This window comes from Aquila chrysaetos, chromosome 4, assembly GCF_900496995.4.
Source record: "Aquila chrysaetos chrysaetos chromosome 4, bAquChr1.4, whole genome shotgun sequence".
NCBI classification, from domain to species: Eukaryota; Metazoa; Chordata; class Aves; order Accipitriformes; family Accipitridae; genus Aquila; species Aquila chrysaetos.
Window position 1 is genome coordinate 26,034,467 of NC_044007.1, and position 62,268 is coordinate 26,096,734.

General features: G+C 43.6%; 1 protein-coding gene across 2 annotated transcripts; it reads right to left on the bottom strand.

The window, feature by feature from the left end:
- Positions 1 to 2,461: 2,461 nt before the first annotated feature.
- Positions 2,462 to 59,435, bottom strand: LOC115340515 (neural-cadherin-like). Of its 2 annotated transcripts, none has more exons than XM_030012195.1 (33): positions 58,328 to 59,435; positions 45,845 to 46,039; positions 45,156 to 45,381; positions 43,629 to 43,833; positions 43,112 to 43,223; positions 39,149 to 39,398; positions 38,083 to 38,225; positions 37,562 to 37,734; positions 37,045 to 37,213; positions 35,629 to 35,799; positions 32,135 to 32,307; positions 31,840 to 32,007; positions 30,648 to 30,897; positions 27,843 to 27,970; positions 26,475 to 26,661; positions 26,175 to 26,318; positions 24,177 to 24,460; positions 21,568 to 23,185; positions 18,357 to 18,450; positions 17,388 to 17,572; positions 16,548 to 16,780; positions 15,262 to 15,539; positions 13,484 to 13,698; positions 13,070 to 13,197; positions 12,110 to 12,237; positions 11,849 to 11,981; positions 11,586 to 11,766; positions 8,585 to 8,751; positions 7,649 to 7,913; positions 6,675 to 6,855; positions 5,063 to 5,316; positions 3,987 to 4,141; positions 2,462 to 3,542 (listed from the first exon to the last, which is right to left on the bottom strand). In XM_030012195.1, the coding sequence occupies exons 1-33, from the start codon at positions 59,418 to 59,420 to the stop codon at positions 3,141 to 3,143; spliced, it is 8,688 nt and encodes a 2,895-aa protein (XP_029868055.1). In that variant the 5' UTR covers positions 59,421 to 59,435; the 3' UTR covers positions 2,462 to 3,140. The 2 variants fall into 2 exon arrangements, with proteins under 2 accessions (XP_029868055.1, XP_029868056.1); XM_030012196.1 differs by lacking the exon at positions 2,462 to 3,542 and adding an exon at positions 4,373 to 4,430 and having other exon boundaries at positions 4,027 to 4,141; positions 45,845 to 46,041; positions 58,327 to 59,435.
- Between the last annotated feature and the right edge of the window lie 2,833 nt (positions 59,436 to 62,268).

The following is a 62,268-nucleotide window of genomic DNA, read 5'->3' on the forward strand; positions in this document are numbered from 1 at the left end:
GTCACCTCCACGGTGGCGCTGCCGCCCCTCGTCGCCCCCAGCACCATCGCAGCTCTCCCTCCCTCTGCGTGTCCACCGTGGCCGTGTCCCCATAGCGGCATCCCCCGTGAGGCCTGAGGCCCAGCCCCACCTGAAGAGATGGCTCTTGCGACCCACCCTCACAGCGACAGGCTCCTAAATCCTCCCTTGCCTTACCGCTCCCTCCTTCCCTTCCCCTGCTGCTGCTTAATTAAGTAACGGTAAATACATTTTTTGATGTGCGGTGACTAGCAGTTACCTAAAGAAGATGGCAAGAAGGGAGTGCTCAGAGCTGGGCCCTTCCAGTGGTCAGAGCAGGCTCCCGCAGCTCAGTCTGGGGTAAAACGGCTAATCCTGCATCCTCCTCCTGCCCATGCACACCTTAATGCCTTGGGAAAAGAAAAAGAAATTAAGGCCTCGATCCGTGAAGAAGGGCAGATTCAAATCAAGTGGCAGAAGCAGTTACTTCCTTTCAAGCAGTAACTTCCAGGGTTACTCAGATGTCCACATTTACATAGTCCGTGTCTCACTGTGCCACGCTCTGAGCTGCAACTAGCCAGGAGCTGGTTCTCGAGCTTTTCAGATATCCCTGCTCCTGGGATGTCAACGTCTGGGGGAGAGGCAGGATGACTAGCAGAAGCTTTTAACTATTTCAGTCATTTGGCTGAACTTCTCAAATATTTTACCAAGAAAAGAGCTCACAAAGGCTGCAGAGCAAGTTTTCAATGTAGATACACAATGCAAATCTCTTTTGCCCCAGTCACTGCTGTAAGCGACTAGGTTGTTCTTCCTTCCCTACAGGACTGTGACTCATCTACTCAACAGCCACGACTGGGGATACTGCATCAAACTAGTGCCTGGTGTGGCCCTTTCTTAGTCTCAGACCATCTAACTATGTAGCTAGACAGTGACCTGCCAGCCATAAACATTCTGCATTTTGCTACAAGTGACCCAAGGAGACAGAAGAACTTTCCTCTTTCTCATCTTCCATGAAGACAGAAGTCCATTACACGTCCTGACTACAATGCAATTTGTTATCTTCTGTCGTGCTTGTTACTTTGTGTCTTCAGTTATTTGAGGAAAAAAAAATTATCTACTGCTTCAGACTTCCTGAGTTACTGTTTAATGCATCCATATGTAAAATGGATGCAATTCAGAATATGAATTACAAAATAATCCTCCGGGAGATCATAGTTAGTCTGTTAGCATTATTTGTAGCACATTGTTCAAATTACTCTCTTTTGGAAGAGACATTTTATCAATAATTATGCCAAGCTTTACTTGATACCAAGTTCAGAAAAGGCAACTTAATAAAGAGCAATAAAAATGTATATGCACTTCATGAAAATGTTCTAAGAGTTCAAAACTTTGAACAGTCGCCTTACTGGAGTTCTGGGGCTCAGCAGTTTTCATTTGCAGCAACAATATATGTAATATCCCCAGATGTAAGAGATTTTGTAGTTTCTTACCACACCATACGTCTTTAGAAAGGAGGAAAAATTTACATTAAGCAAGATGTGGCTATATGTTAATATAGCTACAATATTGATTTTTTATGACTTTGTAAGAACAACCAATGCCCAGCTGTGCAAGACTTCGGCATGAAGGAGTGGCTCATACTGACTCTTTGCTCCACATCTCTCTAATAAATATCACTATTTTAGTACCATTGATATAAATAATTTTACAAAATTAATACAGATTGTTTTATACAGTTCACATGGTGGTTTTGTTCAATCAATTTTCAGTTTAAATTACACTTGTTCTAATAGTATCGAAATCTTCCTTCTTGGTACAAAACTAATTTACATTTGCATTTTTTATGGCAAGTAAAATGATGAATACTGATGATACTATTTTAAAAACAGTATTTATAAATCAAAGGAAGCGTCAAGACTTCAATAAAAAACAAACATTGAGTATCATGTTGTACTGGTAATTAAAAAAACACTGAGTAGAAAACAAAAAAACCTTTAGCACTTCAGAGCTTTCAAGCACTCTGTAAGCACCTATTAACCTTCACAGATCACCCCATGCATTGGGAGCTGCCCCTGTTTCAGAGAGGTAAGAGAGAAAGAACAAGGTGATATACCCATGGTCACAGAGGTGAGTGTTCAAGTCAGTGTTAGATTTCAGAAGCTCCTGACTCCCTTTTCATGCTCAAACCACAGTCCTTTTGGGGGGAGTGGGAGGAGGCAAAGGGGAACAGGGTAGGTTTCCCATGATTTCTGTTTTGAGGATCCCAATTTTTACAATGACTGTCCTGATTGAAAGAGTTCAGTTCCAACTTTTGCCTGGATGGCCTTTTAGCTTCTCTTCATACCTGCTAACAGCTCTTCTGTTTTCCCGCTGCAGACTTTGAAGAAGGGTTCCACATGAAAAGCAAAGTTGGAAGTAAAAGCTTACTGAATAGAAACTTTGCCCAGGTCTTACAACCGCTTTCAAGAGTGTAAAATTGTCACACCAGCAAAGTGCTATTCACAGCTAGGATCTTTCCACTCTTTTCCCCTCTTTACAGGTTATTAGAAAAATGGTCAGGCAGAAAAAGTCTCCCACAGTTGGGCAGCCTGTAACAGTGAGTGAGGTGGTGTGTGTGATGTCAGGGGAGATTACGGTTTAGGAGGGTAAGACAAAAGCTGACAAGAAACCCAGAAATTTTAAATGTTTTATATTTAACATTTTAAATAATTATTTCACAGTCTAAAATGAATGCAATTTAAAAAAAAATGCCGTACCCATTGTTACCCACCTGATAGGATTCATATTAATACTAGGGAGAAAATAATTCAAGTTCTCGCATCCAGGATAATTCCAGTAAGTCACTGTGGTCTACACAAATAAAAAGGGATATTATAATGCTATTCTATACAAATCCTACATTCCAAAGTTTTCAAGAAAATTCATGCTTTAAAAGTCTTTGCACTTCTACCATTAAATAACTGCACAGTGCATATAAAAAGACCATTCAGATTATCACTCCTGGGAAAACTGAGTATATCATACTACTGTAACTAAAAACTTGCATCAAGTAAGTTATTTGATGTCTCTTACATATAAAAAAGGGCATTTTTAAAAGTAGTGTCCATATGTCATGGCAATGTGTCAAGTTCCTTTAACTCTCGTTATAAATGTTCATTTGAGACCTTATAGAGTTCTTTAAGCTTGTCGAACTTTGACCCCCATTCTTGGAGGCAATCATAATTTAGATCTTCATCACCACTAGTGGAGTCTAAGGAACTAAGGCTCCCTGCTAGAGAGCATTGCCCTTCTAAGCAGTAAAAATGAATAGTGTCAGCTGGAAGACTCTGTAGATCATTGTCTGCATCCCAGATGATTTGAGAAACATATTCCTTGAAGTCTGGGATGCTGGTAACAGCTGATGTTGATTGGTTTTGATGTGCATGTGTTGGGAGTGAGTCTCTTTTTTGGCCAGTGGGTGTCCTGGAGTGTGGAGCAGCTGCCCTCAAGGAGAAGTAGGGAATGGTATGGAGAGGTTTCTTCAGTTCATCTATATCATAAGCATTCTGGAAAAAAAAGAATGCAAATATCAGAGGGAAACAACAAAAAAGGAAACAGGTTCCAAAAAATGTTTTAAAATTCAATGCAACACAAACTGGTTTCTGTGAGTTTTCTACAAACTGAAGAAAAGAGAGGACCTAGTTCAGATCATACCAAATCCCCTTGTGTAATGATAGTGTTCAGCTAAAGCAAGAATGCCGTATCCAGAGCAGCCCTCTCAGAGGTGGCCACAGATGACCAGCATCGCGAAAGGTACAGATTGGGTTGAAATAGAAGCCTCCTACTCAAGAGTACTTCAGTTTTTTGGTTTTTTGGGGGTTTTTTTTGTTTTGTTTTGTTTTTTAAAAAAAAAGCCAGTTGGATAAGGACAGTAAGTTAAATAAAAGGTCTGGGAAAGGAAGGTGAGGAGAGGTTAGATTTGCAAAGACTGGATTGAAGTTGCATCATACCTGGTCACGTTCTCCACCTCCTTCTTCATTGTAATTGAAGACATTTTCTCTAACATCCTCCCAACTTTCACGCTCTTCAGGAATGTGGTAAATTCCTCCTTTCCGAAACCCTGAACTTCCCCACTGACTCCACACCGTGTAGGAGACCAAGAGTGCTGGAAAAAATAAAGACACATATTTGTTATGTGACTTATGACAAAGTATGATGCATGATAAACAAGTAGATATATGACTCCTGAGACATTAAATCAACTCTTAATTTGACAATCAAATTCCCAGGTAAGAAATGCGTAATTGTTAATATATAAACAACTTATATTCAGGAATGTAAAGAATCATCTATGTATATTACATCATAGACTTCATTAAAAGGGTATTTTACTTACCTAAAGGAATCCATTTAAATAGAAGGCATTTTGGCCAATCTCTGGCCTTTCACCAATCCTGAGTAAATAAGATACCCAAAGTAAGTAAAACACTGTTTTAATGAAGGTTACAAGTGTAATATAATCATGGAGCCTTTACTATTCTGAGACGTGTATGCAATTTATCAATAGGAAAACAGTTTTATGGTGTTATTAACTTTTCAGCCAAAGTGCGCCTGAAACTGGACACACTGCGAACATCTCTTTTTGCCCCACACTCTTAAGGAGGCTTGCCTGTCAAGGTCATAAACTTTCTAGAGAAAGATCTCTTCCTTCCTAATACATGAACAGCAGGTACTAGCTGTAGGTCCTACCTATTACAAATGTAAGGGCTCAGGGCAGATGAGAGTTTTAGATGGTTGTGGCTGCACACAGATTTGCATGCACCGATGGAAAGCTCTTACTTAAGAAGGACTGAAAATAAGTGATTCTGAAAGAGAGAAGTCCTAAATTTGCTTGAACTGGCTTCAAAGCAACTAAACTGTAACAATGTGCTGATGCCTGTCTCTTAGCATCCTCAAATGAACTCCCAACTGGTGATCTCCAGAAAAAGTGAAACACTGATCACAACATCCAAGGGTAAAGCAGACTTGATTCAATGGAGCAAGGTACAAGATTAAAAAGAAGGAAAAAAGGGACTTGCGTTCCTACCTAGGAAGACAAGGAGGCACATGCTGATTGCCAGAATAGAGCCAGAGCTGAGTCCAACAGGTCTTCCAGCCTTCACCTGGCTGATTTCACACCATCTTCCCTTGTAACCTTCGGGGCACTGGCAGACAGTCTTGTCTTGGGATTGAGCCACACAGGTACCCCCATTCCTACAGGTCCAGTGTCCACAAGGTGATGAGGTACAGTGTCTGAGCCCTGTAAGGTTGTCAGTCACTTCTACTTTCCCAGCTGGACACCTGAACAACAAAAGCAGAAGGTATCTTTTAGGCAAGCAAACCACCTGGTGGTGTTGTCTTGTGCAAAGTTTGTTACTATTTCTTTAAAGCTGATAACTAAAGTCTTTTCAAGCAGACCACAAATCCACACTGAGAGTATGAAATACATGTAAAGTCTAACATAGTGAGCTAGTAGGCTTATGAAAACATGAACATATGTTCTGCTTTCCCTATCCAGAATATATGCAGAAGAGCTTCATTCCTTCCTTAAAAAAGGGATCCATCAGCTTCTGAACAAACTAACCCTTTTTCTACAGATGTGTTCAAAACCCCTAGAAAAAAATGGAATGGGAAAAGGGCTAGCAAGCACTTAGTATAAGCTTTGTAATGTTCACTTGGACCTTCGGGAGAGATGTCATTGACCTCCTCAAAATGACCCATCTTGTCTTTTAGGACTGCAGAGAAAGCAATTTCTTCTGATACGTAATTGGAGAGGCCATGGAGGAATACTGTGAGGGCACAGACCTGCTTTCTGCAGTCCAAAGAAGAAATACTAGTGAATAAATGGAAGAGCCTTCATATTGTTCTTTCACAAGTAGACCAAAGAAAAGAGTGTCCCAAGGCACACTTAAGACCATCTCATAGCCTCTTTCAGCAATGAATCACCAGGCCTCAGAAGTGCCAAATTTTGGCTGAATTGAAAGAATTCCAGTGGCTCCTTCTCCAGTCCTGCACATATGTATGTTTGGTTTTTTTAACAGAAATGCCTATATTTTGATTTGCATATTTTAATACAAATTTTGAAAATTTTCTTTAAAGGGTGGATCTTCTCCAAGGAACTAACTGTGTAGGACACCAGCTGGTAGACTTTGGTTCTGACCCTGGGCAGCCAATTTTAGAATCCAGTTTTGTGACAGTCTAATTTTGAAAGTCTCATTGTTTCATAGAAAGTATGATTAATTTCAACTTCTTTACAGAAAATATAAGTAAATATATATTGTATATGCAATATTTATTTATACATGTATATATACATGCACTATATATGCTATATAAGAATATATATATTTTCACACAGAGGAGAGAGCAAAGCTTTTGCAATCCACCTTTTATCAAAAGGCGTTTCACTTCCTCACTGGCCTGTGATCTTCTCACCATGGAAAAAATGGCGGAGTAAATAGGTTCTATATCAGACTTGCAGGAAAAGGCAAGTGTGGTCCATGATGGGAGATGGGATTGAGAGAAGGAGTTGTCCTTGGGATGCCCCTCTCTGGCCAGCAGCAGCAGGGATTTTCACTGTTAGAAGCAAATTGCCTGAACTAAGGTGGAAAGAAAGAGCTTCCCAACCACCCCTGTATGAAAACAAAAGCTTAATATACCGGCACTCATATTTTCTCCACAGGTCTACACAAAGGAAAGGGCTGTAACAGGGCTGGCTGCTGCAGGCACTGGAATGGCATCCCATCGTGACACCTTGCCGCCTCAGAATTAAGCCAAACTCTGTGCTTTTGCCTTCCACGAGAAGCAGCTGACCATTCAGCTGGACATCACGCATACAACCTGTATCAAAGCAGGGGAGTATACAGAGAAATACACTGAGTTAGCAACTTCCCCACCTCAAGTCTTGCCCCCAACACATATGCAGGAGACCTTACAGCATTGTAGAAAACTTAAAACATTTTCAAAAAAGATCATTATACTGCTTATCAGTTTTATTTTAGAAGAGCTACAGGACATGTGCCTACGTGCTCTGGCCCATCTACAGATCAACAATGCTTTGCCAGGACAGCTTGGCTGTACCAATGCAACAGTTTAGCAGAACTGTGCTATGAACCAGAACAGCTCCACTAAATTAATCTAGATTTAAAATATAATCTTATAAGTGGGGCTGAATGAGAAACAACAGAATGGAAAAAGCTGTCTTCTTGTTCAGCCACAATCTCAAAGTCCCAGCACCCCACCCCAGGAAATGGAGACAGCACTATGAACTGCCTTGCAAATCCTTCTCCTCCTACCAGGAGGTGTTGTGTCTGCTCCTTAAACCCTTCCAAGGCAAAAGGGGAGTGAAGATTGCAGCATGAGTTCTCTGCTCGGGGCCTTTGGCAAGGGAAGTAAAAATCTGAAGTGCTATTTTTTCATATCTACAGGAAATCTCACATCTTCACTAGGATACAATGGCAAATAGAGAGCTGAACATTGGCTCTGAATTCCCTAGAAGAGGAGGTGGTATTATTTCATGGGCATAGTAGTCTCCATGGGAATTCTTACCTGGGTTTTAGACTCTCCAATACACTCAAAGATGCCACTTTTAGACTTTAATTCCCTCCTTTTAGGAACCCGTCATATCACTTACCTTGGAAATCACTCTCTGAATGATTGGGAAGGTGGTTTCCTAGCACAATGCTTGCCCAATCCATTTCAAACCATCTATTCGTACCCAAGACAGAGGTCACTTCTTGATCACCTCCACCACTGTTAACGCGCAGGGTAAACTCATTGTTGTAGCGCTCCATGGTCAGAAGAACCCACTGGCCATTGTTTATACGTAATGTCCTCATTCTCAGAGAATGATTTTTGTCCCCCAAGCTGAAGTTAACGCTAAAGAAACCCTCAACCACCTAGAGGAAGATGATGAATATCTTTAATAACAGAAATGCACTTCTAAATGTTATTACACAGTCATGCCTCAGGAAATGGACCCCAGTTTTCAAAATGAAAATGGCACTCTTGCTTTTAAGTGCTTTATTTCCGGATAAAAATTACCACAAGAAAACTGCAGTTCCAGGAATTATCAACTCTTTCCTTTACAGGCCACTCTTCTAACTCACATGAACCTTTTTATCAGTCTTCTTCCTACTGATGTCTACCTCTAAGTCTTCCCAGCTGACCCTCCTGTTACAACTGGAATAATTAGCCTCTGTGTAGCTAATATAATCCAGACAGGTTTTTGCAGCAGCAACAAAAATGTAGAGACAAGTTTTATAGCCAGAGACAGATAGAAGCAAAGGGAAAAGGCAAACAGGACAAAACAATCTTCCCCATTCATGTGTATCACATGCACTCACCTGTACATTTTGCTGGCAGTGAAACAACTAGAATCTATGCTATGAAAGGGTAATACTGAGAAGGACAACACAAATGAGAGTAGTTACCCTCATGTGGAGAATTCTTGCTCTTTATTACATTTCAGAATAGGTGTCCTTAATCGGAAACTGCATCTTTTTCTCTTACTAGGGTACTCCATGACAAATTAAGAGCACTGAAGCAGAATGGCTTTTGGACTGCTCACCTCCAGTTGGATGTATCCATTCCCATCTGCAGAGGACAAGCTGAGAAGGGTGCTGTGGGAGATACGGGTGCGCACCATCAGCTGAATCTGAGTGCTGTGAGTGCTGAGGATGCTTCTCAGCTCATAATGGATCCAACTGTCCCTTCCAAAAGCCCATTCTGGAAGAACTAAGCACAACATACACAAAACCAAAGCGAAAATCTGAGAAATTACTGCTCCCTCAGATCTCTGCTGCTCAAGAATTAACCAGTTCTGAATGTCAGAGTTTGAATTCTTAAGAAACTTTGGCAACATAATGAAGCATCATGGAAAGCATCCCCTCACTGCCAAGGGAATTAAGGGAAAAAGAACAAATCAAGGATATAGAATTTAGGCAGAAAAGGGTCAATTAGATACTGTCTCTAACATTCTGCCTGTCACAAGCAACATGTTCTACCCAATCACGCCTACACTGAGCCCAATAAGTTTTTTTTTAAGATCTGAAACATATCGTCCAGTAAAATAGTTGTTATTGATCTGAAGACAAAAAAAAAAAAGATAATCTAATGTTTCTTTCAGTAGCTTAGTCCTGTGGTTAGTAACCTCGCTGTTAGAAAATATGGACTTTACTTCCCATTTCAGTTGGCACAAGAGAAAACCTCAGAGCAGTCAAAGTCATGTGGGGTTTTTTTTAATTGCAAAGAGAGATTAAGCCAGTGTTTATTATTTTAACTAGGGAAAATGCACTGAAGTTAATTCTTTCCCTATCATCCTGGGGAATCTATCTGAGAATTGTCCAGCAGAGAGTTGGATGAAGTTGCACTGCACGCTTCCGTGGAAATCAAAAACCACTAAAACACTCAGACCCTGGTGCTCTTAGGCAGCAGGTACCCATTCTAGTCTCACTACCTGACAGCAATCCTAGATTTCCTTGTTCTGGGCACAGCTTAGTTGAAAAAAGAAGTTTCTTCTTACCAAATAAAGACATAGTCCAAGTTAGTTACTAGACAGGAAGAATGCTGGGTCACCAATGGCTAATCTGAGGTCAGTGTCACACAAGTAGAAATCCAAAGAGTACCCAGCTCATCCTGGGGCATTTAGTCTGGTTCCCAGGACATGAAATATCAAATGATCAAGAGACTTAATTTCTGCACTCTTGTTTCCTCTCACTGTTTCTCCTCTTTCTTGAAGCATGTTTTCTTTTCTCCTCTAGCTTATTCCCCTCATATTATTCTTCGTAACCCACTGTTCTCTCTTGTTCACCATCTCTGCAGCTACAGGCTCTAACTGATGAGCAGGGATGGCTTTTCTTGGGACACTGCAGTGACTCCTGTCCCCAGCTGTCTGCTCCTTGCTGCGAGCACGGCTCAGCCGTTCATAAAGCACCAGCTGAACACCAGCATTTTGCAGCCCAATATATTAGAAGAAGCTGGAACCAATCAAAGTTTTCCTATTACATCCGGATATGACTTACGGATTTCGAGTAATTACTTTCTGAGCATTTGGTTTGTCCCACAGTGGTGAAGGGTAGGAGCCAATACAGCAGTTGGGCTTGTGAACCAGCATCCCAAGATGATGCAAAACAGAATAAGATATAAAGCTAGGCAGATGTTTATAAACCAGTATCATCTGTCTGCAAAACATTAATACAAATAACTGAACTATATTAACCATTTCTGTGGTCATTATAAACACGTTAAACAGTGAAGGCTTCAGGCCTAGAGCGTGCCAATTATGATTCCAGTCCTCACCCCACTGGACAGACAGAGCTTCTGCTGAGTAATTTACTGTCACATCTTTTAAGTCTTGTGTGGCAGATGAAGAAAGGAAGAGAGGGTCTGGCTTTATTATTGTTCTGTATACAAGAAAGAAAAGTAAGCACACGGAGCTGAAAGGATGTGTGTAATACATCACCAGTCCTGTCTATTAATCACAGCACATTGACTCAACACTACCTCGCCTGTGCTCCTTCCCAACTGCTCACTGCTGCTTATCCTCACCTGTAGCTCCTTCAAACTACAGGACTGAGCGGGCTAAGTCTCTTCCAACACTACACAAAGCCCCCAAAGTTATGGGACACTGGTGCTCATTATAGACTGTTATGATCAATCCCATCATTTGTACCTTGTGCGTAGAGGGAGAAGGCAGACACAGGGCAGGAAAAGTCCCAATAAACACCTGTAACTCACTTCTGATTTCTGCTTCAGCGAAATGGCTGCTGAAGGTATTAAGATAGGGAGGACAGAGCCAAGTTCAAGTGTGTGTCCCCTGTACCCTTAACATGACTGTGGGCTACTGGAAGTTAAATAATTTATTTCCTAAATTTTTAAATTGTGTTAAGATTTTGCACTTTCTTACTATGTCTCTGAGGTTATCATTATCTACCCTTGCATGCTTTTGTTCTCTGATACATGTTTCATGCTGATTTTGTACAGGATAACAGATTTGCTGGAGCCAGCCTGATATTATGTCCCCACATGCACCCACTGCTGTGGTCTAGGGGCATTGCACAATCTTCAATTCATTCCAGTGACAGAGGCAAATGGAATTATCCACATTTTACAGATGGAAAATTGGGCCTGAGGACTTGAGGGTTGTCCCCCAGGTTTTGCAGAGAGAACCTCATCACTCTTATAACTGCTGCAAGATGACAAATAGTACCATGTTCATTAAACTACATTTTGTGATCAGTATGATCAGAGGAAGAAGGCACAATGCAGAATGTTTCATCTTTCACCACTGAGAAATAAGATGCTGTGATGAAAAGGACAAAACAAACCATCTGACCACTTGCCTCCCCCACAAAGTAAAGCAGGTCTCAACAAGACCCTCATCTGTGACATTATCTTTATTCAACAAGAGTTAGAAGGATGTTTACATTGCTGCAGATCTAAATCACTCCCAGCGTACAGCATGGTCTTATTAGGCTACTCAGTTCAAAGTCGTGGCAAATTCAGAGCATTATGTTTGATGCTGCTCCCACAGATCCTCACCATGAATTTCTCCCTAGAACTTGCAGTACCTTTTTCACACACTGGTCCAGCATATCCTGGTGAACAGTCACAGCGAAAGAAATCCCAGCCACCAACACACTTGCCATGGGCACCACAGGAGGCCATCCCACCACTCTGACACATTTCATCCGTAGGGACACAGCCGGGAGCGCTGTTCAAGGACTCTGCAGGGTGCTCTAAATCGTAGACCTGGAAAAGGACAAAGAGAAGCATCACATCAGGTGTCTACAGTTAACAGCAGCAAACCCAAGACTGGTCTTAGTAGCCATACCTTACTATCAACAACGACATTGCGTATGCAGCCAACAAACCCTCTGAAGTGCCTTTGTGAATCGTAGTAAGGCACAGTCTTCTTAACTCCACCCAGCTGCAGGGGCTGATGGCCACTGAAGAGCCTACCCATGCTGAAGGGAAGGAAGGGAAAGAAAGAATTAGTGGCATGCAAAATACGGCAACTTGGCTGATACTTTTCCCCCTCTTTTTCCTTAGCTCTTTTGAGTAATTATATTTCCAGTTCTTGGGGTTTTTTTACCTTTGAGATCCCACAGTCTCTCCGGAGGCTTCACAGGCAGACAGATCCACTTGGGAGATCTTCTTAATGACACTGTCATTGTCTTCAACTGAGACATTCACGCAGTGGTCAAGAATCAGCTTCACTTTCTAGAGAAAGGCATTATTTAAAAAAATTGCATCAAGAGACGTGCATATATTTTAATTACACATTTTCTTTCACTTAGCAGAAGGGGGAAGTAACTAGCAATTACAGTGCAGGAAAATTCATTAAAATAATAAAACACTTCCTCATACTAAATCTGGAAGGTTATTGCACATGGCGTATAACTAAGGAGCTACACAAAAGAAAGATCTGACTCTACCATGACCATGCCAAGTCACTGACATGACAGAGGGAAGATGGGATTTTCTTGGAGTTTTCTGCCAAATCAGAACCCAGAGAGAAAATCTAGCAGAGTAGACAGTCTGCCAGGCTCCCCATCCCAGATCCTGACATGCCCCCCAGCTTGTCTTATGCGGGAGAGGAAAGGGGAGCCTAGCAGATGCATTCACCAGTGTTACACCAGCAAGATGTTCCCGTTACACAAATGCATATCTACGTCCTTTGTGCTGCGTTTCTAAAGTCACTTGGTGGGGCTGGGTTTCCTGCTGAGAGAAATTAAGAATATTTTACTCCATCAGTCCAGGAAGCATTTAGCCTCTGGATTATCACAGCTCTGTAGTCTAAGTGATAGATAGGATCATTAAACAAAGAAAATAGCAGGGCCAGTTTCAAAATTGGATTGGGCTTCTCCAGGCCTTGTTCTGGTTTACTGCTTCAAGACTAAGGGGACGTCTGAGCTGACAAACTTCAATCCCTGCTGTTGCAGAGATGACAAAAGACTGATTGATAGAAGAGCTCTACAGAAGGAAGAATTTGGAAGGAATAACTAAGTACATGAATTAACACTTCCACAGGATTGTCCATATTTACACTTGCCTTTCCATCATTTATAATTTTAATATTGTGCCAGCGGCGATCTGCAACATTAACTTTTCGTGAGAGCTGCAGGAAAAGCTCACCAGAGCTGTGGCTCACAGTCAGCGACGGGACACCACCAGAGAGCTCTGCAAAGGAGAGACTCTTATTGGATATGCATTAACCATGTTCGCACTCAAACTCAGTTGAAACGACTGCTGCAGTTAGATTTTAGTTGGAGGAGTTCTTTAGACAGCTTAAAATAATCCAGCTTCTAACACAGTGACACAAGATACAAACTGGGCACACAGCCAAATTGTTCAGCATTCTCCAAAAGTAACTTTCTCAACATTTTTTTTCAAAAACCCTATCAACTGTAAGTAGAATCTCACCTTCACACAAACACAAAGAATGAATACTCTTTAAGGTGCTAACCTAAAGCCAGGAAATCTTCCCGTTCTCCAGGCTGCCCTCGTGCCACTGGTCCATGGTACAGCAGAAGGCCATCGGCGACTTCAGTGATAAACTCTAAGGAGATGCGGCTCTCAAAGCAAGGCTTAAGAGGAGGGAACCAGGCATAACCGTGGCCTCTGAAGCTGTGTTTTGTCTGCTGGCAGTCTGGTCCATGGAAATTTGCAGAACATTTGCATCTATTAAAAAAATAAATAAAAGCAAAAATCCACCATCCAAGTAGAAGTCGCGAAGGGCTCTTACCACAGCAGGATTCCCCACTTTAAACACAGGAGCCCATGTTGCCTAGGCCATAGCGCAAGTTAAGCACTAGCAATGCTCATGTCAAAAAATGTTCCCTATTGACTGGTTTGTACAAACACAATTTAGCTTTAGTTCTGAATGAAAATATGTCTATGCAAGAATATTCTGTGAATAAATGATGGAGCCGTTGTAATATACAAAGCACATGAAAACCTCTAATCTCTTCAGCAAAAAAAAGAAACCCGCTTTTCACTAGGCTTAGTTATCAGCTTGTTTAAAGACTTTATAATGTTGACAGGGAAAGCAAAGGAATCATAGAATCATAGAATACCAGGCTGGAAGGACCTCAAGGATCATCTGGTCCAAACTTTCTTGGCAAAAGCACGGTCTAGACAAGATGGCTCAGCACTCTGTCCAGCTGAATCTTAAAAGTGTCCAATGTTGGGGAATCCACCACTTCCCTGGGGAGATTATTCTAACAGCTGATTGTTCTCATTGTGAAAAATTTTCCTCGTGTCCAATTGGAATCTCCCCAGAAGGGTTTGGGAAGGTAATATCACCCAGAAAAAGTGAGAAGAGGTGCGACAGTCATAGAACTTAACATCTTCACTCTTATTGCAAGCTACTTGCTGGTTTATTTCCTTTGCACTACCAAAAATAGATGCTTGGGGTTTTTTCCTTAATACTCTGGGGATTCTGTAGAAAAGAGTAATCACAGCGTGACAATAACAAAACCTGTAAGGGGGAAACCAAAGGAGCAACAGAAATGGGCAGGAGGACAGGAAGGGAGACCAGCTGGGCCCCTCTTTCTTAGTTTCTGCTTCCCATAGATTGCTAATACCTACAGAGAGCAGAATGGCAGGGGTAGGATGCAGAAAAAAATCACTCACAAAACTACTGAAAATGGAGCAGAAGCAAAGAAACCTCAGACTTGAGCAAATGATATGTGGCAGAGCCTACCAAGGGTTTCTGGGCAGCAAAATTTTCCTGGTTGATTACATCTGAGCAGCAATGTCAGACTCGGATCTTTACCATGACCAGGGTTTCTGCAGCTTCAGTCTGAGTCTTGTCACCCCTATCAAGGGTGCTCAGAAGAGGCTGGCCAGTTGTTTCTGCTTTCCAATGCTGGGATGACCATTTTTAAGCAAACACACCTAAGGCTTGCCTTCTGGAAGGGGACCAGGCTCATTCTGAGCCCGTGATTAAAACGTTTAACAGCATTAAGGTAGGCTGCACAAAATAAGAGCATTTTGCAGGGTGGCATTCATGGAACCGGTGCAGCCTGCAAACTTCCCAAGGTTTTCCTGGAGACTATGACAAACCTAAGTACTTACCTGAAAACAGAGGTTTGTTTGCAAGACCTGTCCATGAAGTATAACAAAACTCAGATCTGCCACAGTGAGAAGACATGCAATGATGCCTCCTCAAGCTTCCAGTCGTCCTTCCTACAGACTGAACTAGAAGCATTTTGTTTGGACAGCAGACAAAGCTTTACCAACCTGTAGCCCAAGTCAGTATCCACGCATGTGCCACCATTGAGACAAGGGTTTGTCTGGTATGAGGAACAGGAGAGATGAGGACTCTCCCGAGCTGCACAGCCACACAGGGCATGATTCAGGACCGTCACAGACACCAGCGAAATGCTTCCAGCTGTGGTTATTGTTGGCACACGACTCTGTTCATGCTTGCTGATGCATCCGCTGCTATGAGTGCAGTTTGCAGTCACGCATTCATCAATGCCGATCTGGGTGATATTTATATCCAATATGTTTTCCAGCTGTGGAGAACAATTAGTTGCGTTCATCTGACTTTTCCACAGAAAGGAAACTCACAAATGAGAGCAATGAAAAGCCCAAGTCTTATTTATTTTCAAAACTGGTTGCTGTACCACTTCCTTCCAACATCTACCTCACCCTAACCAGCCAAAGGCAGTTCAGCCTGGCATCTGTTAAGGCCAAAGCTTTGGTATAAATCAATTATAGCATGAGTAAGCACTTAGAGGACAAAATTATTGCCATATTCATCATAAGCTGAGTGGACAAATTTTAATCACTGATGGTTCTGATGGATTATTTACATAGCATCTGAGCTGTATTTTTAATTTGGACTTCTATCTTAAAAATACTGGGAAGGGTGGACAGGCATTGGGCAATGAAAAAATAACTTTTCTGGCAAGAGTGAGTTGGTACTGCAGCACTGATTCTAAACATAACTCTATCAACAGACACATTTCCAACAGAGCAAGTCATTTAACTCTTATCGATACTTTTTTTGCAAGAGGGGCAGCAACTTTACTAAATTGTCAATGCACATTTCCAACCTGGTTTTCCACTGGAGAGTGGTTATTTTACTGCTTTGTCCTCTTAACTCAGAAAGTTGGAACTTTTGACTGGTTTGTGAGTTTCAGCTACAGAACATTTCTCTGTAGAGGACTAAAAATTAAAACATTAAGACATGATGTAGAAAGGCAACAGCCAAACACAGTCTTTACACAGAGTTTTACAGTCTTTTCAATAGGAAAAACATGTTCACGTTCCTAAAAGCTCATTGTGTTTTGGTGACTTAATATGTATTTATAGGCTGGCTTTCAAAACATTGGTATTTGAAACTTTTAGTACAAGTGCTAAAGGACTGTTTGACTTTACTGATTAAAACTATCCATTTTTCTCACACATTACTCCCTCAGTCATTCTAAGTATGCGCATTCACTAGGCAATGGATATTATCTGAATAGACACAAAGAGAAGATGCTGTGGTTTCTTCCATATGTAGTATGGGTACTTACCCACGCTCTGGAGGCTGCTACATTGCCATTAAGTTTTTCTGCTTTATAATAAGGTGGACCATAAACTGCAAACCAAACATCAACCCCTCGGGTTTGACTTGGGCTTTTTAATACACTGAAAATGTGAACATTTTCCAGTTGGACTGATATAATTTCTGAAAGCAGCTTCTTCATCTGGTAGTATTTACTCTGTTTTTCAGGGGATTGGGATATGAACTCCTCTGGAGTGATATCTGTAATAGAAGTTAAAAACCTGACAAACACATATCTTGCAACTGTTGTAGCAATAAAAGAGAGGAGCACCACAGAATAAATATTAAGGTTGCAGAAAATGGACTGAACTGCAAATTCAGGAGTATTTTCATTTTTAGGTTCTGAAATTTTCCATGCTGGCTTCTGCTCAGGGTTTGTGTTCTGAAGCTTTTTGACTCTTAATAATTTCTTGGTTTTGTTCTTTTAAATCAGAAACATGTTTAAGAAGATTTTACTTTTCCACAAATATTGAAACAATTTGGTGAATTTCAAGCAGACACATGTTCAAATAAAGTTTTTTTCTGAAATATAAATTGCTGTTTTGTTAAAAAGTTGGTGTAGAAATCTTTCATCTCTGTATTCTGCATCAGACAAGCATTTCTTGCTGTCTTTTTGCTCCATAGATGCTCCTTCACATGCAGTGTCAGAGGACCATGCAAACAAAGATGCATTCTCAAACCCTTACCTAGAAAACTATTAACTCCCATACCATGTCTAAGAGCATTAGAATTCTAAGTAACACAGCAGTAACATTAAACAGGTGGATTTCAGTATTATGATCCTAACATACCTCATCACATTGCTTACCTTTTATTCGTATAGAACCAGCATTATGGAGGGCATCATCTTTGATTTCCTTCACTATAACCTTTACGGTTGAGACAACATCTGGCCAGACTCCGTCAATGACTCGAACTCTTATGTTGTATGTTCCTGGTGGGGTTCCTTCTTTAATAGTCAGCAAACCTGAGTTATCATTAAGGATAAAGTACCTGTAATAAGAGTTAAGCCAAGGAACAAGCTATGAGAAGTTCAAAAGCTAAGTAGTAATTATCACGTCTGATGGTTTTTCTGATCCACTTTATTTTGGGAAAGCTATCAAAGAAAGCAGATGTGCTCCCTCATGAAGGGACAGAGCAGAACAGAACTTTTTTGCATTGCCTTCTGTTGGGTCCTAATGACTCTTCACCAGTACATCAAGAAGGTTTCTTCCTGCTTCTATGCCATATTAACTGAGTGGGAAGACTCAGGCTACTGTAGTCATAACTTTGGAAACAGTGCAAACTCCTAGTTTAGATACATTCATTGAGAGTGACACCTCTATCAAAACCTCCAAATGGCACATGTACATCTCAACCCTGGTCACAACCCAGACACCTTGGTGTGAATACATGCAATACAAATAAGGTCTTAAAATCAGTGGTGACATGGAAACACCAGCTCTCCAGGAGCCTGGCTGAAAGAGGATGGAAGTTAGTGGGTATTTTTCCTGTAGTGGCTCACTGATACTGATTATGGATATGACTGTGAACAGGAATTCAGAATGGTGTTCTAGCCCATGAGGCAATGGGAAGCAGACCGGCTTGGCATGCAGCATTATTTACTGCAGCCTGCCACTCAGAAGGGCTTTTGGAGAGCTACACGCAAGCATCTAACCAACAAAATGCTTTTGCACACTTGTTTTCAAAAAAAGGCAGTTTAAATACTTTTTATGGTTTTGTCTGTGGACAAGTTTTCCATACATTTCACCCAACTCCCATTTTTCTCTCCAAATACCTTGATGTTTTCCCTTCAAATTGGTAGATTTTGCGATCCCAATCGTCATCATCAGGGGCATGGACCTGGCCCAGTACAGTTGTGGGGAGGATACCTAAAACAATGTAGCATATAAGTGGTACAGTCGGACCTCTCACACATACACAAACAGGTTGGCCATTCAAGTTTTACTAGTTTGTCTTAAGTCTAAAACCTCTACAAAAATAGTTGTGATAGTTCTTGAGAGAAGATGTGCACCAGTTTGCAAATACCACATGTTGTCCTGCTTATCAGGTGTTTGCTGTATGGCTACATAGATTTAATTCAACAGGTGGCTGCAATGAAAAGCAATGGGAAGGAAAAAAGAAAAGCCACCTCTGAGGAAAGATGTAAGAGATAGTCAGAATTACTCATTTTCGCTATTTTGGCTGCAGTATCCAACCAACTTACAGAGCGCTTTAGACAGGGATTGTGGCTTGGCAGGATAAACAACCAAAATGCTGACAGGGTTATAAAGGGCAAAAAACAATAGCAATTTGGAGGAAATTACAGCAAGATAGAGAGGCTGTCCAAAATACAGTAACCAGGCTTATTTTGAATAGATGGTGAGACTTTGGGGTGAGATGGAAAGCAGCATGTATTCTGCTGGTTTTGCATCCTGTCAGCAAGGCTCACAAATTAGTATTTTTTTTGTTTTACAAAAGCTATTTCTAAAGGAAAGGTCCACAGGTATCTGAATTCATAGATCTACTGAGTAAAGAATCAAGGATCACAAAGAAGAGGAAAAAATGTGGGACTTCACCTTTGTCGTGGTTTAAGCCCAGCTAGCAACTAGGCACCACGCAGCCGCTCACTACTCCCCTCCCACCCAGTGGGGTGGGGAGGAGAATAAAAAAAAAAAAGGTAAAACATGTGGGTTCAGATAAGAACGGTTTAATAACTGAAGTAAAATAAAATGTAATACTACTACTAATAATAATAATTATGATGATGAAAAGGAATATAATAAAATAAAATAGAAAATAAAACCCAAGAAAAGACAAGTGATGCACAATGCAGTTGCTCACCACCCGCTGACCGATGCCCGAGCAGCAATCTGCTCCTCCTGGCCAACTCCCCCCATTTTATATACTGATCGTGACGTTCTATGGTATGGAACATCCCTTTGGCTAGTTTGGGTTAGCTGTCCTGGCTATGCTCCCTCCCAGCTTCTTGTACACCTACTTGCTGGCAGAGCATGGGAAACTAAAAAATCCTTAACTTAGGATAAGCACTACTTAGCAGCCACTAAAACTTCAGTGTGTTATCAACATTATTCTCACACTAAATCCAAAACACACTGTACCAGCTACTAAGAAGAAAATTAACTCTATCCCAACCGAAACCAGGACAACCTTGTGAAAGGGAACAGCACAAACCCTGACAACTGAGGGACTGCATGCAAAAAGGAGAGAAAACTGTACCTCTCCTGCAACTATGGCAACATTCATTGGATATTTTGCAGGAGACAGTATACAGGATGCCCTAGTATTTGACTCCCACATCATATGAATGTAACATACAACATGATAGTAGCCTTCTGATTCTGCGTCTCCTTAATATTTTAAACAACTAAAGATCTGAAGACTTGAATAGTCCCTCCCAGAAATTAACAGTACAGATGAGTTTAATCTTTAAAGAAGCAACTAAAAGGGAATTCAGGCTTAATGAAAAGATCTGGTACTTAGGCTACAAGCAGAGCTTCTGAGCAAATAGCAACCAGACTTGGTTTCAACTTTACAATAAGCTGAACACAAGCTGCTGTTGTGAGCACACAACAGGCAGAACAACATTTCAGTACAAATAAATGTCAACAGCATCTACATAGTAGTTTCCAGTGTGCCCAGAATAGACAATCTATTTAACGTGCTATTGACCCACAGGATACACAGCAGAGTAGGAGAGGAAGGAATGACCTGAGCCTACATGGTTGCAAGCGTCCCAAAGTGTTTTTACCTGTGTGGTTTATTTTGCTGTTGGGCTTATTATGTGGGGACACCGGATCACAAGAGAACTGCTAGCTAATTGCCAAAGCAAGAAGGGAAAGGTGGCTTCTCTTGCGCTGCCTGCAGCCAACATTCACAGAAAATTCCCCCATAACAGCATTTGTCAGCTGAAGGCTTGTATGGATGTCTCAGGCAGTTTACACATGAGTTCAGGTGAAGTGTATTCACTAAAACTGAACTCAGTCTGGAGGAGGAAAAAAAGGTTTAAAGTGGAGGAAGAAGGTTGTATTGGGTCTGGCTGAGATGGAGTTAATAGTCCCCATAGCAGCCCTCATAGAACTGTGCTCTGCATTAGTAGCTAGAGAGGTGTTGATAACACACCAGTGTTTTGGCTACTGCTGAGCAGCACTGGCACAGCATCAAGGCTGTCTCCCCAACATTTTTGCCCCCTCCCTCAATGGCAGGCTGGGGCAGGGCAAGATCTTGGGAGGGGACATAACCAGGACAGCTGACCTAAACTAACCAAACAGATATTCCATACCATATGATGTCAGCCCAGATATAAAAGCTAAGTAAAGGGAGGCGGAAGGGCAGGCATTTTTTGTCTTCCGGAGCAACCACCACGCGTACTGAAGCCCTGCTTCCCAGGAAGTGGCCAGACATCGCCTGCTGATGGGAAGTAGAGAATAATATCATTTGTTTTTCTTTGCTTTCGCGCGCGACCTTTGCTTTCATTTTATTAAACTGTCCTTATCTTGACCCACGAGCCTTTTGTTATATTTTCTCCCCCCTGTCCAGCTGAGGAGGGGGAGTGATAGAGCGGCTTTGGTGGGCACCTGGCACCCAGCCAGGGTCAACCCACCACAAAGGTTCTCAGCATTCAGACTCATCGCTTCTCAGCAACATTATGAATTTTGTTAATTTTTTTCCCCCTGAAATGTTAATGCTGCTGGAAAACTGCATCTGAAAACAAGAGACCATTACTCAAGTTTGATAGAAACAATGCATATTAGCAGCCAGCTATGGTCTTCCTTCAAGGCTGGCTCAGCTTCTTCCACAAACCAAGTGGCCCAGAGTCCTGCACCCCACACACCTACTGCTTTCTGATGGGGCTTAAGCAAACTTCAGTAGCACCTCTGCTAAGATCTTAGCTTATGTGCAACAGGATGGAGTCCTCCTGTGAATCTCACAGCTACTCCTTTCACCCTACTGTCACACTTGGAAGCAAGCATCAAGGAGTGATTTACCATCATAGCTGTAAATGAGACATTCCATGTAGCCAGCAGAATGCGGGTGGTCATTTTGGTCCCCGATATTCACGGTCAGTGTGTTGGTGGAGCTCATTGGCGGGATCCCGCTGTCTGTGATCAGGACAGGCAGGTAGAACACTTTGTGCACTTCCCTGTCAAAGGTACGCAGCGCAGTGAGCAAGGCACTTCCATTGTGTAAGTCCTGCAAATTGAAGTTAGTCAGACTATCGAAATCACTGAGAAGGTGAAAGGAGAAAGGTGCTCCGTTAGCAGCAGTGTCTCGGTCCTTAGCGTACAGCAATGTAGAGGTCTCATTCATTTGGACGACCTGTGGAGAAGCTGTGTTTTCCCAGACCACTGGGTTATAATGAGCCTCAAACTCTGGCCCATTGTCATTTACATCCTGCAGAGTCACTAAAACAGTGGCACTGCCAGTCAGAGGGGGCTGCCCCATATCAGTGGCAATGACAATGAGTTGGTACTGTGTCACTGTCTCATGATCCAGCAGTCCTGCAACCATCACCCACCCATCACTAGCCACAGAGAACTGGCCACCTGGGTCAGACTTGTTTAGCAGGCGGAAAGAAAACCTTCCGTTCAGGCCAGAATCCAAGTCAACAGCAGAAACCTGAACAACTTTGGTGCCAACTGGTGCGTCTTCCCCCAGCGCAGCCACTTCATAGAACTGGGGATAGAAGACAGGAGCGTGGTCATTGGAGTCCTCCACATAGATCACACAGTGAGCGATGCTGAAGAAATCCATGTCCTCTGCTTTCACAGTCAGATTGAACACTCTCTCATGAGGCTTCTCAAAGTCAATCCGCTTTCGTAGCCGGATAAACCCACAGTTGTTGACTTCATCTGTCTCTATGGAGAACTTGCGGTCGTTGTCCCCATCAAGGATGCTGAACGTCACCATGGCATTTTCTCCCTCATCTCTGTCCACAGCAGACACCACTGCCACCTCAGTGTTAATACTCGCATTCTCAGAGACAAATGCCGTGTAGATCCTTTGCAGGAAGACTGGAGCATGATCGTTTACATCGGTCACCACAATAGTGGCAGTGCCTGTCCCAGTGAGCCCTCCTCCATCTCTGGCCTCAACCACTACTAGGTACTTGTCTTCCTTCTCCCGATCCAGGGACCCAAGCACTGTATAGATGGTGCCACTAACTGAGTCAATTGAGAACAAGTTCAGATTAATTTCATTTTGGACGTTCTGAATGATGCTGTATGTTAGCACAGCATTCATACCAGCCTTTGGGTCATCGAGGTCCACGGCTGTCATTTCCATGACAGGAGTGTCTGCCGGAGAATCCTCAGGGATGTGCCCCATGAAACAGCCATCCAACACACAGAGGAAAAGGGGTGCATTGTCATTCACATCCCTCACGTCTATGATCACATCTGCAAAGCCAGTCAGTCCCTCTCCACTCTCATCTGTTGCAAGAACAAGAAAGCGCCATGTTGATCGCTTCTCACGGTCTAACCTTTTATTTGCGCTGATCTCGCCTGTGTTCTCATCAATGCTGAATTCGCTACTGGCCCCCTGTCCATGCAGGGAATAGTTAATGGCGTTTTGATCAGCTGCTTGGTCGGGGTCTGTTGCAGAAACCTGGAACAAACCACAGCAGGTAAGTGTTTATGTAAAAGAAAAGGGGAAATCACTGCTCCTTTTACTGATGGCAGTTGGTATGGTGCAGGCTAAATAAATAGCATGCATTTTAACAGCAAACGTCTATTGGTTTGAGTCATTCAGGTCAAGTACTCTTTCAATAAACATCATGCGTGGCCTAGAGAAACAAAAAGATCACGTTTAGACAGACCAATATATTCTACTTCCAAGTATATTTTGGAAAGAGGAAATAACTGCAGGAAGAACCAAGTGGAAGTAGTAACAGATGTGCTGAGCAAATGTTTCTTGTGAAACTCTTTGGAGCTGGAATACAACAGCAAACAGGGACTGTTTCTCTCCGAGTGAATAGAAGGCTGCAAAAACAGGGTGGCCATACATCCAAACTGATTATCAGCACAGGCCAGAGAGAACTCCCAGCTCCTGACTTGCATCCAGGCACTGTTTGGGAGACAGCCAGCTGGGCCAACCAAGCAATCCTCATGCCAGGGACTGTTCTAACAACAAAACAATGAAGATGATCGAGTTCCAGAGTCAAAGAACAATCCCTGGTAAAGTTTATTTGGTAGTATAAATATAGCCAAAGAGTCTGTGACTGAAATGCATGAGGTGCATGCATGAGCCAACCACACTATGCTTATACAGTTACTCAAAATACACTAACTCTGCTTTGTAAAGGAAAGCCACCACATTTTTCGACATATAGAATCATAGAATCATTTAGGTTGGAAAAGACCCTTAAGACCATCGAGTCCAACCATTATTATGCTGGTGAAGGGAGCAAGTCCACCACGCAAATTCAACCAGGCTTTCTTTATTCTCTTCTTTACAGAAAGTTGCTAGGTAAATCCTAATACCAGGGCTCACCCGCCCTAAAGAAACTATCTTTTCGGATTTGTGTGAATCTGTGAATGGATGGGATTGAGCTGAACAAAAAGTCGGGTTTTGCCCTGCTTTGTGCAAACTGCTTTACCTTTAGGACAAGTACAGGCAGATCTGTGAGCTCCTCGAAGACGCTACCCTGGTATTCGTTCTGAGTGAAGACTGGTGCTTCGTCATTCTTATTGACAACATTGATGATGATAAGAGTGTGGTTTTCCCATTTTCCATCAGATGCTACAAGACGGAGCTCATAACGTTGTTCTTGTTCATAATCCAGAGGCTGAGCAATGAAGACAGTTCCAACCTCAGGGTCCACATCAAAAACCCCTTTCACATTTCCTGATGTGATCTGATACCTTAGTTTGGCATTTGCACCTACAAGAAAAAGTAAACGACCACTGCCTGTCCACTCTCTGAGCTCTGAATGCTCAATCCAGCTATAAATGGTGGACATGTATCCAAGACAAACCATATTTGCCCAGACTGTTACAGTGTGTGGGGGAGATAAAACATAGATCCATGCATGTAATTGGAAGGGTATGTGTATGGTAGATTGTGAGTTAGGTCTCCATTTATATTTACAAATATAATTTGCAGTCACAGACAAGCACTTGTTTATTGATAATAAAGGAATTGTGTGCCTTTAATTTATTGGCATTCATTTGCCAATAATAAAAAAGTAACATACTATTAAAATACTAGAAGCTATTTTTGCTCAATGTTTCCTAAGTCTCCCACTTCAAATGCCAATATTGCTTAAATATTTTTTTAACCACTGGATGGTGCTAAAATATAACAGAAGTCCTCTATTTTGAGCAAGAATTCATCTCAGAAGAATATACCACCTGTACAACAGCAGTTGTTTGATTGCTGCAAAACGCTTAGCAACAACAACAACAACAAAATTGTTTGGTGCTTCATGTCTACTTTTTTGAAAATGAAAAAAAATACATGACATTGCACTCCGGGATAGAAAGTCATTTCCCAAATTAAATAGGTGAACTGCTAGGAGTAGAAAGAACATTCAGCATTTTAAATTGTGAGTCAGCTGTGGATGAGAAGACTAGAGCAACATGGATGGCAAGAAAGTGAAAAGGCTGTGCTTGACATTAGTGCTTGGAAGAGCTTGGCTGCCTTTGCAGCATGAGTTTGAGCATCACTTGCTAGTCACTTTTGCCAAATTCTCTCAAGTGCAGCAGCTGGTTTTAAACAGCCTCTTTACTTCTTCATCGTGGGCACTAAGAGGCACAGGCATTACAGCCCTGCCACCGCAAGGAATGGTCAGCTCCCACCTGCTCCCAGCAACATGTTCCTCTGGTGCTCATTTGGGCTATGTCACCAATGCACCAGCTTGCCTTCTTTCTTTCAGTGGGTTTGTTTTTCTCCAGCAAGTTGAGCTGGACCAACTCATAAAAGGAGCAAAAAAGCCACAGCAGAAGCAACGATGGGAACTGACTGGTGGTGCATGCTGTTGGACTGGCTCAGCCCATCTGGTCTCGCCACACTGTAGGGGCAGTTTCACACCATCAGAGCTGATGTAAGTGTGAGCCCAAAAAGAAGGTCTGGCTTTCCCTTTTTTTCCTGCTTTATTCCTGCCTTCTCCCTGCCTTCATTTCTGGCCATGTCATCTCACATTATCCACTGTTTGTCAGATTCTTCCACAAGCACATTCAACCCACTAACTCACCAAAAAGCACACAGGTTTGGTTTTCTTGCAATAGTAATAAGTAAAACTGACTCCCAGGGAGATCTGGAAAGCACCAGAGTCAGTGCAAAGCAAGAACATGCTCAGGAGTGGGTGAGTTTTTGTGTTACCTCTTGTGAACTTACAGCAGGGTTGTGACTCCAGGTGATTTCATTCTGCCCCAAAGAGATTGCCAGCTAGCTTAACCTTTGCCTTGTGAACCTGAGCACCTAATAAAAGAAAATGCTCCCATCTGCCCAAAACTTCTCTCCTCACTTTTACAAATGCTTGAAATGCTTAATCATCTCCTGAATGCAGAGATTTGTTTGCCCATGAGGAAGCAGCCCTACACACAACACCCAGTCATACTAAGAGGACTTAGAAAGACATGCAGGGTCCACTCACCCTCATCTTCATCATCTGCTGTTGCTGTCACAACAGGACTTCCAACATCACTGTCCTCATCTATGCTGACCTCATACACTGACCGAGGAAATGCTGGAGCGTTGTCATTCACATCACTGACAAAAATCCTTACGTAGGCTGTGTCTAAGGAGACGCAAGAGGAACATGCAGACTAGAAATGGCAGAGGTGGAATACCTTGTCATATTCCAGACAGCTCGCATACACCCCAAGTCTAGAAAACTTAAGGAACCCAGTCTCTGATATCTTTTAACCAACATATTATTCCTTACTGGTTTTACCTGTGTTGGGCTGCCCATGAACACCAGGTCTAGCAGATTCTGAAGAGTCCTGAGACTGAACTTCAATCAAATAAGAGGCTCTTTTCTCTCTGTCAAAAGATGCATGGGTGGAAATAATTCCTGTCTCGGGCTCAATGGTGAAGAATTGGTAATCCTCACTAGCATCTTTCAATATTAAGTAGTGAACCTAAAAAGGAAATAGTTAAAAGAGGTTGCATTTTCCACTTCTATTTGTATGTCCAAGTGCTGTGACCTCCCCCTTCCCCAGCAGCCTCCTGGATCTGTCTGCAAAACAGCAACACTCTGAGAAAAGACAGTTCATCTGGACAGAATTTTTCTACATCTTTTGCCCATTTTGATATAATAAACCAGAATTCTCAAACAGAAGAACATCTGTACCAGTGATATCAAGGCCCATCAAGCCCAGTATCTAATGTCCAACAGTGGCCAGCAGGAGCAGTTAAAAAAGATCATGAATAACAGAAGGACAGGGAATGTATGGAATGACATCTTCCCTGGTGCCTCCCCAGCTTCTAGCACCCCACTGTGCTTCTGCTCTCAAAAAAAATGGGGCTGAGAGTTTGGGTCACATTCAGCAGGACTGAACAAACGAAAACCTCCACTGATGAAAGCTATCCACATTTTTCCCTTTAACAAAGGTTTGGCTTCCTCCTCTGAAAAAAACATTTCCACCCCCAAGTCATGCCCAGAGCACTGCCAGACAGTTCTACCACACAGGTCGCTCTTCAGAAGTTGCAAAATGACAGTTATGGAACAGTAGATCTCTGCTAGCTAGAGTTCCCTCCCAGAAGAGCTAGTAGGATTTTTGGAAAAGGCTCAGGAAAATGCACAGAAAATGAGCAGTTTCCTTCATAACACTACTTTTTCCTAGGGTTGGGTCATTATGACAATGATGGTCAAATGTTGGTTTGACCAACCATTTGACCAATGGTGGTGAAATGAAATGTTATTTAATTGATCATATTTAAACAGCCATGTTTAACTGACCGTAATCACTGATGGTCAATTAAATAATGAGCTGAAGAGACAAGAGTTTGGAAACAAGTTCTGCAGCTACCTCCACTTGTCTTGTCACGGGGCAACCCTGAGAATCACGCCGCAGTGCTCTGTCACAGTTGCTGGATCAGGATGAGCTGCTATGATGCAGGATCTCAAGATCGTGAACAGCATCTTCTCTGCCTGCATCCCATATTATGCACATCAGGCATATGCTAGACAAATGCTTGACAAGTGCTGTATGAAGTGTTTGTGGCTCATTACCCTGTCATCTGCTGTCTGCGCACTCTCACTAATTACAACACTAAAACTTGCCTATTGGGAGGAAAAGAATTGGATGTAAAGTCAAACCTCTCCATGTAGGCCAGAATCCAAGTCCGTAGCTAACACCTGAACCACAGATGTGCCAACATCAGCTCCTTCTGGCACAGACACCTCGTAGTTAGAAGACACGAAGAATGGAACATTATCATTGACATCTGCAAAAGGAGTTGATGGGGACCACGGTAAGAAAGTGTTTGAAGACTTTTTTTTACTGTATTTTTTTCCACAGTTGTAATTTTGCTTGGAGAAAGAACTCACATTGTTCACAGTAAGAAGCAATCCTGCTTTGGGTCTTCCCATTTTCATGGCAGCTGTCAGGCATTTTATAGACATTGAGCAGTTTCTGGGAGACAGTGGCCTAATTTCAGCTAAGATACCAGCTAATGATTTGACCAACAATTTTACTTAAAGGAAGTCCATGAATGTCAGGACCAGGAGGCCTGTCATCCACAGTCTGTAAAGAGCTGGTTATCTACAGCAGCAGTTAATTTCAGCATTTTATTAAGGGCTGATTAACATATGGTGGAATTAAACTTGCAGAGTCTATAGAGTTGACAAAGAGCACATGTAAAACAGTCTTTCCTGGCCTTTGCAGGGCAGTATAGCAAGAGTCATGTTAGGCTGTAGGACCTAATGATTATTTAGGATGCACTTGCACATTAGCCTCCCTCATCTAACTACTGGCCAACGTCCAAAGGAAGCATGATCTTCCCACTCTTGTCATCCTGCTCTAAGCCATGGGATCCCCCTTCCCATGAGCTGGATCACGTGGCCCCGTGTTGACAGCGCTCGTTTTGTTGCTCTGAGAGAGACTGCCTTTCCGGAGAGAAAAGGGCTCGCTGTGATCCGAAACGCTCTGCACCTGTGTAATCGCCAGAACCAACGCAAGGGACGTGGTGAGATCGTGCAGGTGAAGGAAAGGAAGGGCTGCCCCAGGGGCAGCCGTCTGCAGTCAGGTCAGGTTAGGCACAAGGCAAAGCCACGTTAAGCTTACACCTGTGCTGGTCTTGCTTGTCTTCCTTGCCCGACCCTTGTAGAGACCTAAACTGGAAAAGGTATGTCCAGTGTTTTGAAGGGCCAGTTTCTGATACACAGCAGTTTTAGAGAGAAAATGTAAGACCAGATGAGCACAAGGGACAAGCAACAGAACTATGGCAGCACTGACTCCAATCCGTTTAAACTGCTCTAGAATCACGTCCTCCTGCTCAGCCTGTGACAAATCAGTCTGGTGTTCCTCCTTGTCTGCAAGATGGCTAAACTCAGAAATGCTGCATAGTCCCCTACATCTTTTTGCACTTTTCACAGTTTAACAGCCACGTATTAAGAAAGTCATTTTCCTGTGTCGTGGCACAGTGCCAAAACAGCTGAGCTGTAATGAAAGTTCCTTGGATCCATCTGTCTTTATGAAGAGCAGACAAAATTCTTAGTATCTCATTCTGCAAACCCTTAAGCACACATTTAGTTTTACTACTGCCACATGACTCCATTGATTCTGACACAACTATTTGCAGGACCAATGTCTTAAACTACTTTTTATTTTTTAAAGTTGTCAGTGTGGGGTCCCATAAATCCCAATTTTCTTTCTCTCTTATATGCATAATCATCTGTGAAAACTTCTTTTCTAACAGGTTTGGGGTTTTTTTGGTATTTTATAGAAGAGAATATGTCTTGTTAGAGATAAGTTTCAGTAAATTCACTGAGCAAGGTAAGGAAAATAAGATGCTATAAAAGACTTCCTTTCCTGTGTGCTTGTGCATAAATAAAGGACAATTCTGCATATGAAACTTTCTAGTGGTTATTTCTCTTAAAGGTGTTTAAAGACATACATGTGTGTGTAAACCTTTTTTTGTATAAAATACTAAGTTATTGAAAAAGGATTTTTGCTTGTGAGCAAAATGAAGTTTCTGCCAAATTCTGATACCAATAACTGCACTATAGGAAAAATCTTTGGGGTCATGGTCCATAATCTACAATGAGGCTCAGACCTTGACTTGAAGCACTCTGGCTCTACAAACCTGAAGGGGTTTTGCATTGGTGGGTTGTGGAAGACAGAACAATGCTGTGATAAAGTGAAGCAGGGAAGATGGATTCCCATTCAAATTACCACTTAGGTCTCTCATGTCCATGGTGGTGAGGAAGACAAATGTTTTTGCTGGAGACTTCACTTATTCATGTTTTCATCTAAATGTCTACATATCAAAAGTAACTCCACTGGTGCTTCAAAAAGCAGGAATTAAAATCAGACTTATAGTTTTACGTGGATCTACAGGAGTAGAGCCTTACAAAAAGATTATACTATAAGGAGGGTTGGATCAAATTTTTGAAAATTGCGTCTATTGTAAGAACTGTTGCATTTTCATTTCTGGAGTTTTAATCTCAGTGTTCAATAGAAAATTCTGAATATAACAAAAACCCCTAAACAGATATCAAACACAAACCCAACCTATCTGGGCTGTTTCTCTTTCTATAGCACAGAATATTTCCAGTAATGCTCATCTCCTTTCAATAGCTTGGGGACATTTACTAGATTTCTCCTTCTATCAAAAGAAAATCTTTCCAATTACATTTATAAAAGCAGGCAACTAGTGTTGCGTAAACATTCAGACAGCCCATTTTTGCACTATCACATTTCTACATTTGATAGTTGTACTTAGAAATTGTCTCAAATAGACCTTTTCAATGACTGCATGACTTCCTTTTACAGTATAGAAACATACAAAGCATTCTTAGGTGATTTGTAATTTCATGGATGTTACCTGAATTCGTGGTGTTATACTAAAAATAACAAGAATATTGTTCTGAATGAGCTGTTCTAACAGCAGCAAAGCTTACCTGTTACGTTCACACAAACAGTAGTAAAGGAAACTAAAGGAGTCATTGCTACGTTTTGTGCCTGGACTGTCAGGGTGAAAAACTTAGTTGTCTCAAAGTCAAGTGGTTCAGCGACTAGAAGAGAAGCAGATCCATCAGCTCTATTTGGCTTCAGATAGAAACGAACTGGCATGTTAGTCTCTGGAACTTGACCCTCCTCCAGATTATACGTAACCCTGGGATCACCAAGAGGGGATGTGGCTTTGATGGTCTGAAGAAGAAAAGAGCCACCACATATGTTCATGAAGCATGAGGTTGCAAGTGTTAAATATTCAGTTTGATGGCAAGAACATACATGCATGTATGTTCTCCAACATACATGCCTGTATGACTTGGATAACAGACAAAAGAGAAATAGTTTACAGACCTGAGTTTCATTTTACAATATTTAGTTTTGATGCAGGTCTTTAATCAACAGTAAATTTACCTCCTGTAAATGTGCCAAGCAAGAACTGCATCACCGGCTAAAGGAAATCTCTCCTTTCTCCTCCTTCCAAAACAAAAGCAATTCAAAAGGAGATGATTTCTCCACTGAGTTGTACATTTTACCAGGTGAGATACAGACAAAACCTAAATTGGTTGCAAGTACTTGGATATTACATGCAGGAGGAGGAAAGCAGGGATCATCTGGCAATTTAGAGAAGAGACTATCCTTAAAGAATAAGTCTGCACGGGTTAAAAAGGAATTGGTTTGGGTTAGAAGAGTCCAAAGCAAACTACAGCCGTTTCATGCTGTAGTGCTAAACTGAGAAAAAGCTGTAGGAAAGATGGAGGCAGGCAGCATGGTCCACTGAGGATGGAGGAGTGAGGAGCTGGCCCTTGGTGGGAACACTCAAGGACTTCCCACACAGGCAGGGCACGGGTCTTGCTTCTCATTCACAGTCGCTGCCTGCGGGAGCACACCCCAAGGGCTGTCGGTTTAAGAAGTCACTGGGAAAACTCCTGCCAGCTGAAACACTGGCCTATTCTGCAACAGGTACTCCTGACAAACACTGATGGGGTACACAGCTGTGAAGGCTGATAAGGAAACAGCATGACGCAGTAAGGTTGCGGAGCAGGCATCCATGCACTCTGAACATGGAGACAGAGCACAACAGAGGAAGAAGTTGAAATGAGAAGGAGAGGGAGGGAAGTAACAGCACTTTCAACATACCACTATCTTGGTGTCACGAATGGTGTTTTCAGGGATGGTTACCCAGTATCTGCTCCGCTCCCACTGGGGCGGCTGGCTGAGTGCATTAGTGACAGTTACCGTCAGCTCCACGGTGCTGCTTCTGTTCCCTCCGTCTGTCGCTACAATATAGCGACTAATGCGCGTTGTCTATGAAACGAAGAAGACCGAGGATATTTGCAAACCATTTTGTACAAATCAAGAGACTGCAATTAACCCTCCGCAATGGATTTGAGGGGTTGGAGGTTGCTCAGTTCCAAGCAGAGAGTCGCATTACCTGGGGTAGCAGACGGTTAACGTATACCCAGCCCGTGCTGGGGTTGATCTGGAAGTATTCCAGCTGGTGCTCTAACATCGAGTATGTGACAGCAGCATTCACACCTTGGTCACTGTCATGAGCTGCAACACGGAGGAAACTCATCCCCATCGGAGTGTCTTCGCTGAGGAAGTCTTTGAAAAGACAAAGGCATTGTCAGCAGGTCTTGCTCTGATTTACGAGGCTGTGTATAACAGAAACACTCCTGTAAGAAAAAAAATCTCTTCGTGTGAGATTGAATGTTTCTGTAATGAGGCAGGTTATAAAGTATCACCACTAACAGAGTGTCTGCATGTCTGCAGTCCTCTTTTAGCTTCCCCTTCCCCTTCCCCTGACACGCTGGGCTGTCAAGCCGACTGCTGGTGAAGCAGGTTTGCCGACTACGCCGCTGCCAGCACCAGTGCCTCTCCATGGTGGTGGTGCTGGCAAAGCCGGCAGCCACCCGCCCGCCCACCGCTTCAGATCACAGCCCAGGCTGCTGGGCTCAGCTGCTGATAAAAGCAGGTTGGCATCAAAAGGTGTTCTGTGTGAATTGAATTAATCCCGAACATGAGTGGCAGCAGCACCATTGCCAGCAGGAGGCAGTAGGGAATCACAAAGCATGAAGACTCAGGTTGTAGTGAAGATGCCCCCATCACCCCAGTGTTTTGGAGAAGCTGCCCAGGGCAAGGGCAATGAGCATTTATACACGGCCCTTTCCTTAGGTCTCAATCCCTGCTCCCAGCAATCCACCTGAGATAGAGGCTGTGCCTTTGTGTCCGTAGCCTTAGACAGACCAGTCCTTCTTTGAACCTGCTTTTATAAACATCATCTAAAAAATCTGGAGGCAAAGAGTCGCACAGCCGAAGTACCCATTGCACAGAAAAGTAATTCATTTTGTCTTCCTAATGCCTGATTCCTGGCAAGGACACCAACAAAATGATGGGAAATTGTGAGCAGTCATTTCCTACTCCCCTCCTCTCTGCGAGGCATAATTTTATATAAAGCTATTGCATCCCTGCCGGCTGCCTCTTTTCCACACCCCAGTCTTTAGACTGCTCTGATCTCACTTTGGTCCTGCTCTTCCCTCCATCCTCAGCCATCCAGCCCCAATTCCTCCTCCAAGTAGCTATGGGTGCTTGCCTGATCAGGTTTTTGAGCCATTTCCATGCACTAAGGCTCCATCAGCTCAATATATTGAAACAGCCCTGGCGGTGGGAAGGCTGCTGCAGTTAGGTTTAGACAATCCTGTCAGTCTAGTTAATCACTTCTTGTTCAGAAGCTATTTCATATCTTTGATTTCCCTCGTATGTGTCTCCTTTAGCATTTTTGAGGTGGGACAATCAGGTTTGCACACTACTTATAAAGTGGAGTGGCCATGTTTTCTGTTTTGGTTTTCTTCCTTAACATCCATGCTCTGTGGCAGCGGGGCAGTAGAATCTTAAACCACCACCACTGCTTGCTCCATGAACACAAATTTGAACTTTAATTAGCTGCCCTTGTCCCCCAGGACATTTAGTTGGCCTAGGATTCATATTCCTGGTATGTCAGTAAGAGCCAAAGCTGCTCTCAGAGGAGATTTACTGGCACTAAAATAGATTAATGAAAATGGAATTTATTGCTAAGAAACACTGTAAAATATCCTTTTTTGTGTGTTTAAATTTATGTCTTTATAGTCAAATCCTGTTAAATCACATTGTAAGAAAAAATACAAAATTACTTGGAAGGGCCATACTCTCTCATTTCATGTACTTCTGCTTGCTGCTAGCATAACTCTAACACTTACTATACCATCCCTACTGCATAGAGTTAATAATTTCTTTAATGTCTGTTTTGCAGGCAGATGATAGGATGTATGGCTTAAATCAGGGATTTGACCAACATCCTAGTGCAGAGGAATAAAGAACCAGCAGTTGCCAGGAAGAATAGACTATGACTAATGGCATTTGATCTTGTTGGAGAAGAAGCTATTTTTAATTCTGTGACGTGCAGACATTGATTACTTATGTATAGATGCTGGAAAAGTGCTATGCATAAAGTGACCTCATTATCTGCCATTTCCCCATCCCAAAGGACTGCCTTTGCTTCAGGACCTTTGCTGGTTGTCTGTGTTCATGAAAAAAGAAGAAAATCAACCCATTCCTCAGAAGTGCCGAAGCCACCATAATTACCAAATGCGACATCTCAGCTTCACTATTTTTCAAAAAAAATAATCCAGGGCAGTTTCACCTGAAGGACATGTTTGAAGGTAGAATACAAAGGTTCATCTTTGCACAATCATTACCTTTACCTCAAGGACTTCTCTGCTCTGTCCGAAAATATTTCTCTCCAGTGAGATCACTCCCACCTGACTTCTCAGCACTGCTTTGGCCAGGTTTGCAGAAACCACTGGTAGGAATTTAGAAACGGCTATTCCCAATCTGCACATTTTAACCCATTTGGCACTGGGAGTTAGTCGCTGTAAGTTATTCTAAAAGGTGGAACACAATTTTCTTTCTGACCTTGTGCATAACTCTGAAGTGTGGATGTATATTTAGACTATTTCCTAGCAGGTCACTTCTCCTTGCTAAAATCCTGCCATGCAAGCATCCAACCTCTTTTTGAATCCTGCTAAAATGCTGGCCTCTGTGATGCTAAAGACGACTTACTTAAGAGCCATCTTCAGTTTAATAAGGCGTTGGTCACTGCTCTGCCTTACATGACATTTCCATAGAACTGGCAAAACATCTCCAAAATGGAGTTGTTGCCACATGCATCATCAACCATTTTTTGCCATTTTGAGGCAATTATGCAAGGAAAGGCCTGTTCTAGTCCAGCAGCTAGGGAGTACACTTGTCACTTGTGGGTGACATCAAGTGTAGAGGGTCCAAGTGCAGGATTTTACTGGAGAAGCATCAAGTAAAATTAAATGCAAGACTGATGAAAAGCATGTCATGTGGGGATGAAAAAGGGAATGGCACCAGGACAAATAGGAAAAGCTAGCTCAGCAGCACAGTTACAGGAGGCATGAGGGCTCACAGCCAATGGCAGGCTAGAAGCCAAGGATTTGGGGCAGTTTGACAAGAGATAAATACCACTCCAGCCTATTTGAACACAGGTGCTGTGTCCAAGAGACACAGATGACAATTGCTCTTCTAGTCAGGGCCGATGACTTCTCAGCTAGGATGTCATGTTGTGTTTCGGGACATTGAATAAAAATTCAGTGCACAGAAAAACTAGGGAGGGAAAAGCCACAAAGGGATAGATCTGCCTGATCAGTAGGAGTGAAGACTCTCAATGTTTTTAAGAGTATTGCAATGAATAAAGAGGACAGTGATCAATTCTGCATATATCCGCTGATGATGGATTAAGCGTTAACTGGCTTAGTTGGCAGCACCTAAAGTTGGTTGGTCACCTAAAAAACTGACCACTGTTATAAGGAACTCTTAAACAGGTTCATGTTGCAGTACTGGGACAGGTAGTTAAGAAACACTCACACTGATAGCGACTGTTCTCAAACTTGGGGTCGTTGTCATTGATGTCAGCAATAAGGACGGTGATCTGACACACGCCGATCAGCGGTTCCTGTGCCTGGTCAGTAGCAGTAACAGACAGTGTATACTCTCTCTGCTTCTCCCGGTCAAAACTCTGCGTGGTTGTGATGACTCCTGGGAACAGAGACACCTCCTGTTCTGCATGTCACAGCCTCGGGGCTGCATTTGCAGAAAGGGACCAGCACGTCTCCCACACAAGAGGAAGCTCTGACCGCATGCAGCACAACCGTCAAGCTTAATCCACACCAACTCTGCAACATGTGTCTTGGACAGGACCAACACCAGTTCTCTTGTCTCTCCTCTCCTCACATGCCACATACTGCCAAGGGTCAACAGCTTTCTCTCCAGCTGCCCTGATAAGGAGCTTCAGTCTGAGTACCTTGTTATCTCACTCCTCATGGAGCACAATAGGACTTTCTCCTCCTCATCAAGAGGCATCTCTTAGGTTTACTCCACAGATAGTCCAAGTAACTGAATATTTTGAAGACAGCTCATTACTCCGGGAAAGAGTCATACCACAGAAGGCATGAGTGATGTGACCAAAGTCATTTCTACTGTGGGAGCTGGAGGCTGCTTCATTGAACAGATTAAAATAGGGTGGAATCACATAGCTCAGTTAATAAATTGAACAATTTTCTCCCCGTATACAGCTTTTCCTCTCCACTGACCAGGTCTCTCCCTGTCTCAGATCTTTTTTTCTGTTTGGGAGACTTCAAACTGGCCTTCTGGAGGCCACTTCCAGACCTATGTCAGTACTATGCTAGGGAACAGGATTCTGCTGCTCTGTTGTCGGTCCTTCCAGACTCCTGCGCAGTCCTGGGCACGCAAATATCCTATCTTTTTTTGACTATAGCAACATCAACTACTTTTATAACTCCTTCACCTGAAATGCATCAAGACTGCCTGTCACTGCCCTGTTCTGGTACGAGGGTTTTGCCTCTACACGCACTGCACTGGACCTCCTATTTCTGCATGAGATGAGAAATAAACTGTGGCCACACTGAAGAGAAGAACAAACTCAAGCTGTTGGCATCACACTTTCTGCTCTGCATTTTTAAAGCTACACTTGATCCAATAGGAAGATAACTGATACAGAATAGCTTTTTATCTTCCTATTTAACTGGGGTTTGTTCCCCTACTTAATTTGTCATTTAAATCACTATCATCTTAATTTAATCTATGTGCATGGCTATCCATATACTCGGAACTTTTTTCAGTGTTTATTCCACAAGCTGTTATAGCTAACGCTGCAGTTACACCGTTAAAGCATGAGCCCACTTGGACACACTCATACAGTGGTATTCTCATTACAATACAATGCAATTTTCATTTTATCTCAGTAACCTGACAGCTACTGACCTGTGTCTGGGTCAATGCTGAAGCCCAGGGAAGCTCCATCTCGGTGCATGAGCCCATACTTCACCTCTCCGTTAACGCCAAGGTCTGCATCGTAGGCTTCTACCTGTAGCACGTACGTGCCTGGAGGCTGATTCTCCAGAACCCAGGTGCTGTCACTGTAGTAAGCGCACTAAAAATACACCCAAACATCCAATGCTACATATTACACAGAGCCACGTGAATTTGCTGCACAGTGTCAATATTTTTTCCAGCATGTCTGAGAAGAACTCAGAAGAAAATCACTTCTATTACTTAAACTCACAAAGAAATCAAGCTCTAAGGGAGAGGAAGGAAGGAAAAAAGGAGAATAAAGACTTTACACTTTAAGTATGAAGAAAGCTGGCTGTGTGTTCACTTACAGATTCATTCTGCTCTGCACACACAATCCCTTCAGCCCACCGGCAATCACCAGTAGCCAAGTAGAGTCTATAACCCCAATTATGGATGGGAAAAGAATATCTGCAGAAAGACATCTTACCTCTCTAAAGACAGGCTTGTTGTTATTAATGTCGTTAACTCCTACAATAACCTCAGCAAAACTGCTGAGAGGGGTGGGTCCCCCCGAGGCATTGTCATCTATCGCAGTGATGTTCAGTGTGTATTGTGGCCCTTTCAGATTGGGTGGTGGGTTTCTGCGGAGTTTAATGATACCTAAATTTGGAAGCATAAAGTGTCATTTTATTTTACAGTGTAAACAAACAAAATCACGTGAGCATCACATTTCTCTGTCGCTGTATTTTTGTTTCAGCTTGTATTTTGCTTGCAAAGCATAGGATTCAGTCATCTTAAACCACACAGTCCTTGGACCAGAACCTCAAATTTTGGTTGATATTTGGAGGACAAGCATCATATCAAAGAGCTAATTGTCATTGATATGAAGCATCCCCATTTGCAGATTATATAAACATGGTGCTTTCTTATGATTTTTGACACATGGGTGAAGCAGAGTCAATACAGATTAGACAGTAAATAACAGTGTTCTAAAACCTCTTTCCTTACCTTTTTGACTATCCAGTTCAAAGTTGCCCTCCTCATTACCTCCTGTAATCAGATATAGCAGCCCGTCTCCATCAGGGTCCTCTGCCCGAACAGTAGCCACTAAGGTGCTGGGACCAGCATCTTCCAAAAGGAAAGTTCTGTAACTGATGGACATAAGGGAGCAATGGCAGCACATTCAGTATCAGAATAACCATTGCCATCTTAACCATCAGTGAAGGATTATAAATTCACTACGAATGTAATTTTTTTTAAGCTTTGGGCATACAATCATGCAATCTTTAATTAGTTTAAGACGAGACTTGGAGCATCTTTGTTTGGCATAGGGTTTGTATTTAGGATTGTAATCCTGCATTTTTGGTATACGTAATTTCCAAGGATCTTTCGGAAGTTATCAATATGTACCATACTACATTGCACTGCAAACCAGGATCACTTAGCTCCTAAAGATGAGAAACAGGACTAGTATCTGTCATGCTGTGTTTCTTATGTCCTTATCTACTAATGGAAAGCATCAGACACTACAGAGATGTTGTAAACCAGTATATAATTTTGTAAATTAATGTATTTATGTTTTGTATTTAAAACATATTCATACTTTAAACTTACGCAAAAAAAATAGAAATTGTATTCATTTGGGAAATGAAAGAAGGCATTTTAAACAAACAGGCCTCATGAAGTTAGCTTATAATGCAATCTGCTGATGATAAGAATCACATTTTAATGTTTGCTAACTACCATCTTTATCTGTCATACATTTATACATGGACAATCACTCTGAGATCCAGAAGGCAACACAGTCAAAATCATTCCCTGTGGAGTTAGATCTTTTATTAATTCTGTTCTCTCTCTCTAAAGTCAATATGCTGGTATCACAACTGGTGTATTTTTTTGATACAATCTAGAAATGAAGGGCCAACTTCTAAAGCCTTTCTTCATATAAATTACCCCTCGATTTCACTGGTGCTTACAGTTGCACAAAAAAAGTGACCATTTAGTCAAATGTTATTAAGGTTATGCATATGAACAGCATCTGTAAAAACCAAAGCAGGTGTTCAAGCTGGCTTACACAGACTGGGAGAAGACAGGAGCCTCGTCATTCACATTGGTCATTCGAATACGCACAGACGCTGTCCCTGTCCGAGGGGGATGTCCTTTATCGACAGCTATCACCACAAACTCATACATATGGTTTGCTCGCTCAAAGTTCAGCCTCTGGTTAGAATTGATGACCCCGTGATGTGTGATGGAAAAATCAGTGCTCTGGATGAAGTAAGTGATCTCAGAGTTGGAGCCAGAGTCGCAGTCTGTTGCAAGCACTATTAGAGAACACATTTAACAGAACAGTCATGCTGCAGAATAGGTTTGGTTACGCTATTTCCTACCAAGTCAACTTCAGATACTTTTTTTTTTTTTTTGAGAACAGAGATCACCTAAATCTGTTTTATCCATAAAAGCCTTATTTTTGTGGTAAGAGTCTGCGAACTCAGCAGGAGGCTGGGAATAAAAAAGCGAAACAACTCTTCCCCCTCCTCCAACCCAGCCTGAGCGATTGCAGCCAGGCGGGCTTGCAAGAGAGCCATGATCCCAGTACTACACAACATGCTTTGTACAAATAGCAGTCAACCCTGGTAATTACCACACAATCAATATACATGTTGGTAGAACATTATCAGTCATAAACTGTGTCCTCACTCTCCCTGGGGATGCTGTTCAAATTTAATTAGCTCCCAGCTATGTTATAGCTAAAGTACTTTTTAATTACCTGGCGCTTCAAGGTACAAAGAGTGATTAAACATTCCTCCCCAGCAAGTGTTTATTCAGTACGTTGGGTGTCCCATCTGCTCAGAAGCAGCAAATCAGCAGAACAAAGAGCTAGAGCTCACAAAGTAGTGTCAGAAGTGATTTTTAAGAGCAGGAGCTCACCTCTTTAATTACCCTGTCATTTTTCTAGCCAAACAATGAGGCTTCAACTCATACCCACGCTGGTATTAAACAATCGCCTTATTCTACGAGGAGGATACAGATGCAGCCATCGCGATAGCACACAGCCTTTTGGGAACGGAACAGTGATTGCAGTGCATGGACACCCTGGCAGACAGCTACAGTGTCATCCAAAAATGAGATGAAGAAACAACGACACATCACTACCAGAATATTAACTCAAAATAGGAAAGAGGAAAAGAAAGATTTCAAAAAGCGCACTGAAGTGCTATGCTACTTAATTGCAAAAAATCTCAACTACCTCTGCCTGTGGAAAGTTACTCATCTTGGTTTAAAAGGACATTTAGGGTGGTTGTAACACTTTGTTTAACATCTCTCAAAATCCTGCTGTGAATAAATGTTTGGGTGTGTTACGGACTATAAGAGCAAGGGCCTTAGAGTTAATCATTCTCTTGCTGTACTGAAAGACAAAATGTATTAAAAACTCAAGAAAGATTGAAATGAAGGTGACTTAAAACTGTGAAATTTAGTGGTTAAGTATTGTTTTTAGAAAGACATGCAGAAAGTGAAAAGCATACTTGATTTGAAAAGTTCTGATTTAATCTACAGAGTCATTACTGACACATCGTAACCATTCACAAAAATACATTTTATGTGCTTAAGGATCATACCTTTTCCCCCCCCAGATGTCTTCTGGCAAATTGGGAACGTGACGCTTACTTGTACATGACAAAAACATGTCTTACTTCCCAATAGCAACAGGGAATTCCATTCCCTTTCCATTTTGTTCCATCCTGCAAACAGATCTTCATTGCAAAGGTATTTTGAGGACCATACAGCAGCCACAAGCAGGTCTGTGCTGGCTCTGCCCATGCTCTGACCTAGCTTAGTGCAAGCTAACTCCAAGCTCAAAGCCTAGTATGTTAGCACAAAGTTGCCAGCTACAACTCTAAGCCTTGCTCTGCTGGCACAGTGGTGCAGCTGAAGGAGCACACTAATCCCTGCTGAGAGCGTACCTCCATGCTTTTCAGATCATAGCTTGTTTGCGTCCAGACCTCTTAAAGCACATGCAGTGAGCAGAAATCTGCCCGTAACAACTAAGTAGACAGACTGACTCAGCTAGCGTAGCATCAGCACTACAAACATGATACAAGCCAGACTTCTGAGTGTGTTGAAATAAAAATGGTTGACAACTAAAATCTACATTTACATCACCCACAGTTTTAACAAATGGCATATATCATGGTACCCTTTTCATTCATTGATAGCAACCCAATCAGCCACAGAATGGCAAAGGCTGTCTTGAATTTGCATTTCTTTTTGTTTGTGGGACAACCTAAGATTGCGACATCCCACCTCTCAAGGAACTATAGCCAGGGTAAGAGCTGCTTTTCCTGAGATGATACTTGCTTTGGCAGTCAGGGTTAGTGGCACAGTACTCATCCAGCACAGGGTACAGGCTACAGCACATACCACTTCCTTGCAGCCACTACCAACACTGATCTGCCCTTGAACACCAAGTGAGCATTCACCCACCCATTTTTACTGACTGTCACTATACTTCCACCTCGCATTTTCTTATTTAAGAAGCCTCTTCCTCTTGAAATGTACCCTGTGTGGAAAGACAACCAAACAGAACGCAATTGCAAACCGTACTGCACAGCTTTGCTGTTCTGCTTGCTTTGGGCACGGGGCGTACTTTTCTGCCCCACAACTGGGTGAATTTTGATCAGCTTTACAAGCCTCCTGGAGAGAAAAATATTCATTTTTGTAACAAAAATCACATACCTAAGAATTTTTAGGAGTTGATCATTCCAATCAACTTATTTCTTCCAAAGAGCCCTTAAACCAAAAAATAAGCCACAGCAAACTCTGAACTCTCTTGATAAGTGTTTAGAGAAAACAGGCCCTGCAGCCTTGTTATCAGCACGTCACTACACAAGGGAAGCTAAGCTTCTTAACACCACTGCAACCTGCACACGTTCAGCTTCAAATTCAGGAAATTTACATCATTGTCATCAAAAGACACATCTTAGACATGTGCATTGTTGCTAAGTCTTGCCTTGGCACTTACCCATTTCTCACACAGTTCATAACCCCCCTGAGTTCTCAGCCAGTGTTCCCATTACCTACCCCAGTACCTGACACTACTTCCAGTTTGAATACTGACAGCAAGCCTGTAAGTGTTCTCTGAGTTTTAGGCAGAACACACCCGTGGCATGTATCACATCACAACAGACTACGTCAGATCTCAAGACATCTTTGAAGGCATTTAACTGACACCAGTAAAACAGGTTGGAGAATGGACTTTTTTTCCTTGTCTGTTGGGCTCTGAAGACTAAGACAAGAGGTGCAGCATCATCCAAGTTCAGTCCTTACTTATGCAACCACAATATTTTGAGAGTGATCTTGAAGTTTTGGTTGGAACCTCTGGCTTAAAATTATTTCCAACAGCTCTGATCTTTCCACAGGATTCTAGCCTCTAAAAATGTCATCTGTGCACTCAGGTTTATGTGCAAGTGATACATGGCCATCTTAAACACAACAAACTTGGAATGATGGCTGGTAAGCCACAACCAGAAGTATAAAAGTTCACAGGTTTTCCAAAGTTTTCTCCTTTAACACTTTGTAGTCAATTATACAGTGTTAATACCTATTTGATAAAACTAGCTGCCCATTTAAAAACCTGCTTTTTTTCTTAACACATTAAGAAAAAAAAACCAAGTTGTAGCTGCTTCCAGGACACAAAAAGATCACCAAGCTGACTTAAAAGACAGCCATAAGATTTAAAGGAAACAAGCTACGTCAATCCAGTAAATCGCTACCTGTCAGCTGCCTTAACTGCTCTTGGGTTACCACAAGAACCCTCCTTGGGCACACCACAGTGATCCTCGCCTGAAGACACTCACAACTCAACTTCCAGGGTACCTAAAAGCCATCTACAGACCTCCAGGAAAGCTACCATCCACATCTTACAAAGGCAGTGCCTGCTGTGGAAGAGCCAGCACTTCCTCACGGTGAGAACATGTAACACAAACTAGCAGGTCCATGGCAAGACTGAAATAAAAGGTACCGGGATGGTCCTCACCTTGCAGTAGAGACGTGCCGACAGGAATGGTTTCAGGAATGTTGTCTCTGCTGTAAATGGAGTGCTGGAATTCGGGAGAACAGTCATTTTCATCGGTGATATGGACCATGACCTGAGACAAAAGGACATGCTGAGAGAGGATTTTAGTTTCTACACTTTGGAAAACGGGTACCTCATTCTGGACACTGCCTGGGCAGTCATTGCTTTTGCTGCCATCCTGTCCTTACACCTCCGATGCTAAACTTTTTCTCACACTACTCCTGTAACACAGAGAAGTATTATCTCCTCCACTTCCACGCAGATGGGAGGCAAAGCCAAAGAGGAGTAACAAGAGGTATTTCGCAGAGCCTAAATCTGAACCCAGCTCAGAGCCCAGCCTTCTGCCTGGACCATAAGGCCTCCTCTCTCCCAAGCATCTTCACAAGTTCTCTAGGCTATCCACGTGCATAACTGGTCCCGCTAATGAGGTAACAAGGATTGCAGGGACAGTGGGTAGGAAGTGAAGTGATCCACATACCTCAGTCACACTGCTAAGAGTGCTCTCAACTTCCATGGCTTTCAGTAAGAGGTGATAGAGGTGGTGCTCACTCTCGTAGTCCACGGGGTGGGTCAGGCTGAGCTCTCCACTCTCTTGCCTCACCCGGAAGAGCCCGCTGGGGTTCGTCAGCAGAGTGTACGAAAGAGGCTGGCTCTGGAAAGAAACAGCCTCAACAACTGCTACTCTGTAAAGAATGAGAGAATAACCCTTTGCTTCAAAACAACAACAAAAAGCTGTCTCCTGAGCACCTAGAAGAGGAAGATGAGGATGAGGAAAGGTGAATTGCTCACTCTCTGTCAATGCTGGACTCGGCTTTGTATTCAGACTGGAAATCCCCATGCTACAGGGAGCCCACCTACCCTCTCTTCTCTCACCAAACTGATCCCCTGACATAGCAGGGCTGGGATAACAACCCATTTCAACCCCCACTAACATGAAAACATCTTTTTCTTCCCCATTGTACCCTTCCAAATACTTGACAGCAGTTACTGGCTTAGCTTCAGTTACAGAGATAACTGAGCTACTGTACTTTTGACTTTCTTTGAAGCTGTATACTCAGAAAAGGAACAGGTTCAGAGATGGATGGGAAACCCATGAAGCACAGGGCCTTTCCAGATCCTGCTGTCTGCCTTGGCAGGGCACGAAATGAATGTTTGCCTCCCTACCATGACTTATGTTTTGAAGCTCCATCTCTCACACTAGTCTCTGGCCAGCGTGACAATACACTTTAAGCCCATCTCAGTGAAAGCTCCAGGGAAGGAGAAAAATTTCCCTCCTCCTCATTCAGTCTCTTATAAGGAGTAAGTGGCATATCTCCAGCAATTTTTCCTACTTCATCAGCTTATTTTGAGGCTTCCTACTCCTTAAAGGCCCTATGGCACTGCTCCACCTGCTACCTGGTGCCTTAAAAGCCCATGCTGCTCTCAAGCAGCTGAACAGTGACAGTAAAACCAAAGCCAGCTCAGCAACATCTGCCCACTGTGGCTTGGCTTAGCTACTCTTCACGCAATGGCAGAGCTCCTTGGAGACTTAGCTCTATCTATTTGCACTTCACATGGGCGTTGTTATCTCAAGAGTCTGGCAATGGCTTGCCTTTCTAAAAATTTAAATACAAGTCAAACGGGATACAAACAACTCCAAATCTGGTTAACTAAAAGGCAGTATTTTTCAAGCACTCATTTATATCTGAAGTGCTCAGGAGATGCATAGCCTGGAGTTTGGCTGTTTTAATTCACAATGCAATCAGTAAGGCCCCAAGAGCATTAAAATAATAATTTCAGCAGAATTCCAGCATCCCAGACTACACCATGTGCCACACTGGAGACTCTCAAACACCAGAAAAGCCATAAGTTCTTTTAGAAAGCACAACGCTATTTTTAAAGTGTAACAGGCAAACACATATGCATAGCCCTGACAAGCAACAACACAAAAATTTCACTTTATTGTGCTCTGTGAAGTTTTTCTCAGACTGCAGGCAGGGAGCTCGCCTAACAAAGTACAACTTACTTTTCTCCTGCTGGAGTATTTTCAGGGACAAACACACTGTAGGACATGTTAGTGAACTGCGGAGGTCGGGAGCCCGCCAGGATGGAAATGGAGGCATAAGGGCTTTTGTTGCCATACTCATCGGTGGCTTCCACAGTAACCATGTACTCCTTGTTCCACGTCAAAGGCAAGCCAGTCGTCATGATAATGCCAGTATCCTTATCAACTCGGAATCGCTCTTCACCACCTATCAATATATGCACAAATCTGCTCTGAAAAATGCCCCACAGCAAGAACATTTGCATCTTCACTATTTTAAGGTAAGCTATCCTCCAATCATCTACCTATGTCCTTGCATGCACTTCTTTTTTCCTCTCCAGTTGTGCACCTTATCTTTCACTCACACTGTGCTCTGTTGAAAACATGCAGTGTAAAAAAGACGAGAACGGGTGAGATATAGAGCCTTAAGCTAACAGTAAGGCTGCAATCAATTTCAAAATAGAAGTAAAGCAAAGAAAGTGGCAGCAAGAAAGATTCCCATCCACATAACTGTTTTACTTAAAGCACCTCCAGCTTCTGTTTGCTGTGCCTGCTGTATCTTTTAGGATTGCCCAATGGAAAAATCTATCAACAAAATGATAAAATGGGAAATTGTTAAGAAAATTCTGCACCTTAACAGAATTTTACCATTTTTTTCAGAATAGACCTACCTGCAACGAGTGTGTAAGTTATCCCAGCACTGGTGTTTTCATTGTTACTGTAATATGCAACAAGCTGGTAGATGAGAGTGCCTTTTCGGGCATCTGGATCAACACGTGCCAGGTAGGGGTATGGGTACATGCCCCAGGACAGAAGTTCCTCTTCTGGGGCAAGGAGTGTCACGTGGCAGAGGTACCAGTCATTATCTGCAAAAGATGCACGGATTTCTAGACAGCTTGTTCACAAACTTTAGTTGGGAATGTTTAAAGACCTTATCCATTAGTATTTGTAAACAAACTGAATTGCCCATCACATTCATCCTATCACATGCACAAAAAATTAAGTACAGATACGGACTTTGTAGCTTGATGTGCATTAAGTGCAACTAACAACTAATTAAAAATACTTTCAATAATAGCTTTTAATGAGTTAGATATGCATATTAAATACTATGTCAGTTACACCACTTGCCATGACACAGTTTTAAGTGTGTACTTATCCAGACTCGGGTGAAACTTGGCTTTTTTATTTGCAACAAATTCAGCATAAATGTTACCAGTTTTGCCAAATCAGGTTTAGGGCTTATTAAAATATTTCTCTTAAAAATCCGTGGAAGTGGTAAGCAATCAAAACTCCCTAAAATTCTTCCAGCTCAAATGCAAATTTGTTTAATTTTCTCAAACCACTGGATATTCAAGGAAAGGCAGATGTGCCTTCCCTCTTCTGTCCCCAGCATCCCATCTGGTTGCATCTGAGTGAAACACCAGCTTTGCAATAAAACGCCCGCCCCAGGGCAAAGCCTTGGGCTTTGCTCCTGCAGGGAGCAGCAAGCAAAGGGGCAGGTCAGCCAGCAGCTGTATCCAGTGCCAGGGAGAAAGCAAGCCCTACGTATTGGCAGGGGAAGCACAGCACAAACTGCTCTCTACTGGGCATGGAGGATCTGGGTTTGGCAGCAAGCACCTCCAACCTGAAACCCTGGAGAAAAATGACACATACATTGACTGCGCCTGTACTGCTTTTGCAGCTTAGAAGTGACCTCCGATACCTAAAACAACGGGTGCAGACGATTGCATCTGCCAACCTTGGACTGTCAGACTTGGGAGCAGCCTGGAAGGACCCACACCACTGAGCATCTGACCTAGATCCCCTCTGATCTCCGACCAGTAGCACAGTCTGATGGCTTTCAGGTAGCAGGGTTGACCACCAGTGGGACAGCTCTAGGAATCACCCCAGATCTGCTCCTGGGGTGGCTATGCCACTGCTAGTGCCAGCCCAAAAGAAGGGGTGAACCCCTGACGTGCAGAAGGGCTGTCCACAGAGAAGAAAGAGAAGGAACCTTCTACCGCAAAGAACCTATAGTGATTTAATCACAATATTTGTACCTCTTGGGAGAGCAAAATTCAAACCTTTTGAACTCACAGCAACTTGCTAACAGATGCTGAAGGTACATAGGAGCTTCTCAAAGAAATTTTCCAGAGGTGGTCTTGAGATTTGTCTTCAAATCAAAATGAATACATTATTGAATAGATAAAATAAGTTCAAATAAAAAAAAAGAAACTAAATGGGGGGGGGGGGGGAGAAGTAGAAAAGTACATATGAGAAAAGCACATTTTCTGCCTGATAAAATATGATCGCATACTTCAACAAACTGCACTGAGGTTGCAGTTCTGTTAAGGACTACACTGCTATCAAAAGAAACACCCACCCGGGTGGACATATGTCTCATACAGGAAATCCTTGATCTCTGCCTTTAGGAAGGCCACATTTCACATAGGATGGAAGAGGACCGCAGCACCATGTGGACAAAACCAGCACCAAAGGCAAGAAATAAGCTAGAAATTCCAAACAAATTTTAACTGTAGACCTCAAGGATCCAATACTAAATAAAAGACTATCCACAGATACAGACATATGCTGACACAAAAGACCTGCATTTGCAAGCAGCCTTACCCCACAGTAAAAATAAGTGCTGGACAAATTTACCAGAGGTAATCATTCCCAGGAGGGAAAAGACTTCATTGAATTTTTGCGGGTGTTTTAAAGTCTTTAAAATAATTTAAGACATGGTTTCTTTAGCTAGAGGAAATTCTTAGATTACATGGTTTCTGGTTTTCTAATGTACCAACGTTGCATACATGGGAACATTTGTTAAACATGCTCCGAAAGAATTTTTTCTCTGTATTGCTTGGTGTAAGACAAGGCACAACCCTTCGCACAAGCTAGTGGCTCACAAGAGCAGCTGTAGCGGTCAGTATTTTATCCATAGCCAAGAGGGAGGGCTGAGAAACACATGTCTTAATTAACCCAACTATAGACAGTGTCATTTTGCTAGGGTCAAGTAACAGAATGAAAACTTGTAGGCATGCGGCTTTAAAAATATTTTTGTTCATTCATTGGTCTAATTCAGGCAGTTCTAACTTCTGTGGAGATGAATATCTAGTCAACCATTTTTCCCATTTAGTGAAACCTAGAGAATTATTTCAAAGAATTATAATTATATGGCTTATTTCTCAATATTGTCCCATGTAGGGACAATCCAAGTGTTAAATACCAATCAATAATGATGTCCTAATCCTGCTGTAAGAACCACCACCACATCAAAATGTCAGATCTAAACCAGAGCTTTATGCTTTAAAAAAGACAGAAAAGGAAATAAATTTCACTGAGTTCAGGACACCACGTCAGGGGAAATATACATGTTGTTCAAATTAACAATAATTTTCTGGACTTTTACAAAAACTTCACCTACCTCCTCTCTGAAATGTGTATTTAAAAAGAATCATAGAATCACTTATGTTGGAAAAGACCTTTAAGATCATCAAGCCCAAACTAACACTGCCAAGTCCACCACTAAACCATGTCCCTAAGCACCACATCTACACGTCTTTTAAATACCTCCAGGGATGGTGACACCACCACTTCCCTGGGCAGCCTGTTCCAATGCCTGACAACCCTTTTGGTAAAGAAATTTTTCCTAATATCCAATCTAAACCTCCCCTGGCGTAACTTGAGGCCATTTCCTCTCATCCTATCACTCGTTACTTGGGAGAAGAGACCAGCACCCACCTCACTACAACCTCCCTTCAGGTAGTTGTAGAGAGCGATAAGGTCTCCCCTCAGCCTCCTTTTCTCCAGACTGAACAGCCCCAGTTCCCTCAGCCGCTCCTCATAAGACTTGTGCTCCAGGCCCCTCACCAGCTTCGTTGCCCTTCTCTGGACACGCTCCAGCACCTCAATGTCTTTCCTGTAACGAGGGGCCCAAAACTGAACACAGTACTGGAGGTGCGGCCTCACCAGTGCTGAGTACAGGGGACGATCACCTCCCTGCTCCTGCTGGCCACACTATTTCTGATGCAGGCCAGGATGCTGTTGGCCTTCTTGGCCACCTGGGCACACTGCCGGCTCATATTCAGCCCTCGCTGAACCTTCGTAAAATTGTGACACTAGCAAAGCCTCAGATCAGAGCCTCATGGGGTGGCTGAGGTTGGCAGGACCTCTGGAGCTCATCTGGCCCAACCGCCCTGCTCAAGCAGGGCCACCTAGAGCGGGTTGCTCAGGACCGTGTCCACATGGCTTTTGACTGTCTCCAAGGAGGGAGACTCCACAACATTCATGAGCAACCTGTGCCACTGAACTAAAGTTCTGGGGACTGGATTTCAAGAAAGATGTGGAGCAGCTGGCAGAGAAGAGCAAAGAGCACAACCAGAAAATACGGCCTGTCAAGAAAGGTGGAAAGACCTGGAGATGTTCAGGAGACTGCAGGGGACATGCTAACAGGACTATAAGATGCCAAAGGACTGATGTATGAAGTCAGCCAGCTGTTCCCTATGCCATGAACCAAAAAATAACAAACTCTCATTGCCAAGGAGAAGATTTGCGTTAGATGTTAGGAAAGAAGCAGCGGGGGGGGGGGGGGGGGGGGGGGGTGGAAATCCCCCAGCAATTTTTGACTTATAAGGATAATAGAGCACTTGATAGTGGCTGGAGAGGTGAGAGAGCATCCATCAATGAGATCCTTAAGACCTGACTAGACAAATATCTGCCAGCAATCACTTTGGTATAGCACAGCCTGACTCTAGGCAGGGGCACAGTACCAGCAAGACGGTTAAATCCTTTCCATCATACTTTAATCCCCCTGCTCTTCAGCTTTGGCATCTCATTGATTTCTGAAGCTTACATGTTCACGTGTCACTTGTTCCCCAGCAGCCTGAGGGAATTTCTAGCTTAAACATTCCTTGGACCTTGTGTTTTTGCTGTTCACTTAAAGGTTAAGAAGTGAGGGAAGGAGTGAACACCAATCTAGAAACAGACAGCACCACACATGAAAGGAAGAACACAGGGTAAGGCCAAACCTGGAGGGCTGTGGTACGGCAGCAGGTGGAATCACACTTCAGCTATCAGGTGGAACATCTTTCTGCAGCTGAGACCTGGCTCACTCCTTCAGTCCCTCAGCATTTATTTCTGCTTTGAAGCCTCGAAAGAGCAGAGCTGTTCTCTCTGTTCAAGTGAGCAAAACTTAAACTGAAGCAACCTGCAAGCATGCTGACAAAACAGGCCGGGTTGTCTGCATACAGACATCAGAGCTCTAATTCTGGCAGGGAATGAATGGAAGTAGCGAGGTGGGTACTGGTCTCTTCTCCCAAGTAACAAGTGATAGGATGAGAGGAAATGGCCTCAAGTTTTGCCAGGGGAGGTTTAGATTGGATATTAGGAAAAATTTCTTTACCAAAAGGGTTGTCAGGCATCGGAACAGGCTGCCCAGGGAAGTAGCTGCGTCACCATCCCTGGAGGTATTTAACAGATCTGTAGATGTGGCACTTAGGGACATGGTTTAGTGGTGGACTTGGCAGTGCTAGGTTAATGGTTGGGCTTGATGATCTTAAAAGTCTCTTCCAACCTAAGTGATTCTATGATTCTATGAAGAAAAGATTGTTATATTGGTCAGGTCTAAGTTCAAGCAAGTCCCAAACTCCAAAAAACCCAGTGTTGAACATGCACCAGAGACTAACAGGAGGCCAGTCAACCACTATTCGGCCCCATCATTCAGAAAAAGCCATTCAGAAGCAGCACTTTGAGCCATCACTACTCAGCAGCGCAGACATTTCTGTTCTGGTAGCTGTCTCCTCTTTGCACACACACCAGGCATGAGAAACTCAAGGATTTTAAGGTGTTATAGACACATGGCAATCAAATACTATGGAAAATTATTGCATTGACTTGAAACAAGTCAGTGAAACAAAACCAGTCTTGATAAAGTAGGTTTTTTTCCCAGCAATGCATTGTTTCTTCAACTGTCGTAACTGCAAAGGCATTAACAGATCAAGCCTCTGAAATCAATAGTGTTTTATTTTGTTCCACTGACAAAACCACAGCATCCTATTAAATCAAAATGCAACATCACCCAGTGATGTTACAGCTCACCCATTTTGTCAATACAAATCATTCACTGAAAAGGAGGAAATAATCAGGAAAGCAGGCTCTATAGCCTGTGAAACAAGACTATCAACAGGATAAAATACCTGGCCTCCACACCACACATTTGAAAAAGAGTCTTGGTATGATCAATCTAGGAGAGAATATTAAGGGGGCTGATTTTCCTGGACATACTAGTGTATCCCCAAGGCTTTAGCTTTACCGCTCGCTTACATGTAAGAAAGGCGTGTCAGGGATGGCATGAAAGGGATGTCAACCAACCACCAGCTAAGAGGAACCTAAGTAAAAGGGTTAGGATGTAGCAAGTGCAAGGATGGGGGAACTCACCACACAGCCATCTATGCAATGAAGGCCTGCTTACTTTCCGTCTTTGAGAGCTAAACACACTTCAGCAGATCAGAGCAGATATGCCTGCACCATCCTTGGACAAGAGCATGAAAGCAAAGAAAGAACGGGAAATGGTTTTTAAACTGCAAGTGGCTGTTCTTGCAAGCTTCTGTCAACTCTGCGTGCCTTTAATTGTTTATTTTCCTCCCTAAAGGGAAGGAGGAAATGTGATAGAAGTAATTTTCTTTTCCTGAGATGAGGATTAGAGCTGCACTGACTGATGTGGGTTTGATGGGACTGATGTTGGGAAGAAGTAAAAAATGTGCATAAAACCTGGTAGGTTTTGTTTTGCTTATATCCCTTCTGGCAAAATGAATCATTTGAATGTAAAAGAGACAGCATGGTATGCGAAGACATTTCTAAACCACCTAGCTTGAAAGAGGAGGTTTTGTTACATCAAGGGAGGATGCCCACACAGCCCCTCATCACGCTGTCAGGCCACACTGTTACCCCTCAGTGGCAGGGCAAGACGACAGGAGCTTTGGCTCGCTATTGAACCCTCACCAGGAAATGTACACCTGAGAAATGGTTACTACCATGGCTAAGAAACCCTTGTCATCTTCAGGACCAAACCACAAAATTAGTTTCAAATGACCTGTATTTCCTCAAAGTAAAAAGGAATGTAATTGCCAGAACACACCTGAGGCACTGAATAAGTTAATAAACTTCCATCTCAAATATCATACAAAATTATGTTTGAGATAGAAAATATCTTGTGTGTATATATATATATAAATATAATAGAAATACTATAAATGCTTGTGCTATAAATTTGCAACTTTCCTTATAAATTACAATTTACAAAAGTAATTTTTTACAAAATGTAATTGGATATACTGAAGACTGAAAATATCAGTGTTTTTTGGCAGAAGCAAAAAGAAAAAAAATAAAGACTTACTTATTTAGGCTTACGTTGACTCCAGAGCCCCCCACAGACAGGTCATTTGTGGAGGCAGCAGGGTAAAATGCTTCGCAGGCAGCAGCTTACACAAAGCATGACAGCAGGCAGCAGCCACCCCAACAAACACCACTGACAGAGCACGATGCCTTAACACTGCACTTCAGCGTGAAGATGGGGGAACCACTACCTATTTCCAAGATCTGTAGCAGAGACCAGACTCTCTGCTTGCCCCAAGAAATGTTTTTCTTTTTTTTTTTATGTTTAACATTACAGTCACCAGGGGTTACAACGCGCAGCTCACACTCTAGTTTCTCAAATGTATGACAGATCTGGGGAGCCTCGGGAAAGATCAAGGGAAGGAAAACAAAGGGGATTTGTGCAGGAAGACGAAAGAAAACACAAGACTAATCGGAAACTGCAAGCCTTCGAGTTTAAGGATACTACACTTCACACCTCCTGCCCAACACAGAGTGATTTAAAGATAAGCCACTGACAATGATGAACATTTCCCTTAGCTAGCAGCCCCATCCCCTTGATGAGGCTCCAGCGAAGAGGACAGGGAGACAAGGCCTCCTGCTCTTCTGGGGGAGCAGAGAAAAAGCCACGGCTGTCATCACTGACACCTCTGCAAGTCAACAGGCCTAGAATTGGGGTGAACCCCCCCTGCGGAGCTACTTAAACCACAAGCATGATGGCTGAAGCACTGAGAGGCACCTTTTATGCCCCTTGAAAGCTACAGACAACCAAATCCACCTACTGTCATCTAATACTGTCATGATATTAGATGAAAATGTCTCCTTGTTTTGGTTGTTTTTTTCTTGGGTTTTTGGTTTTGTTTTGGTTTTTTCTTTCAAGCACTGTTCACTTCTCTCACTCAGATTTTGTAAGACAGCTTTGCATAAACCACCTCGCAAATCATAAATGCCAGTTCATCAGCCTTTTTAATAACTAGATGCTCTGTGGTTGTGAGACACACTGGTGCCCCAGTTTCTAACCATTATCCTTGACTAACAACAGATATTTTTAAAATTCGAGCTGCTTTTGAACATTCCAGTCTTTGTTTTGTAGTTGTGGTCAGTCACGTACTCCAGTACTACCTGAGGATCAGACAAGATTGGGTCACTGTATTAAGTATCTCATAAACTAACTCTAAAACATCCCTGTCCCCTAAGTACCTGCAATCCAGTCCTCATCCACTAAGCAGTATCCTACAAACACTGAAGTATTGAATCTAAAAAAAAATTAAAATACATACGGACATGCCTCATGAAAACTTTTCCATGTGTATTTTTGTGCCTTTCAGAAATTTTCCTCAAACTAAAGTATATGTAAGAATATTCTACTTAAGAGTATTTAAACTTCCAAGAAAATGTCTTATAGCAATAATTAATCTTTAACCAGAGTTCATAATCACTTTTAGAAATGCCTTTTAGCCTAAAGAAGTGATATTTACACAGCCATGCTGTCTACTGTGCTGCCTCTCTCCTGCCCAAGCAGTTTTTGAATCTGGTGGAGAGTTTGTTCCAACGAGCTTTATGACAGCCAGCAGCTGGCCAGAAGACAGACATCCCAAATAAAGGTGCCCATTGAGGGAAAGGAAAAGAGAAAGCAGCTTTTGCTTGGTCTCGATGAGCAGAACGGTCAGCAACACCTATGATGTTCATGTGTTTGCCCCAGCTACAGCACATGCTGTCAGCCTTACTGGGAGAAGCTGGAGGGGGAGGAGGAGCTCTCACAGCAGGGAGAGCCTTCATGGGAGAGCACAGGTCCCCCCTCCAAAATTAAAGCCTTAATTTTATGAATTTCTTTTCTCCAACTCTCCTAAGAAAAGTTGTATGAGGGCAGTGTTAGTACAGCTAGTCTGCTGTCATGAAAATGATGGGTCAGCTCCACCCCAAACACTGACGAGAGATTCCTGAAGGTGAAGTTTCTGTAAATTAACATATTCGGTTTCTCAGCAATACTCCTAAGGTGAATTAACAGATGGATCAATGCATCAGCAGCAGAGACATCTGAAAATTAATTCTGAAGAGCAGCACACAGACTATAAGTATATTGGGACTTCATTTTATGATACATGCTTATGTATTTTGTTAATTAAGAAACACTAAAGCATTTCCTAAAGGGGTATCGTATCCCCTTGTAACATGCTAGTGCACCAACTGGACTCATGTGGGACTAGGTAGAGAGGGCCATGTCTTGAAGGCAAGGTAACTTCCTTATCACCACAGTTACGGAAATAGGTGTGTTTACTCCCTTGAAAGCCCACAAACCACTACATTAACTTGTGGATGAAGAGCCCACAGCCGCAGAACAGCTGGGCAATGTGACTGTACCAACTGCCTCATCTAAAGCTATGTCAGTGGGTTTCAATTTTCCCTCCTTGGTTAACCACAACCAGCAAGCTCGACAGACCAGCCTGCAGAGATCACTTTGCATTATTTTCATGACATATTTCTTAATATACACCAGCACTTCAACATGTTTTCTACTCATACACCACCTCTCCAATTTTAGGAAGGAAGGTCTCAATAGTACTGTAGACTTATCCAGTGGGACCATCAGAGCTAAAAGGCAATTGCAGGTGCTACTGCACACACGGGCAGCAAAGACAAATCTTCAGCCAATTTTTCACCTTCTTTGTGAATGCAAAGCTACAGCCAGCCTGCACACAAAATTTAAACCCTGCCACACACCACACCGCTCCTGGAGCGCGAGACAACACTGAGAGCATGCAGGGATATTTCTGGCATGGTGCAGCTTTGATCTTGGTCTAAAACAGGTTTTAAAATGCCTTCTTGCTGTTGTAATGTAATGAAAACTCAGAAATATGAAATCATAGGCTGTATAAAAGGATGTAAGATGTTAACATTAAGAATAAAGGGCTGAATATTCTCTTTTTAAGGTCTCCTATTGCTTTTCTCTTTAACTTGTTATGATAAAGGCTTTCTCATCATTTAAATAGCTTCTTACGTACCTTACTAAGAATATGTGTAACATAAACTTTACATTTACCTCTTCGGTTTTTAAGCTTTTTGTTGGTTTCTCAGCTATAGACTTTATCAGAATTCTTGCCGCTTATTTCTTGCCTCCGGGTCATTATATATTTTCACATCAACTTTTTTTACAGTAAGATTCTTCCAAAGATACATACAGACAGGGTAACACAATAACCTTCATCCTGGAGCTTGCTGTTTTGTCTAATGATCACTGGCCATTAAAATGGTTTCACCGTTTAAGTGAAGCAAGCTTTTTCTCTGTCGGCACCTGAATTTGAAGGCATAGCAATGGTATCCACAGATGGTTTTAATCAGTCTGATACCAGGAGGGAAAAAAAAAAAAGCAGCCTATAGTATGACCTCCAAATCTGACCTTGGCAGGTCAGATTTCTGTTTCTGGAGTCAGATTTATTTTGTTCTAAAAATGTCAGGGGGTGCCAGGAAGCAATGGGCCATTTCTGGCTCCATGAAAAAAAAAATCCCTAAGCTATATCTTGATTTGAAATCATAGCCAGCAACATATATGGATTACTTGTTAGTTTTTACAGAAGCTGTGTTATGTGGATTGAAAGGTTTTCCCTTCCCAGTAGGCATCCTGGTGGAAGTTTTTTAAGAAAGTGCAAGGGACTCAAACCACGTAATCTTTCCGTGTGCAGTCTAGGCTGTATTTTCAGGAATTTCAAGATTTGACAGATGCTGTTTTAAAATGTAGTTTGCTCCCAGCGAGTCATAAGGGTTCAATACTGATCATATTCTACCATAAGACACTACACCCAAGGAACAGCATTATGCTACAGCCTCCTTCAGCACCTGTGAAACACCTACTTCCATTCACGACTTTTACATAAGCAATAGCAATTAATAAGGGTCCAATAGTTTTGTTTTTCAATTAGTGAGAGGATTAAAAGTTCGGCACATAGTTCCATAATATTGATTACTATGTGACCCGCTGTTAATTATATTTAGTAAGAGGCATGAGGAGAAATGAGGAGCAGACCAAAGTTAATTCTGTTCTGCTTTAGACAGTTCACCATGTTTCTTCAGATTAAAAATGGATGCTCAAAGCCTCCCACTGTTTCATCAACTTCCTGTAAATAAGCAGCCAGAAAAAGATCCCAAGTTTGTTACTGTACAAAGTTATGAGATTTGATTTTCAAAGTAGCTTAAAGGAGTGTCTAAAATGACCTTGTCCCACTTGATCATCGAATTCCTTTCTCCCTGAGGCTCATCTCTTGTCAATACATTATCAGTGCATAGACAGTGGTAAAAACATGCTGTACAGCACCAGACTGGAGAGGACAACACGATTAATCATTTGTACAATGCTGCTCACAAGGTTATTTACTTTCATTATAAATAAGCAAAATGGTCAACCAACACGTCACCTTTCCAACTCCATCTTCAGCTTGAATGAGAAGTTCTACTTTCAACATCGGGCAACTTGTTTAAAGTTAGTACCTAGAAATACCGTGCAGCATTTTTATTATGTTAAATGTTTCTCACTTGCACAACACAGCCCATTCCTGCAAGAATAAGTTTCTCAGGCAGGCGGCTCTGGGATTCTCAGACTACACACAGTGCACAATGGTAAAGATCACAACCCCCAGCACGCTTCAACACATTTGTTTTCCTCCCAGCTCTATGTTTCGCATTTCCTGAGCATGAGGCTGTAAACACCATTTACAGAAACTGTAAATATTCCCTCTGTAGTGAAATTGTAAACATCTAAGAAAAAAAATGAAAAACAAACCCTAAGTAAATGATAACCAGCAACGTTATCAGAGACCCGGGCTACAGTTACAAACACACTATAAAACTTCCTCTGAATAAGATGAAAGTAACACATGGGAAGGGTGGCTCTTGTAGCCGTTACGCACCTCAAGCTTAACAGGGTTTAAGAAGTTTAACAAGTCTAGCCATTCTCTTGGCTGTATTATTAGGAGAACCAGATACAGTATACAAGCTGTTGCTGTACAGAGGATTTACACAGCGGCATAACGGTATCTCCATCTAGTTCTCTACACCAACGCCTAGGATTCCAGATTCAGATCTTTTTTTTTTTTTCTTGTCCTAAGCTCATTGACATCTATTTTGCAACGGCTTCTTTCCCTTCCTGTGCACTGCTCTGCCACTGCCGTAGCTGGCCTCCAGCACCATTTCAGGGCTGCTCAGCGAACGGTCGCAGAAGGATCTCCAAGCGCAGTGGGCTGGGGATGCAGGTCTGTAAGCACACGCTCCCAGGGCAACATCACCTCTCCCTCCCCAGGCCACGGAGGACCGGAGGGAACCGAGGAGGCCCTCCGGTAACTCCCCCCGCCAGAAGACAAGCTGTCTGTTGTGATGTGCTTCCCCCCTTTAACTGCTCATTAACCCGCCAGCAGGCCCCTCCGGTCCTACAGAAGTGAACCTGCTGTGACAGGACCTCCTCACAACACAACATCAACCAAGAAACCCGCCATTATCCACACGTTCCATCTGTCCCTTCAAAGGCAGGAGGCGAAAGCTTCTCTCGGTAGCGGAGAAGAGCCCCCGCGCCACCAAACCCAGCCTCAGCTGGGGGGCAGCTGCCACAACGCCCCACGGAGGGCGGCCGCAGCTCCTCGAGTGGCAACTGCAGGGCACGGCCGTGCCCGCTCAGCGTCCCCCCTCCCTCGGGGCGACCCTCCGTCCCCGCCCGGCCGTTTCGCGGCCGTCCCGCCCCACCCGGGGCAGCGCCGCGGGGAGATGCGCTCCCCCCATCCCCATCCCCGTCCCGTCCCGTCCCGTCCCCCTACCTCCTCCGCCGCCGCGGTGCACCTTGACCAGCACCTCCGCCCGGCCGCCCGCTCGCAGCTCCCGCCGGAGGTAGAGCCGCCCCGAGGCCCTGTCGACGCCCACGGGGTTGGCGCCGGGGGACGCCAGCTCGAACCAGCCGCCCGCCGCCCGGTCGCGGCTCCGCGGGACGGTGAAGACGGTGTCGCCCACCCGCGCCCCGGGGGGCAGGCGGGCCGTGTAGCGCCGGGAGCCGGGCGCCGGCGGCCGCTCGGGCGGCGGCAGCGAGCGAGCCCCCCGCCGCCGCCGCCTCTCCTCGCCGGGCGCCGGGCGGCGGCCGCGCACGGCCAGGCGCAGGCACCGCGCGGGGCTGCGCAGCGGCCGCGGCCGGCCGTGGTCGTGGGCCGCGACGCAGAGGCGGAGCCGGCGCAGCCCCAGCAGCGAGCCCACGGTCAGCACCTGCCCGCTGCGGGGCACGACGAAGAGCAGGCGGCTGCCGGCGCCCGGCGGCCAGGGGCGGTAGGTGAGACGCGCGTTGGCGCCCTCGTCGCCGTCCGAGGCGCGGAGCCGGGCCACCTCCGTGCCCAGCGGCGCCAGCTCGTCCACCTCCAGCGGCCGCGCCGGCGGCAGCCGCGGCCGGTGGTCGTTGCGGTCCAGGACCCGGACCCGCAGCAGCGCCTCCCGGGGGGACCGGCCCGCCCGCCGCCGCCGCCGCAGCCGGAGCCCGTACTCGGGCTGCGCCTCCCGGTCCAGGCGCTCGGCCGTGCGGAGCAGCAGCAGCCCCCGGCCGCCGCCCGGCCGCCGCTGGAGGGAGAAGCGGGAGGCGCCGTCCCCCTCCAGCGCCCACTCCCCGGCCGGCTCCCCGGGGCCCAGCAGCCTTCGCAGCGGCACCCGCAAGCCCCGCACCGGCGTCCCCGCCGGGCTGTTCTCGGGCACCCGGCCGGAGAAGCGGAGCAGGCGGGGAGCGCCGCCGCGCCCCAGCCCCGCCGCCCCGCAGGGCAGCAGCAGCGGCAGCAGGACCAGCAGCGGCAGCAGGACCAGCAGCGGCAGCAGGACCAGCAGCGGCGGCAGCAGGACCGGGAGCCGCCCGCGGCCGCCCCGTCGCGCCTGGCCCATCCCGCCGAGCGGAGCGGAGCGGAGCGGAGCACCCCACGGAGCGGGAGCGGCACCGCGCCGCGCTCCCGCCGCGCACACCCACGCCACGTGGAGACCCGGCCCGTCCCCGCTGCCGGTCAGAGCCGTGGGCGGGGACGGGGCGAGCCCGCCCCGCCCGTGGCAAAGCGTACGGCAAATCCGGGCAAATGCCCCATCTTCCCCAGTTCCAGAGCTTGCTTCCCGGGCTGCTCTGCCGCTCGCGTCCCGCTGCTCCGCAAGCGAAGCGGGCAGAGAGAGGAGCAGGAGCAGTGTTTCCCGGGGGAGGGATGGGACGGGGGGGGAGTGTGACCTCGGGGACTAACGGGCAAGCTCCTGCTTTCCTGAGCGTGTACGAAAAACCCCAGCCAAGCTAGAAGAGCAACCGGTAAAAGAAAGAAAGGAAAAAACACTATTGCGTGAGGGAGAGAGCGCCTTGGGATACTTGAATCGCTGAAAAATAGTTGTGACCAGGCAGACATATTTTTCTGATGTGAGCTGGGCTTGTCTTGGAAGTGTGGCCTCTCAGGAGTTCGTATATCGGTTGCTGCTCCTTCAGGTAAGATGCATTTTTGGCAGAAGGGGGAAGAGCAAAACAGGTCTCAGCATAATACCTGAACAACAGCACCAATTATCGCATCTAAAATTTCCATCTCTGAGTGAAACACATTTTGGGGAAGAGAATAGTGTGTGCTGCTCTTGAGAGCAATACTGAAATGGTCCTTCTGAATTAGGCAAGCAGATGCATCAGTCCTGCTAAACACAAGTAAAACAATCTGGGCATAGGAATCATTGCACTGGTTATACCATGATCAATGGAAGCGTGAATCCAATGCCAATCACTCCCCACTACTCGTCAAACCAAACATTACTCATTTTCTCGTCGCTCCAAGCGCAAGTCCCAGCGGCATCTTCCATTCCTGCAAATAAGCAAGAACAACACATCTCTCTTTGCATAGTGACGGTAACAGCTTAGGAACAGCCTTTTGCCGAGCCTCCGCATCCAGCTGGTCAAACTGTGTTAACGTTTTTCCATTAGAAACGCTCCCTCTTGCTGTTTTGAACATAGGTTTGCTAGTTTTCCTAGAAGGCTGTTAGGAAGGCAGGGGTGTTGTAGCTTCAGTGAGGACACAGCTAGGCTGGAAGTGAAGCTTTGCTCAAGAAAGCCAGAAACCATTTCAATCAGCTTTAGTCAAATATTACGGGCAACAGTCAAAGGTGACAACCAACTGCTAGATCTGCACCTCTGCCACCTGGGGAACTACCACTTTTAAGGAGAGGTGATCGCTGGCAGATCACATCACATTATTACAAGCTGTCAGCCTTTATTGTCACCCTAGGAAAGTGAAGGGATGATTGTTTCTAAAAATGGGCATGATGCAGATCTCAGACTGGGAGGGAAAATGTAAACCCAAACATTTTTAAGGAATTGTTTACCAGTAACAACAGGAAAGTAAGCATCAAGATCCATTCAGGCTTAACGTGCTGTAGCAAGCTATGAGAGTGCTATCTTTACTGTTTCAGCCCTATGTAAAAATAAAATGTGAATAATTCCCTGCCTCACAAATGCACAAGAAAGCTCATTAACTTATGACACTTAATCTCAGCCAGCCAGATGACCAGAAATGAGCATTCAGTTTAGGACAAGTTCAGATCAGCACGGAGATACAGCGCAGCACACCCTCTTCTGAAATGCGATGTGTCCTACTGGCCTTACACAAACTCTTAACGTGCAAATTAAATCCTCTCAAAATCAAGTGCTCAATTTTAAGCTACATTGCAAGATGTGCTGCACTTTCTATTCTCTTATATTCATACACATGCATTTAGAAACATATGGTTTTGTCTACAGCCCGTCAAGACATGAGTTGGATTTTATTCACCGTTATCCCTCACACATATGAACCCATGTATCATTAATACGTTCATTAACACATCATTTTGGTGATGTAAATTTAGGCTTCTGCTGTACATCACCCCCATTGACAGAACTTAGGGCACACCGTACAGAGCAGAACCAGTGACAACCTTGCCACCGTGGATACTTACTAGCACAACCATGTTATTTTCAACATCCAATTGCACAAAACCTGTGCAATTTGACAAAACAAATATATATATATTTGTGGACACAAATCCTACCCTACAATTTAAAGAGATGCAAACACACTTGAGGTGCATTTGTGTGTGATTACCAGCTCTAAAATTATGTGACTGCATCCCAGCCAGGCACGGCTGAAATATTGCTCTTACTGGTGTCAGGCAGTTACATATGCGTTAAATACAGGTTTTGAAAAGGTAAAAGTTATTTATAATGGGCTGCTCGGTTGTTTTTTCAAGCTATAACAAAAGGACCAAACTGCATTATTTTGTTGGAAATAGGAAAGTATTGATGAAAAGACTAAACGTCTCTATCAGTCTTTTCAATGAAGACCATTTTTCTTCTGGAACTGAAGGGTGGGGAGGGAGGTCTGCTTTGGCTGATGGGGATCGGGGAAGTCAAAGCACAGGCTCGTGTTTGGGTCTCTTTAGGCTCAATGGGTGATATTCTGTCCTAGCAACCACTTCAAAAACCAGGAAAAATATTTTCCACTGTTCACAGTTGACCCTATGTGCTCATCAGGGATTGACAGGCAGCTAAACAGTTTAAGGAATGGTAAGCAATTCTCAAAAGCTGTATTATGTATGTATACGCACGTACAGTAAATATTGAAATGCTACAAGACCGACCATTCTGAAGTAACCTCATCTCCTTCTCAGGACACCGCCAAGAAAATGGTATGGCTCTTTCTGTGTAGCTGTATTTTGCAAAGGAACTTGACTCTTCCTGGGA

Coding starts and splice junctions, on each gene's coding strand:
- LOC115340515 (XM_030012195.1), bottom strand. CDS start 59,420: ATGGGCCAGGCGCGACGGGGCGGCCGCGGGCGGCTCCCGGTCCTGCTG. Junction 43,834..45,155: donor AATACTCCAGCAGGAGAAAA/GTAAGTTGTACT, acceptor CATTCTTTACAG/AGTAGCAGTTGTTGAGGCTG. Junction 15,540..16,547: donor TAGCAGCCTCCAGAGCGTGG/GTAAGTACCCAT, acceptor TGTTCTCCACAG/CTGGAAAACATATTGGATAT.